This window comes from Humulus lupulus, chromosome 1, assembly GCF_963169125.1.
Source record: "Humulus lupulus chromosome 1, drHumLupu1.1, whole genome shotgun sequence".
Lineage (NCBI taxonomy): Eukaryota > Viridiplantae > Streptophyta > Magnoliopsida > Rosales > Cannabaceae > Humulus > Humulus lupulus.
In genome coordinates this window covers 78,859,255-78,931,343 of record NC_084793.1, presented here as the reverse complement: position 1 = coordinate 78,931,343, position 72,089 = coordinate 78,859,255, and the positions used below count along the sequence as shown (strand labels likewise).

Sequence of the window (72,089 nt, the reverse complement as noted above, 5' to 3'; positions counted from 1 at the left end):
TAGTTCGGGCCTAATACACCATCCTTGGGGTCCTTATTCACCAAAAAGACCCTTCGGAGAACCAAGTCACCCGGTTCGAGTCTACGCCTCTTAACTTTAGAATTAAAATAGCGAGTGATTTTTTGTTGATAATGGGCGAGTTGTAACTGCGACTCTTCTCATTTTTCTTCAATCAAATCGAGAGATGCGTTAAGTAGTCCATCATTCAGTTCTTGATTAAATGACCTTTGCTTGTGAGTGGCTACCATTGCTTCGATTGGAAGCATGGCCTCGCTTCCAAAAGTCAGGGAAAAAGGAGTATGCCCCGTGGAGGTTCTATGAGAAGTTTGGTAGACCCAAAGTACTTGTGGGAGCTGCTCAGGCCATAATCCTTTGGCCTCATCTAACCTCTTCTCCAGGCTTGCTTTAAAGGTTTTGTTTACAGCCTCGACCTGCCCATTGACCTGCAGATATGCTACTGAGGAGAAGCTCTTTAGTGATGCCATATTATTCACAAAAGTTAGTGAAGAGATCGCTGTCGAATTGTGTCCCGTTGTCTGACACGATCTTTTTAGGAAGCCCAAACTGACATATAATACTCTTCAACACAAAGTCAAGGACTCTTTTTTAAGTGATGGTTGCTAGAGGCTCGGCTTCTACCCACTTCGTGAAATAATCGATCACCACCACCGCGTAACGAACTCCCCCCTTTCCCATAGATAGGGAGCCTATTAGGTTGATTCCCCATATCGCAAATGGCCATGGGCATGAAATCATTGTTAGCTCGACCGGAGCAACTCGGGCAATCATAGCGAAACACTTCTGAACATATGAGATCGAGTCTTTCATTAAAGTGGGCCGAAAATAACCCTGCCTCAGTATCTTCAATGCTAGATTTTCCCCCAGCGTGATTTCCACAAAAGCCTTTGTGTATTTCTCGTAAAATGGTTTTGGCTTCCTCGGGCAGAACACATCGTAGGAGAGGCAACAAATGACCACGTCGATACAAGGTTCCATCTATTATTACGTACTGCAGAGCTTGATAAAGTATTTTTCTTGCGTCTTTTCTATCGTTAGGTAATTTTCTTGTTGTGAGATATTCCATTATGGGAGTCATCCAGGTCGGTCATATGTCGATCATTTCGATCTCTATCCTTTCTTCTATCACACTCGGACTCTCCAAGAACTCCACTGAATCTACATTCAACGTTTCAGCTCCTTTTGTGGTGGCAAGTCGTGCCAAAGCGTCAGCATTAGTGTTGTACCCTGATTTTAGCACGAGTTCATTTACTCAGCTCGGGTACAGCTGGCAGATAAATACACGGAGAAATAATCAAGGGGAATAATATCTGCTTATTATCTTATTATCCATGTGGACAACTTGAGATTCATAGTGGTCATACGTGGTATAAGGCGTCCTGCGTTTATCCCAAACTAAGGATGAATGGTTGTGAAGCGCGAGCTCAAAATATTAAATAGCTATCAAAGCACGAGCTTGGAGGAGATATTCAGCTCGTGGTAATTCTAGTATATTGCATACTCAGAGATCCCTAGAGACTCGGGATCCTCTTTTATACGTTTATTTATGACCAGGTTGTCATATTTATTATCTGAGATAACAGGTATCAAATCATATCCCAATATAAATGGGAGTTATTTGTATTAAATGTACACATTATGTAAATACGTGATTGACTCACGTGGTTACCCAAACCTGTCCATGGAATTCCCCCTATAAATACTAGGAATATTGGACAAGAAAAGGGACCATTATTTTGTAATACCAAAACTCTGTCAAAATAGAGAGAGAAACAACAATAATATTGACTCGTGGACTAGGTGGATTTTAACCACTGAACCACGTAAAATTTGTGTTCTAGAGTGAATTTTGTTTATTTCTCATTACGGTTTACCATTAAGCACTAATCTACCTTATTATTTCTTAATACATTGTTGGCGAAAGATTGCATCAACAGTTTGGGACTTTCATTGAGAGAAAATTAGTGCTTCATCAAAATCCCAGTCGATTCTCATCATGGTGCTCACTCGCTCAATGCGCGATAATGAGATAGAACAGCCAGGTGGGCAGGAGGCCCATCATACCGCTGTTCCGAATGAACGTGGCCCTGAGATTCAGCAGCGCCCAGGAAAAAAACCAGGACGTCATGGCGACACTGGGAGTTCAGCGTCATTGTCGCTGAATCCAAATCCAAACTACCTAACTATCGTTGCGTTGGAAAACATGCAATTGAGAAGCCATCTCGCTAAGGCAAACAGGCAGATTGAGGAGCTTTTGGCCCGATTACCCCCTCTTATAACCGACGTTAATGTCGAAAAGAGGCAAAGTTGGTCTCACAAGTCCCACAGGAATAATCGATCCAAACCAAGTCGATCAGTCAGAACTGCCACTCCAAATTCTATACCTGTGGAGTGAGATCACCAAAATGCTCGAACCAGTGACCATCATAAGGATGGTCAGCATGTCAGTCGGTCGGTTAGGACTGCAACCCCAAGTTTAGTGCCTTCTTCACAGGTCCCTAGGAATGCCCATGGAAATCCACGAGGAGGGGCTGGGATAGGCTCACAAATACAAAATTTTCGAACAAACCCTCCTACGTCATGATCAGATCGCCAGGCACAGAGAACTAGAGACATTGGAGTAGAACATAGGCGAGCTAATTTAGTCTGCCCTAATGGAACGAGGATAACCTCACCAATAAGGCATCCCCCGTCGTCTATACGACATCCGACACCACCTCGTCCTCAACGGGACATTCCAGCTTATGTAGACAGTAGGAGGAATCCTCCCCCATCTGCCAATACTTACGTCCCACGAACACGTGTCAAAAATCCAGATCCTTGGTCCCAACCGCGAGCTGTAAGTTTCGCAAACGAGAGTTACTGGGCTAAAATTCGTCGTAGCGGTAGGTCTGAGGGCGACCTGAGAAATCAGTTTATTCAGCACTAAGCCCTCGGTACAATCCACAACCCGATTTTCACGATCATCTGAATTTGCAGAGAAGAAATCCAGCTTGGAATGAAGATATTAGCTATACTCGACAAGAAAGAGGTCCATCCATAGTACGTGATAAGGGGAATGGCCCACAAAACCAAGCTCGAGCTTGGAGGGACAATAACCCATCAAATGCATACGATAGGATGGGAGTGTTGAACAGCTCCCAGGTAACCTAGGGACTAGGGACCAAACCCTCGAAAGACTAGCCTTGATGGAAGAGAAAATGAAGAGACTTTTGTTTGGAAAATAAAAAGACGATTGCGACTTAGAAGATGAGCTTGAGCCTTTCGCTCCAAATACTGCGGCGATCACATATCTAGTAGGCTTTAGAATGCCACACTTGTCAAAATTTGATGGAGATGGAGATTCGTTAGATCACCTCAGAATGTTTAACACCATGATGATGGCTCACAATTGCGGGCTCGATCTAAGGTGTATTTTATTTCTTGCATCTCTAGTCGGGCCAGCTAGGCAGTGGTTTAAGCAATATAAGAGGCATTCCATAAGATAGTAGAAGACTCTTTCTTCTAAGTTCAAAAAAGCATTCCGAGCTTCACAGGCAACTCGGGTTGATACCAATTCATTGGCCAACGTAAATCAGCAACCTGGCAAGACGTTGAAGGAATATCTAAGTAGGTTTGCCAATCTCGCTACCTGAGCTAAGGATGCCGATGACAACTTCAAACTCATGGCAATGAGGATGGGAATACTTGTTGGGGCGACCTGTGGCAGGAACTCCAAAGAAAAGGAGTTAAGAATGTGGACGAATTCTTGGCCTGAGCTCAAGAGTTGATTAACCTAGAGAAGGCGCGAGCTTCCGTCGCATTCTCTGGTGATTTTCCTTGCTTGGGTTGTAATTTTCGCGACTCTTCTCCCAATGTCACCACCAATCTGATCGTCCCGATGGCTGTCGAGCCTTCACCAGAAAACCCATACAGAGTCATTGAGGTCGCCTTTAAATCAGTTACAAATAACCCCATTTTTTCCAAGGTGGTCTTGAAAAGTAGATTCATAGAACTTCCATTATCCACTAGTGTTCTTCGGACCCTCTGATTGGCGAGCTGAACGGTTATCACCAACGGATCGTTATGTGGGAATTGGGCGTGAATAACATCCTCTTCTGTGAAAATGATTGGTTGCTTTTCCAATCATTGCTATTTCGATAACCATTATTCTGGGATGAAATCCACCCCATTATGGGACTTCAGTTCGTTAATGTACCTCTTCTGGGGTCTGCTGCTCGTGCCTGCCAAATGAGGTCCTCCCGAAATGGTGGTTATGTCTCCCCCTACAAATGGAGGAGGGTCCACTTGATTTGTTTGAGCTCCAGGTTGGCTAGTCGGAGCTTCTAGAACAGGTCGCGGGGTCTGACCAATGGGCTGACTCAGATTCACCCGATTTCGGGCGTACTGGGCCAAAGGTCCCGCCCTAATGAGGGTTTCAATCTCATCCTTCAGCTACCAACAATAATTAGTGTTATGACTGATGTCATTGTGGAATCGGTAGAACTTTGAAGAATCACTCTTCGCCCTCTGGTTTTTTAACGGTTTTAGTTTCTTCCACCGAAGGTGATTAGAATTTTCCAGGAAGATGTGCTCCCTAGTGTCTGTTAGGTCGGTATAACTAGCGTAAACAGGTTTGAACTTTTCCACAGATTTATTTTTCTTCATCCCGCTCTGGTCACCCTCACCATTTCCCTTCCTTTTGTTACTCCCCCCTTGGTTATTCTGGGTAACGGTTTGAGCCATAGCTGCAACGTCCGTTATCGCTCCAATGAGTTGGACATGGGTCTGGCTTGTTCCCGCGATGGAAGTTCACGCCTCCTCTAGGTTAATCCACTCTTAAGCTTGGGCCAATAATTTTTCCACACTCTTAACTCCTTTTCTTTGGAGTTCCTGCCACAGATCACCCCCAACAAGGATTCCCGTCCTCATTGCCATGAGTTTGGAGCTGTCATCAACATCTCTAGCTCATGTAGCAACATTGGCAAACCTACTTAGATATGCCTTCAACGTCTCGCCAGGTTGCTGCTTTATGTTGTCCAATGAATCAGTATCAACTCGAGTTGCCTATGAAGCTCAAAATGCTTTTTTGAACTCAGAAGAAAACTTCTTCCACGAGCTTATGGAATGCATCTTATATTGCTTAAACCACTGCCTGGCTAGCCCGACTAGATTGTAGGGAATAAATACACCTTAGATCAAGCCCGACATTGTGAGCCATCATCATGGTGTTAAACATTCCGAGGTGATTTGACAGATCTCCATCTCCATCAAATTTTGACAAGTGTGGCATTCTAAAGCCTACCAGATATGTGGTCGTCGCAATATTTGGAGCAAAAGGCTCGAGCTCATCTTCTGAGTCGCAATCATGTTTTTCATTTCAAGATAAAAGCTTCTTCATTTGCTCTTCCATCAAAGCTAGTCTTTCGAGGGTTTGGTCCCTAGTCCCTAGGTTACCTTGGGGATGTTCAATAGCTCCCATCCTATCATATGCGTTTGATAGGTTATTGTCCCTCCAAGCTCGAGCTTGGTTTTATGGTGCATACCTATTATCGCGTACTATGGGCAGACCTCCCTCTTGTCGAGTATAGCTAATATCTTCATTCCGAGCTGGATTTATTCTCTACGAATTTAGACGATCGCGCAAATCAGGTTGCAGATCATACCGAGGGCTCTGTGCTGAACTCAACTGATTCCTTAAGTTGCCCTCGGACCTACCGCTATGATGAATTTCAGTCTAGTAACTCCTATTTGCAACACTTACAGTTTGCGATTGGGACCGAGGATCTGGATTTTTGACACGTGTTTGTGGGACGTAAGTATTGGCAGATGGGGGAGGATTCCTCCTACTTTCTCCATAAGCAGGAATGTCCCGTTGAGGACGAGGTGGTGTCGGATGTCTTATAGGCAACGGGGGATGCCTTATTGGTGAGGCTATCCTCGTTCCATCAGGGCAGACTAAATTAGCTCGCCTATGTTCTACGCCAATGTCTCTAGTTCTTTGTGCCTGGCGATCCAATTGCGACGTAGGAGGGTTCGTTGGAACATTTTTCCTTAGCAATCCTATCCTAGCCCCTCCTCACAGATTGCCATGGGCATTCCTGGGGATCTGTGAAGAAGGCACTGAACTTGGGGTTGCAGTCCTAACTGACTGACTGACATGCTAACAACCCCTATGATGGTCGTTGTGTCAATCATCTTGGTGATCTCGCTCTGCAGGTACAGAACATGGAGTGGCGATTTTGAATGATCGACTTGGTTTGGATCGATTATTCTTGTGGGACTTGTGAGACCCACTTTGTCTCTTTCTGACATTAACGTCGGTTGAAAGAAGGGGTAACCGGTCCATATCCTCCTCAATCTGCCTGTTTGCCTTAGCAAGATGGCTTCTCAATTGCATGTTCTCCAAATCAATGGCTGTTAGGTAGTTTGGATTTGGATTTGGCGGCAATGACGCCGAACTCTAAGTGTCTCCATGACCCGCCGGTTGTTTTCTCGAACGTTGCTGAATCTAAGGGCCACATTCATTCGGAACAGCGTTATGATGGGCCTCCTACTCACCGGGTCGTTCTATCTCATTATTGTGCATTGAATGAGTGAGTACCATGATGAGAATCGACTGGGATTTTGATGGAGCACTAATTTGCTCTCAATGAAAGCTCCAAACTGTTGACACAATTTTTCGCCAACAATGTATTAAGAAATTATAAGGCAGATTAGTGCTTAATGGTAAACTATAATGATAAATAAACAAAATTCACTCAAGAACACAGAACTTTTAAGTGGTTCAGTGGTTAAAATCCACCTAGTCCACGAGTCAATATTATTGTTGTTTCTCTCTCTATTTTGGTAGAGTTTTGGTATTACAGAATAATGGTCCTTTTCCTGTCCAATATTCCCAAAAATTATAGGGAAATTCCATGGACAGATTTAGGTAACCGCATGAGTCAATCACGCATTTATATAATGTCTACATTTAATACAAATAATTCTCATTTATATTGGGATATGATTTTGTTAACAAGATAACAGGTTCCTCTTATCTCAGACAATAAATATGACAGCCTGGTCCTAAATAAACGCATAAAGAGGATCCCGAATCTCTGGGGATCCCTGAGTATGCAATATACTAGAATTACCACAAGCTGGATATCTTATCCAAGCTCGTGCTTTGACAGCTATTTAATATTCAGAGCTCGCGCTTCACAGCCATCGCATCCTTAGTTCGAGATAAACTCAGGCCGCCTAACACCATGTATGATCACTTTGAATCCCGAGTTGCTCATATGGATAATAAGCAATTATTATTCCCCTTGATTATTTCTCTGTGTATTTATCTGCCAGCTGTGCCCGAGATGAGTGAATGAACTTGGACTAAAATCAGGGTACAACATTATCTTTATTTACTTGTGCTAATAGTATATAGGATTAGTCATGCTCTTTCTATGTGCTTCTAATTAGTAAAAGTAATATTGATACATAATTTTATGTCTAATCTTCTATTGCATTATTGCCCTTGGGTATTTTGTCATTTTTATATTTTTCATAAGATTAACATTGTGCTCATAAAGTAAAGAACTTTATGACTGAAATGGACTTTTGTTAGAAAAGAATATGGACTTTTATATTAGATTTTCCAAGTAAATGTTGGGATGTGAACTATTTACTTGTGAAGTTATTTTAAATCAAGTAACTAAGTAACTAAACAAGCATATGGATGATTCTTGAAACCTTTCTACTTTCCACTTTTGATTACATCTTATTTCTATTTCCCTTTACTTGTCTCATTTCATCATTTCACCAAAAAGACAACAAAAAAATCCCAAATCTATTTTCATTTCCATTTCTATTTACTTCATGTTACTAAATTTTTGTGTTAGTTTTCTACTAATCTTTTGGTTTTAGGTTACCTCCTTGTGGATCGACCGCCCGATTTTTACTACAACTATCGCTTAGTGGTTATCACATTTTAGGCGTTAAACACTTCCTCGATCGAGAAATAAAACTATAAGTATCTTTATATCTAGTTTAAATTTAATTTTTTTATTTTCCGATAAGTTTTATGCAATTTTCCAGTATATTTATCTTTTACATATTTTGTTCAGGTACGATTTAAGTTTGAGTTTTATATGTGATCGAGACTGGTAGCATTAGGATTGGCTACGTACAAAAAAAAAGGTCGATTTCTAGATTCTCTGGGTTTGAAAGAGGAACGTCTGAATGCATGAATTTGAAGAATTGAGGATTTTTTTAGGTTCAGTTCTAGGTAGCTTAATGGTCATGGTTTCTTGAGTGGTTTTGCATTAAACTACTTTCCAAAAAGGTACTGGGTCTGACACGTGAATCGCAAAGTGTTAGAGGTTTCCTGAGGTTATGGTGCATGGTTTATGACCGTGCGTGAACTCATGTATTGTCTTTAGGTGACAATCTAGATCATATATATCTTAGGTCAAATAGATTGAATCCAAAACTTTGGGTAGCCTCACTTTTATCTTCGTAGTGAGGTTATACCCTAGGTTGCCTCTAGCAGGCCACTTTGTCGCCAAGCGAACTAAATTATGGCCAACCAAAAGAAATCAGTGGCGAGCTATTTATCTCAAAAGAAGAATAAAGGTAAGCATATTGCTTTCGAGACCCCTATTCCCCACTTCAGTCCAGTGGTGGATAGGCTGGTCGTGGTTGACCCAAACGCCTTCTTCGAGGCTAAGCATATCAAATCTCAGATAAAGACTCAGGGTAAGGTGAACAAAATCTTACTTAGTCATGGGATCGAGACGAGCTCCAAAGTACTTGTTTCCCATCCTCCGTTGGAGGGAGAGCGGAGTTGTACCCCACTCCAGGATGACTTTGGGGATTGGAATGATGAACATGTGAAGGCAGGTGCCTTTCTTCCCTTGGACTAGTATTTTGTAGATTTTTCAACTACGAGGAACTAGCACCATTCCGGCTCCCCCATACTCGTATCGACTCCTGGCGGGGATGAAGTATTTATAATCGAAGAATGAGTGGGACGCCCCCACCCCTACCGATATTATGTATTTATTTTACTTCAATACCAATCCAAGTTAAAGGGACGTGGTGATGGCTTTTACTACCTCACCATATTCCCCAGCATAGCCTCCATCATCGACCTCCCTAGCCACTCGAATGACTCAAAGGATCAATTCTTTTTGTCAAAAGGGTTCAAGAACTGCAACCATCAATATTTCAACCGTCTTTGTAAGTTTCTTAGCTTCTTGAAATTTGTACTTGAATTCTTTCTTAACCAAGTTTAAACACATTCTGATCGAGATGTTATCTTGTGTAGCTATATATAAGAGAACGGAGCGGTCAGAGACCCTCAGAGGTCAATATGAAACTTTGGTCCATGCTTCTGCCAAAGAGAAAGAGCTTCGAGTGGTGGTGAATGATGCCACCATGGTGTCTTGCAAGCTTATTTGTGAGGATCAAATGCTGACTATCTGGTTTTGTGGCCTCTCTCTGAGCTTCCTCCTCCCCAAGAGCTCCTCCTTATCACTGAGGAGGTTGATGAGGAAGAGGAGCTTGTGTCGTTGGTGAGCAAAAGAAAGGTTCTCGACTATAGACAAGATCCTAGCCAAGGCCATGCTGAATTGAGGGCAACAACCGGCACCTCCAACCAAGGTAGTCCATATAGAGAAATGAACTGAGTTGCTGCCAGTTTTAGGCTAGTCTGATTCAACCTGAGGAAACTTGTGAGCCGACATCAGATAGATCCGAACCTGAACGTTACCATTCTTTAGTGTGTTGACCAGTTGGCTGTATGCCACGATCATAACTACCCAAATGTACCATAGTGGTAGATAATACCTTACACTTTAGGTCCACTATTTTTTAAGAATACGGTACAATCCTTTTGTCATGACCTTCCCTGGTCATGGTGTATTTACCCCAGGTATTAGGTAGGCTGAGCACGAGTCTAGTCCAGACGAGGAGCCTGAACCTCATAGGTCTTAGAATGTAATAATACTAGAGTCTCCCCCACCCCCCCTCCGATAATCCAAGAGTTAGGGGTTTTAATTAGCTTGGTTCATAATCCAGAGCCGATCATAGTAGTTTCCACTAGCTTGGAGGGTAGGGTTCTTGTTCTGTTCTTTACATTGTGTTATCCTAACTAATCATTTCTTAGATCTGACACTTTTGCTCTCCATTTTGCAGACAAAGATATGGACCTGAAGAGCGCCTTCAAAGCTAGTGGGGCTGGAGCTGGACTCGTCGTCAAGAAGGCGAAAATATCAAAGAAAACTACCCAAAAATACCAGCAGCAAAAGAAAAAGAAATCGCCAACAAAGGTAATTGCAGTTACCATACATGAACTTCCTCCTCCTCCTCACGAACCTGCTCGGATTCCTCAAGTTATTCAGGTCGAGGCCTTATCCACGCATCTCCTAGAGACACAGCTCCCAGACACATGGCTCCCAATCATGCCACTTTAGGGTGCAAGATCTCGGAGGCATTCTGTGGGTCTCTACACGAGATGGCCAATCATTTGGTGGGTCATGCAACCAGCTGAATGTCAAGAACCTAAGGGCAATAGAAAAGTACTCCCTAGAGAATGTCTTAGAGTCGACCTTGGGAATGAATCGAACTATAAGTTATCCCTTTTCTCGTTACACCTCTTTTTTTTTTCCTTTTCACGAGCTAATATTGATATACATTCATCTTTTGTAGTCTTTTTTAGCTGAAATCCACGTCATCGCCCATATCTAAGCTGAAAGAGATGAGGTCAAGGCCGCTCTGGCAGCATCTCAAGGCCGAGGGGATCGAGGTGAGCCAACGTCAAGACCAGCTCAAGTTCGAGGTCAAAAACCTCAACAAGAAACTTGAGGAAGTCGAAAGGATAAAAAAAAAAAGATGTCCGAGGTTGAGGTGAGACTGTCCGAGGTCAATGAGAAAGATAAGCAGGATACTGAGAAGGTGCAGTAGGATGTTGTCTAGGCAAAAAATTCCCTGGAGGAGATGCTATATCGGTGCTGGGCATACAACTAGAAAGGAGACTTCTCGTTTCTGGATGTGGAGCTTTGGGGCGTTACCTTGCCATGTTCCAAAACCAATTCTTGCAAGAGCCCTTCGAGACCATGGAGGCTTCTGGGGCTGCTGACAGGGGCGTTGATGCGGTGACATCACATCGGCTAGATGCCAGTGGTCAGTGATGGTTAGGACGTCCTCATCCTAAGTTATTTTTTTGTTTTAATTCAGGTTCTTTGAACCTTTTATAATTAAGCTTTCAAAAGCTGAGACAATCGCCTTAGAGCTTAGTTCAAGGTTATTTTTCCTCAAGTTATTCATATACTTGCATTAGTACATGTTCATTAATGTCTAATCTATTTTTCCCCTTATCCTATTATCTTGCCATGTTTATGAACTCTTTTTTTTTTTCAAGTCCTTGTACATTGGCATAGTCACATGGGTTAACTTTAGATCGAGATGAGTGCCTAATGGCTCGACCAGTTAATTTTGATTGATAACCTGGTTATATCCAGGAGTTTATTCGCCTAATAGTGTTAGACCTGTTAGGAATCAAGCCTTGGACCTGGATATATCCAGAAGTTCCTAGTTGAATTCTAGGTTTTGTTTCTTTGAATTTCCTTAACTTAGTCCTTATTCGAAATTTCTTTGAGAATTTGAGCTTTAAAATGTCATAGAATAATCAATTTTCCAAATTCTAAGTTGCGCAAATTTTATCTAAATTTGTTCAATACTTCAAAGAATCTTCGAGGGTTATATGCCCTCTAAGCGATCATAGTTTATGAATATTCTAGGTCGCTTCAACAAAATGAGCACGTGATACATCACAAGAATAAGATAAACTGTTGATTCTACATTTAAATTGTGTAGCAATCCTGATATTAAAATAGAATGACTTTTATAAATAAGTCTTACATGGAAAATAATAAAAACATTAAAAACTAACAAAGTTGTCCTATTACTGATTGCATTTTTTGAGATGTAGAGCATTCCAGGTCCGTGGCACCAGTTCTCCACTTAACCTAGCTAGTTTAAAGGTTCCTTCATGTAAGACTTCAACAATCTGATAGGTTCCTTCCCACACTACAACAATTTTTCTCAAATATTACATTAAAATATAACATAATTTTAGAAGTGCTATTGATACGGAGACAAGAAAAAAAGACACGGGAAAAAAATTTAGGCGGCAAATGAAACACTTTTTGCCGCCTGAAATTGACAAAAGAGAACGGCAAATTGACAAAGAAGAACAGCGTTCCTCTCCCTCTCTCAAATCCCTAATCTTTACCAGCGTGCCTCTCCCTCTCTCAAATCCCTAATCTCCCTAATCTCTACCAGTCTTTCTCTCATTGCATTCGGTCTCAAATCCCTAATCCCTAATCTCTCAGTGCATTCAGTCTTTCTCTCATTTGCTCTCCCTTGCTCTTTCTCTCATTCGCTCTCTCACATTCTCTCGGCTTTCTAACCCTCGCGCCGTTGAACCACACCACAACCACACCCCTGCTGAAGCCTCCCTCACGCCGGTACTCACGCAACTTAAGCACACCACGATCACACCCGTGCTGTATTCGTTGAGTCTCTCGTCCCCCCCTCTCTATTTATCTCTCCCACTGGCTTTGAGCAAGAACTGGAGACCTCTGTTTGTCTCTGTGAGGTATAATTTGTTTTTTTTTTCAGATTTCAATTTAATATCAAAAAACCATTTTGAATATTATCAATATATATATATATATGCTTGTGCTGGAATAATTTTTTCGATTGGCATTTGGAATTTGATGCGATTTTATGTATGGATTATATATTTATCGAGTATTCACAATCCAGATTGATGTTTTGATATGGTGATTCACAAATTTGCAGGCCCTTCCAATTTACTTGGATAAAATGTTCAATCAGTATGTGGCTATAATTCTCTCTGTGACTTTTGTTCTATTTTTTGGAGAGGTATTTTATTTTTGTTCCATTAACTTTCATGCTTGGTTTAACAGTAAAGTGTCAATATTTTTGTTGGCTTATTATGATGGAAACTTGATATTCGTTTTTCTAAATCAGGTTATCCCACAAGCTATATGTACTAGATATGGACTTGCAGTAGGTTCCAACTTTGTTTGGCTTGTTCGGATTTTGATGATAATTTGCTACCCAATTGGAAAGGTACAATCTCCACTGGAAAGTTGATGTTTAAACATTTAAATGTGAACTTGGAATTTGCATTTATCAACCCTCTAATCTATACTATTTTAAACTGGTGTTTTAGTCATTGAATTTAAGTATTTTTTCAGTGGTTAAAAATAAATCATAAATGTAAAGCAAAACTATGGAATCTGGTTGCAAAACGATGGATTCTTAATGATATCAGATTATAAGGGATTTATATCTATTTTTTGACTTGAGATATACACAATGCAGATTTTGGATTGGGTATTAGGACATAATGAAGCTTTATTTAGGCGAGCTCAGTTAAAAGTCCTTGTCTCCATCCACAGCCAAGAGGTAAAGTAAAGCTGTTGAGGATAATTAATATGCTCTTTAACTTAAGGAATAGCTTTACAAGTTGAAAATACGAATTATTGCTATCATCTACCATAGGTATATCTTGGCATTAGTTTTGATTTCCTTATCTTGTCATAATAGGCCGGCAAGGGTGGTGAGCTTACACATGACGAGACAACAATTATTAGTGGGGCACTAGATTTAACTGAGAAGGTAAGGTCTTAACATAAATATCATTATTCCTTACATTCATTTCCTTCTAATTTGCATGTATGCCAGTGATAGTATTATATCCAACTATTATATGAGGTGGACGTAAATCCTGGTGAATATGAAAGTTTATTTTACTTCTTCTACTTCTCTCTCTCTCTGAGTCTTTAGAACTATACCAAAGAGGCTAAAACTTATTTTTTTTAATTGTAATTTCATTTTGAAGTATAGCTATTTGAAACTTTGTGCTCATGCTAAATCTTTCTCTCTCTCGAGCTCGCTTATTCAATATTCTGTTTTAAAGTTGTTTGGATTTTTTTACTTTACTCCCCAGTCATCTTATCTTTTGGTTTAAAGAGCATTCTGAAACTTTTCTTGTCATTATAGTTTCATTTTGATGTATAATGATTTCACTCTTGATGCTCATACTGAAATTGTAACTTGAATATGCTAGTAAGCTTGCAATAATGTGTCATGATTAGAAAATCAGAATCTTACTTTCTTTCTATTATTAATTTTTTTAAATCTTAAAAAACAGACAGCTGAGGAGGCTATGACACCCATTGAATCAACGTTTTCCTTAGATGTCAATTCAAATTTGGACTGGTGAGTTTTGGTCATGAATTCATTGTTCTTTCTTTCTGTCAATTGGATTTTACTGGTTTTCACAATTTTTGTTTACATGCTGTTTTTAGCTGATTTTCAAAGATTCAGTCACTCGACCTTAGAAACTATTTTTTTATAAAAGAAGAAAATATAGAAAGTTTTGTTGTAGTTGTAGTGATAGATTGTGTTAAAAGAAGGATATTTTAGCTGTGATATCAGTCCTAGGCTCCTAGCCTATCATCTTAGGAACACTATCCCAATTAGTTGCTGGCTTGTCAATAGTTCTGTCACCTTTTTACACAAAGTTTCACTGAGGATAGTTTGTACATTTTATTTTTATTTTCGCATACAGTGCTCTGGCATATCATAATGGCGTGACCCATGTTTTACTGAAACATGTCTTATGCTGCAATTGAAATGTTAGGAATGTTTGAATCACATGACAGCTCAATGTGTTTTCTTGTCGTACAGTTATTTTCTGTTTTCTTAGCAGAAGTTTGTTGCAGAAAAAAATTATATTTTTTTTTACTGTATTTCTCATTTTTCTCCTCTTTTTATTCAATAACACAGGGAGGCTACGGGAAAAGTTCTTGCTCGGGGGCATGGTCGAGTTCTTGTCTATTCTGGGAATCCGAAGAACGTTATTGGACTGCTTCTGGTGGGTGCTAGAGTAGTAGAATGTGAATGTTTAGAAGATGTTTGTATACTAGATGCATTTTAAATTTGACTTATCAAAGGAACTAACAGCGGGCAACATACTTTGTACTCTGCTCTTTAACTTGTTCAATTCTGCTTATTGTTAGGTGAAAAGTCTTCTTACTGTACGACCTGAAACAGAGACTCCAGTCAGTGCCGTTTCCATCTAGAGAATACCACGGTTTGCTTAACTCTTCAATTACTAATTTTTTATTTTTCAGAAAATACATTCAGTCAGAGTATCCAGTGTTGATTTGTATGTTGTATACTCAGAGTTCCTGCCGATATGCCACTATACGATATATTAAACGAGTTTCAGAAGGGCAGCAGTCATATGGCAGCTGTGGTGAAGACTAAAGGGAAAAGCAAGCTTCCTACAATTGATGGGGAGAAGACTTTTCTGTGACTGCCTAGTAATAATTTTACAGAACATGTCTATTTCTATATGCATATTTATATTATTTAGGCTTCTTTGTTTGATGCTTTTGATAATTAATATGGTTTTTTTAAGAGTTACTATAAGCACTTATCAATGTTTTGGTAAAAGATGAAAGTATCTTTAGAATGGGTCCATTATTAAGAGTTGATCATTTATGCGCTAATTTCATCTAATATAAATATTCAACTGATTGCTTTTTGACATAGTGGTAATATAATATTTTGTATTGATTGCTTCAATGCCTTTAGCCAGGTCTTAATGAGAAATTAAAATGCATAAAGCAACATTCAATGTTGGAAGTTTCTTTGATTAATATTCAGGTTCAAGGTATTTGAGCTTTCTTACATGGGTTTCTTTATTTATGTATATATTAATCAACTAATGCCTTAAGGTCTTTCTAAGAAGTTGGAAAGAGCAACAATAGAAATAGAAAACTAATTCAGAATACAGAGCATAAAAAACAACCAGATATACATAAAACAGACGGGAAAAAATGGCAACAGGTCTTCACACGTGATTATATTTTATCTAATTTACTTTGGAGTTTTATCTTCATATATAGCTATTTGATGATTTGTTTATTAATTCTTCTATTAACTTTCATTCAATTTTTGGTCTCTTATTTATAGGTTAGGAAATCAATCAAAGAGACTGCCTTAATTCTCTCTAATGATGATGTTGATGGTGGCAGGGCTTGGCAAGGCGAGGTGTAGGCTCGATGGTATATATCTCTTCTAACCAGTGATCAAGCTTGGCATTTTTTTAAGGTGCAACCTGTTGGCATAATCCTTTTTGTTGCTATCATGACTACACAAGGCATGATTCTATAGCTTGATTTCTTATAAGTTTTCACCATGTCATTTTAGCTTGCGATGAGTATTTCCATCTGTTTTATGTTAATTCTGTTTGTTTGTAGGGTCTACTTTTGTTTACAAAAAGTAACTTTTTTTCTTTGGTTGTCTTTCCAAATATAAATTCCCATTAGGACATTGCATATTATATCAAGGCAAATGCATAGAACTTTTAAAGAGCAGTTACTATGAATTAAGTGTGGTGCGATTATTATTTGGTTGTTATGCTAGTCACTTGTCCCTCCTTAGTGACTCTCATTGTCTATTTTTCCATTTCTGTCCTATTTTTTCTTAAGTTTTCTTAGTTCTTTCTGCTCTGATGTTGTTCTATTTTGATGTATTTATTTCATGTATAGGTATTATATATATACAAGGATATATGTACATCTGTTTGTGTCTCCAGATTTAGTTCTTTCCCTCTCACCCACGATCTCATTCTCTCTCTTTCTTTCTCTGTTGTTGCAGATGTTAGCATGGAGGTGGGACTGTAGGGATGGTGTTGTAACAGCGGGGACTTCAATGCGACTAGGGTACCGTTTCCGTGAAGAAAATGGTTTATTTTGATTACATCCCCACTTATCTAAAAGGGTAATGACGATTTTTTATTCTTAGGCATCATCTTTGATTATTTTTTATAATAATTATTATATATTAAAATAACTCATGAGTTTGAAGAAAAATAATACAGTTTTGGTTTTTTCTTCTGTTTATCTGGATTTATGGCTTGATAGAGATGATAATGGGTTTAAGTCTCAAATACAGTAGTTTTAAGGAAAAACTGAAGTTTAGGTTTATATTTTTGCATTGAATAGTATTTTTATTTTTTTCTATGAAGTTTCAGGAAAGATAAATACAACATTTAAATTTGTGATTAACTTATTTAGTTCTAGTTGGCCAAATTCTTAGACAATTTGCAGTTAATGTAATAGGGTGTTCATGTAAGATGTTAATGATGTTGGGTATTATGGTCTTGCAGCTAAGCTTCTATGGAGGGGTGCTGAGTGTTGGAATGAGTGTATAAAGCTTTTGGGCGTTGCTAAAGCAGCAGAAGCATCAATGGATTCTAACCAGTTAAGCTCTGGAATTTCAGATTTTGATACTCACTTTCAAGGCCTCATAGTTCAGAAAAGGTCTCTTTCTCTCTCTCTCTCTCTATATATTTATATAACTGCAGTTGTCTCAACTTATTTCTATATTCTATTCCATATTTGTCATTTGTGAAATGTTCTGTTTTAACTAGTGTGAAGTATATGGTTGTTGTTGATGAATGGAATGCACTAGTACATAATGGAAAACTAGGCGAATAATGCATTTACAATAATGGAAAACATTAATCTAATATATTTTAAATTCTTTTGAAGTTTTATAAGGTGTTTATATCATTGAGCTGAATAATGAACAAATTATAGACAGATTATGTGTGCATAAATATATTCTATGCAGTGATTATCATTGCTGTTGAGCTTTGATCTTGATGGTTTTTAAATTTGAATGCTCTGTAGGGCTACTATTTTTCCATTATCATTATATTTAGTTTCTCGACCCCAAGTTTTTATCTTTCTGTTTTCATTCTGTGTTTGAAATATATCTGGTCTAGTGTGTTAATTAGGTGGGATTCGGGTGGGGAAAGGGTGCGTGTATGTACGTGTTTGCCCTTTTATCTAAAAATCTAGTTTAGCCCTAGTTTTCACAAAGATCAGCTAGGTTTTGGCAATAGTTCATTTTTGACACTCCACTGTATTCCCCTCTGTTTTTTTCAGTTTATTCATGTTCTCTGTACTCTTTTAAGAATTTTTCTGTTATCTGATGCGTGAAAGGGGCTATTGGTGGTAGGTGACATTACTAAAGCTGCAGAAGCTGCACTAAAGTTGGAGCGTGAAAGATTAAAAAAGTTGGAAGACTTGGATGAAGGAAACAAGGCCTTAGGATTGAATGTAAATAAGGTTTGCTCTCTATATTGTAATTCATATTTATTTTAAAATTGTTAATCTCTATTTGGTAACTAGAAACTAGTATTTTTGTTTGGGATTTTCTTGCAGCATTCTTATAGAGTTTAATTGTTTAAGTATATTAAGCTTTAGTTTATCTTGATAGGAGGTTTCTGCTTAGCCTTTTATTAGCCTATAAATGTAATGTCTGCTTTTATTAGCCTTTTCATTCTTCCTTTTTATACACATTACTGCATTGAAGTCATAGGTTGTCTATGATTTTTTATGCTTACGTTTGACACTTCTATCAGATAATAGTACATATTCTTTGATTGCTTGATTGATGCTTTTGAAAGTATAATACATATATATTTAATAAGAGCTAATAATTTCATTAATGCAACATGGATGACTATAGCTACCACTTTAATAAGTTCTAATCTTCTAGTTTTATCAGATACTATATTGTGCAGTGACATAATATATCAAGTGACCGATTACACACATGCATAGGCACACACTGACACCTATACTTGGATTGACTGATAAAATCTTATAATTTCATTACTTCCAACATAGAAACCTAGAATTACAACTTTCATACATTTTTAATTAATACAAGGCAATTTGGTTCTGTTTTTTTTTTATAAAAGCCATAGAATTACCACTTTAAGTAATTGCTGGTGTGGTTCCATTATTACACTCGAATATTACAGGTGTGTAGATGTGACTGGAGCTTACAGTGCTCTAAAGATGGAGCTTAACATAAGCTTGACAGCAATAGGCCTTTTGTGGACTACAACTGGCTTTATTGCAAAGAGGATTACACATGGACCTGTGGAAGAAAGGGAAACAAGTATATGACAAGTGCACAACAAATGGACTCACAACAAAGACAAGTGCACAAAGGATAATGAATTGAAGGATGGAGCAAGTTTCATGCATTGTTTACTTTTGTGTATCTTGTAATTTTTTGTTTTTCATTTTTGAAGTAAAAAATGTTCAAGATTATAAAACTTTATTATGTTATGCTTTCAAACTTAAGTTAGAACTAAGATCTCATGAAATAGACACATTCAGAGTTTGAATTAGTTATTGTTTAATGTATTGCTTATGGTTTATCAATCTATTGAGAATTATATTTTATGATTAATTTTGATTTTTTTTTTATCAAAATACAATAATGAAAATCTTTTAATTAAAAAAAAAACTTATAAGTACCATTATCACAATAAAAAGCCTTAATATGTTATGATTTAGAAACATATTATAAGCGTAAAAAATCATTATGGTTTATATAATATAACAAACTAAAAATGTTATCAAAATAATCAAATGTAACAGTTGAAAAGTGTTATGAAAAAAGTACAAGATTAAACTTCAAATTTATAACCAAAAACTCTATCTAAATGTTATTATTTCAATATTATAGCACCTAAAAATGTGTTATTGAATAGTTTAAGATAACACCGAACATAACATTCAAAAACTGTTATAGAAAAGACTGGACTTTTAATAACAGGGGCTATGTTAGCATTTTCAAAAATGCTATCAATAGTCCCAGTTAGCAGTTTTTAAGTGTTATGAATATTGTTTTTTCTTGTAGTGCCAGTTTGGTCCCAATACACTATCTTTAGGATCTTTGTTTGCCAAAAATATCCTCCAGAGCACTAAATCACCCAGTTCGAGTCTTCGTCCTTTTAATTGTGAGTTAAAATAGCGAGTAACCCTTTGTTGGTAATGGGCGAGCTATAGTTGAGAATCGTTCCACTGCTTTTCAACAAAAGCTAGGGATGCATTAAGCAGGTCGTGATTCTGATCTTGTTTGTAGGTTCTTTGCCTATGAGACGTCACTAGAGCCTCCAATGGGAGTATATCCTTGCTTCCAAAGGTCAGAGAGAAGGGTGTGTGCCCAATTGATGTGCGATGTGAGGTCCTGCAGGCCCAGAGCACTTGTGGGAGCTGGTCAGGCCATAGCCCTTTAGAATCTTCTAGTCTCTTCTTTAAGCTCGCCTTCAAGGTTTTGTTTACTGCCTCGACCTACCCATTAGCTTGAGGGTATGCTACTGAGGAGAAGCTCTTCATTATGCCACATTTCTTGCAAAAGGTTGTGAATAGGTCACTATCAAACTGAGTTCCACTGTTAGACACAATATTGTTTGGGAGTCCAAAGTGACATATGATGTTCTTCACGGCAAAATCTAAGACTCTCTTTGAGGTTACAGTTGCTAGGGGCTCGACCTCAACCCAATTAGTAAAGTAGTCGATGGCAACAACCACATAGCAAACTCCTCCCTTTCCAGTTTGCAATGAGCCGATAAAGTCGATCCCCCATACAACAAACGACCAAGGTGATGTAATCATTGTCAGCGCCATGGGCACTGCTTGAGAAATAGTGGCAAAATGCTGGCACTTATCGCACTTTAGGACCACAAGGCCGAGTCTTTTTTTAGCATAGGAGAAAAGTAGCCTTGCCTTAATACTTTAAGAGCCAAGTTTTTCCCCCAGCATAGTCACCACAAAACCCTTCATGCACTTCTCGAAGGATGGTTTGGGCTTCCTCAGGCAAAACACATTGCAGGATGAGCAATGAATGGCCTCGCCTGTAGAGAATTCCTTCAACCATAACATACCGCAGGACCTGATGCAATAATTTTCTTGCATTCTTTCAATCTTCTGGTAGTTTACTGGTCGTGAGGTACGCGAAAATAGGAGTCATCCAGGTTGGTTATGTGTAAATTACTCTGATTTCCATTGACTTCTTCTTGATACTTGGTTATTCCAAGAACTTTACGGGAACCACATTTAATATGTCCGCTTCCTTGGTGGAGGTGAGTCGAGCTAGAGTGTCAACTTTAGTATTTTGTTCGTGGGGGACCTGCTCGACGGAATACAACTCGAATTCAGATAGTTCACCTTTAAACATAGCTAGATAAGCTGCCATTTTGATTCCTAGAGCTTGGTGCTCCAATAATACTTGATTAACCACGAGTTGAGAATCGATAAAGTATTGAATTTCTCTTGCCGTCATCTCTTTTGCTATTTGAACTCCAGCCATTAATGCCTCGTACTCCACTTCTTTGTTGGAGGCATCGAAGCCAAATTTGCGGGTTGCATGGAAGCTATGTCTTTCAGGAAAAATTAAAATTATTCCAGCTCCAGGCACATTATAGTTTGATGATCCGTCATTGAAGAGTTCCATAATATTTGTACAGGTTCCCTCATTGGTTCATCCTGGAATTCCGTACATTCAGCCACAAAGTCAGCGAGAGCTTGGCCTTTGATTGTTCTTCGTGGTTCATATAGTATCTTGAACTGACTGTGTTCGATTTCCCACTTCAGCAGACGTCTCGATGCCTCATGCTTTTGTAAAATTTCTCCTAAGCATGTTTTAGAATGGGAGACATCTGTCTGTTGACTTTGATACGAACTAGTTTAAGGCAGCGACCTTTCCAGTTAAGCTCTGTATATTTATTTGCGTCCAGATTGGATATTTCGCTTCCCTGATGAATCGGCATTTTAATAAGCGATATACCTCTTCCTCCAGGGCTTCTCCTCCTTCTTTTCCCAATTGCTTACATTTCTACGCTTTCACGGGTATTTATTTGTCCAAATTTAATGTGTACATCATCACGCTCGGACTGATCCCTACCATGTCCTCATGCGACCAGACAAAGACATCAAGATTTCTTTTCAGAAACTCAACCAACTCCTTTATTTCAGATCTGAGATTTTCCCAACCTTTACCACCTTCGATGGTACTTCTAGGTCAAGAATAATTTCCTCTAGCTCCTCTAAATCTTGGTGCTCAAATCTCTCTTCACCTAACCTCAGATCAATTTAGGGGACCTCATTTTTCACTTGTTGAGGTTCTTCCTCCTCTTTGGCAACTACCATTGCCCGAGGTTCCTCAGTCTCTTCAGTTATTACCACGGCCTGCTGTTTGGGTTGTGATTTTCCCCTCATGGCAATGCTATAGCATTCCTTGGCCCAATGTAACTACGAGCTCGATTGTTCCTATAGCTGTCATTTCCTCTCCTAAAAATCCATAGAGGGTCATTGAGGTCACTTTAAAATTGGCTACAGATAGCCCCATTTTTCGAGGGTGGACCTGAATAACACATTTATGGAGCTCCCATTGTCGATCAATATCCTTCGTACTCTTCTATTGGTGAGTTGAATGGTTATCACCAGAGGGTCATTATGTAGGAATTGGACATGGCTAGTATCCTCTTCTGTAAAAATGATTGGTTGTTTCTCCAACCGTTGTTTCTTTGATAAGCTTTGTTCCGGTACAAATTCAATGCCATTGTGCATCTTCAGCTTCTGGATATGCCTTTTTTGTGCTCCATTGCTTGTTCCAGCCAAAATGGGCCCTCCAACAATAGTGGCTATTTCCCATCCTTCAAAAGGAGGAAGGATGACCTGATTCCCTGAAGCTAGTTGAGTGTTGGCTTGGCTTGCCTGAGCTAGTTGTGAATTCTGGCCTGCCAGTTGACTAGGAGCTACCCCGTTTCGAGCGTATTGTGCTAACAGCCCAGCTTGAATGAGAGTCTTGATCTCATCTTTTAGTTGATGACAATCATCAGTGTTGTGGCCATTTCATTATGATATCGACATAATTTAGTTGGTTCTTTCTTTGCCCTTTGATGCGTCATGGACTCGGGCTTTTTCTATGCAAGGCGAGTATAGTTAGCTAAATAAATACGTTCTCGTGTATCCGTTAAATCTGTATAGGTGGTGTAGACGGAGGTATATTTATCCCCATGCTTATTTTTCTTAGAACCATTCTGATTTCCATCACCATTCCCTTTCCGTTTATTACCATCCAACTGGTAATTCTGGGCAGTGGGCTGAGCCATAGCTACAACATCTGTTCCACTCCAACGGGCTGAACTGGGGTCTGGCTAGTTCCTATGATAGCAAACTCAGCCACTTCTAAATTTATCCATTATTGAGCTCGAGCCAAGAACTTATCTACAATGTTCACCCCTTTTCTTTGGGGTTCTTTCCAAAAAATTTCGTCCATGGCAGTTCCCGTTCTCATAGCCATGAGCTTACAGCTATCATCAGCATCTCTAGCTTGAGTGGATGCATTTGTGAATCGGTTGAGATATGCCTTTAGGGATTCACTAGGCTGCTGCTTGATGTTAGCCAATGAATCAGCCTATACTCGAGTCTCTTTTGCAGCCAAAACTGTCTTTTGAACTTGGAAGATAGTTTTTTCCAGCAAATGATTGAATGTCTTTGTATTTATTGAACAACAGTTTGGTTGGTCTAGTCAGCGTTGCAGGGAACATAATACACCTTAGGTCAAAATTTACATTGTGGGCCATCATCAGCGTGTTGAAGTTCCCTAGGTGATTGGATGGATTAGAGGTCCCATCATATGTGGGCATGGTCGGCATCCTGAAGCCAGCAGGATGGGAGCCGTCACAATATGGCAAGCGAAAGGCTCGAGCTCCTCATCAAATCACAGTCATCGATGTCTTTTCCAGACATGATCATTTTCATCTGCTCCTCCATTAATGTCATTCCCATCTTGTTGCACGCGTTAGATGGGATATTATCCCTCCAAGCTTGAGCTCGATTAGGGTAGACATTCCCGTTGTCACATACAATAGAAGAATCTCCCCTGGCCTAAGTATAACTCAGATCATTATGGCGAGCTAGGTATCCTCTTTGTGAGTTCAGATGATCACGCAAGTCAGAATGTGGGTCGGAGCGAAGACTTTGTGTGGAGCTTAAATGATTTCTCAGGTCGTTCTTGTGCCTGCCTCCACGCTGGCTCTTTGTCCAACAGCTCCAATTTGCGTAGCTTACAACTCGTGGCTGGGATAGAGGACCTAGAATATTAGCGTGAGATCATGGGTAAGGTGGGAGGATTTCTCCTGCTATTCCCTCGGGTTGTTGCATTCCCCTGTGAGCAAGGTAGGGTGATGGAGGGTGCCTTATCAGTGAAGTTATCCTCGTCCCATTAGGTCGTACTAGATTAGCTTGCCCTTGGTCTACTGTAATTTCCTATGTTGGAGGCAATGCAAATTTGTTTCTCTGTGTCGGAGCTGCTGGCCAGGCTGATTCCTGGGGGTGTGAGTTGAATTATTATTCTTGTGAGGGTTGGTAGGTTGAGCACTCCGTGGAATCCGTTCAGAAGGTACGAAACTCGGAGTTGCAGTTCTGACAGAGCGACTAGTATTGGGTAGATTATTTCATAGGGATCTTTGTGACCCACTTTGTCTCCATCCGACATTAGCATCAGTTGTACGAGGGGGTAATCGAGACAAAATCTCCTCAACTTCTTGTTATCCTAGGCAATATGGTTCCTTAACTGGGTGTTTTCCATCTCGATGGTCGTCTGGTACCCAGGATGGGGATTTGGTGAGCGTGTGGTTGAGCTCCCAGCATCATCTGGATCCACATGCTGTTTTCCAAGGCGACGTTGTGCGGATGTACCCTCTCACGTGAGGATGGCCGCATGATGATCCTCTTGATCATCAATTTGCTTTGTTTCGTTGTCGCGCATGGAACGGGAGACTACCATAGTGTTTGTTGGATGACACTGATGTGGGGAATTAAGCCTAATATGCTATCGATGAAAACACCAATTTGTTGACGTAGTTTTTCGGCAATAGGGGATTTAGGAATCCGACAATATAGATATTATGTAACGACATAAAATCACTAATAAGGCTTAAGGGCCTTGATTAGCGTACCGGGAGGGCATAATTGGTATATGTGTGATTTAATGGTTAAATGCGTGAATATATGATTATATGGATATGTGATATGCATGTTTATGAGTATTAGATATGCATGTGGGCCTCTTTAGCTTATAAGGGCATATTTGTAGTTTTGGCTCGTTGACGGCATAAATGTGATTATATGTGATAAATTGTTGAGACCACATTATTATGTGGATATATCTACAGCATATGGCTCGAGACGGTCCTAGTGAGCATATTGGCAAAATAGTCACAACGGGGTTTAATACCTGACTCAAGGGGAGCCTAGGGGTATTTTTGGGAATTTAGAGAATATATCGGGAATTACTAGAAAGTGAATAAGTGAGTGGTAATCAATTGGAATGACAGGATTAATGGGTAAATATTAGGAACATTTGAGGAATTAGCGGGAACTAGAGGAAAATGACTATTTTACCCTTAGAATAATTAAAGGATTAAGTATGATAGGAGGGGCATAATGGTCATTTGTTAGGCAGGGGATAAGCTTAGTAATCCTTAGGATATACTCAGAAACTTAGGGAAAAATAGAGGAAAACAGAAGCTGAAGGAAAGCTATTGAACATTCTCTCACTCTCTTCATCTCACAGTTTCACTTTCCTTCACTCTTGAAGATGTTGAAGCTTTGATACTTGGAGAATTGAAGGAGCATAGGCTAGGGAATTGAGTTGGAAACTGAAGGGAAAACACAGGAAGGAAAGGGGCAGAAGCTTGGGCTTGAAGCTGGGTTTAGTTGGAATTTAAGCTCAAGGCTTGGAGGTTGTAGCTTGGGAAGATTCAACCATAATTGAGGTAAGTTTTCATCATTGATCAATGGCCACGCCGCGTGTGGCCTTCTTGCCCTGGGATGCTGTAATGACCCAACTACTCTAGACTTTTGGACCATTAACGAAAACTATACATAGACCCTAATATTTAATAGAACTTACAAGTGAAAAAGATCATACTTTATTAAAAACTTGTAAAAATCAATGTTTAAACTTACATAAACTCAAAGCAGGATATGGGATCCCATTGTTTAAAAAAAAACATATCTTAATTGAAATGAAAAGAGATTACATAAATAGGTGCGGAAAAATACACATAAACCATAAATAAAGACTACATCCTCGAAATCGAACTCTCAACTCCTTGAATCCATTCATCACCGATACACATTCCCCCAAGCATCCACGAATCTTTCCCGCCACTATAGCTATTTTCCTACACATATAAACAAAAAGGAATGAGCCTAATGCCCAGCAAGGAAAATCTAACACATAGTTCATATACATAAATTCATAAGAAACATAAAAACATAACATAACACTTATATCATACACATACTATAATGGCCATTATTACTTGGGGTCCCATAGACTAAACAAGTCATATGCCCATTAGATTAGTGGGGTCCTACTAGCTAAGCAAGTCATATGCCCATAATCTATTTGGGGCTTGTTAGTCATATGGGTCATATGCCCAAGCCTACATACATACATAACATAACACATTTCATAACATAAAAACATAAGATAACATATAACATATGAATTCTATCCTATTTTCCTTACCAAAATACCAGGATAAGAGGACAGAGTTGGGACTTTGGAACACTCCTACGAACCATTTGAAAAATAGTGAGTATAATGAAGAAGAGAAATGAAAGGAATGGAAGGACTAAACCATTGAGAAAATACTTACCAAAAACTTATGTGCAAATTCTTAGATTTCCTAACCAAAATAAGAATAAGGTTAGAAGGCTGGTAGAAGATTATGAGAACTTAAAGAAAATAATACCAATGAACTAGAGTGTGGAAATACCTTGAAGACTTGTAAGACCAATCTAAACCTTGAACCGAAATACTATAAAACCTTACTTCCCCAAGTGTTTGATAAGCTTATGATGATCAAGCTTATGATTTCCCCACCCAAGTGTTTACACTCTCACACTCACCTAGCAACTTGCAGCCTCTGAACTTAGAGCAAAAGATGAATAATGGCTGGGTACTAGGTCCTATTTATAGAGTTTAGGAATGAAAGGATCTTAATTTAACTTGAATAAAAATAATGGCTTTTTAAGTGAAATAATTTGACTTATCGTTCAGCAGAGGCTGAAGACTCATTCAAAAAGATGCTGGACTTATCAAGAGGTTGAAGGGTTGAATGGAAAATGTTTTCAAAAACATTCAAAATATGCTGAAGGAGGCGATATACCGCCCCCTATAGGCGATATATCGCCTGGACCATTATGCCAGAGGCAAACGTGCATCATTTCGTGTTTTCCGTATCTACGTGCTGCGATATATCGCCCCCTATAGCTGCGATATATCGGCATTCGCTGATTATTTAAACACAAAATTGCACATTTTTAGCTTAATTCAAATTGAGTAAACAGCCTTGACTAAGCCCTTAAATGTTTTCAAAGCTGCTGACTGACCTTAGAGCATTCAAATTTTACCCTTATTAAATTAAATCCTCAAAATACTTAATCCTTAATCACCCATACATAACATGTGCTTAAAATCCTATTGGTTCTTATCTAAACCTTATAGTATTATAAATATTATCCTCAATATCAGCCATATTAATTAAACCTTAGGTTAAAATTAATATTCTTAAACTATAGGTTAAACTTAGAAAATCTACAAGTACTACTATGAGTGTCCAAATAAATCCCGGCCTGAACCAAAAATCCACAGTTATAAAGATAATACTATAATTACTATAATACTACTATCTAACTAGCTAAGTAAAGTTCTTGAACTCTACAATTCTCCCCTACTAAAAAGAATTTCGTCCTTGAAATTTACTTACCAAATAATTCTGGATACCGGCCTTGCATGTCCTCCTCCAACTCCCACGTTGCCTCTTGTTCAGAACTATTACTCCATAGGACTTTGACTATAGGAAAGCTCTTGGACCGTAACTGCTTCATCCCTCTATCTAGGATGTTAACCGGTCGTTCCTTGTAACTTAAGTCTTTCTGGAGTGCTATCGTATCGTACTTGAGGACATGAGATGGGTCCGACACATATTTGCGTAACATCGAGATGTGGAACACGTTGTGACTATCGGCTAGTGCTGGCGGTAGGGATAGTCTATACGCAACTGGTCCCACTTTGTCCAATATCTCAAAAGGACCTAAGAATCGGGGACTAAGCTTGCCTTTCTTCCCGAACCGCTTGACACCTTTCATAGGAGATATCTTCAGGAAGACTTGATCTCCAACTTGGAATTCCACATCGCGTCGCTTGGCATCCACATAGCTTTTCTGACGGCTTTGAGCAGCAAGCATACGCTGTCTAATAAGCGCTACTGCTTCTTGAGCTTGTCTAACAGCTTCGGGCCTTAGAAGCTGCCTTTCTCCTACCTTGTCCCAGTGCAACAGTGATCGGCACCTTCTTCCATATAGAAACTCATAAGGTGCCATCCCGATCGTTGACTGGTAGCTGTTGTTGTACGAGAACTCGATCAGCGGCAAGTACTTATTCCATGATCCTCCGAAATCAAGTACACACGCACGTAGCATATCCTCTAAAATCTGAATCGTACGCTCGGACTGCCCGTCTGTCTGAGGATGAAAAGTTGTACTAAGACTTAACTTAGTACCCATAGCTTGCTGTAAACTTCCCTAAAATCTTGACGTAAACACTGATCCTCTATCTGACACTATCATCTTGGGGATTCCATGCAACCGTACTATCTCTTGGATGTAAATGTCTGCATATTGGTCTGCCGTGTATGAAGTCTTAACAGGCAGGAAATGAGCCGACTTGGTTAGTCTATCTATTACTATCCAAGCAGAATCATGCTACTTATTCATCTTTGGCAAACCCGTCACGAAGTCCATAGCTATATCTTCCCACTTCCATTCTGGTACGCTAAGCGGTTGCAATAAACCTGCAAGGCGCTGATGCTCTGCTTTCACTTGCTGGCATACAAGACATTTGGACACGAATTCTGCTATGTCCTTTTTCATCCCTGGCCACCAATAGATTGCCTTGATGTCATGAGTCATCTTGGTAGACCCTGGGTGAACTGAGTACGGGGTACTGTGCAATTCTTCTAGAATCATCTTCTTAATACTTTGATCATTTGGCACGCATACCTGATCCTTATATCTCAATAAACCTTGGCTAGATATTGAGAAATCTGTAGTCTTGCCTTCTCTGACTGCATCCATATATGCTGCTAGTGTGTCATCATGTCTCTGACCAATCCGTATGTCCTTTAGCAGATTCGATTGGATAGACAAGTTAGCCAGCTTGCCTATAACTACTTCTATTCCAGCATTGATCAGCTCCTGCTGTAGCGGCTTTTCTATTCTGGATAAAGCTGCTAAATTTCCATAACTTTTCCTGCTAAGTGCATCGGCAACTACATTCGCCTTCCCCGGGTGGTATAGGATTTCGCAGTCGTAATCCTTTACTAACTCCAACCACCTGCGCTGCCTCATGTTGAGCTCCTTCTGCGTAAAGAAGTATTTTAAACTCTTCTGGTCCTTATAAATCTCGTACCGTTCTCCGTAAAGATAATGGCGCCAGATTTTTAACGCAAAGACCACCGCTGCCAACTCCATATCGTGAGTTGGATAGCGCTGCTCGTACTCCTTCAATTGTCGTGAGGCGTAGACTATCACCTTGTCATTTTGCATCAGTACGCAACCCAATCCTTGTTTTGATGCATCGCAGTAGACAACGAACTTATCGTTAGGTGTCGGTACACTGAGTACTGGTGTTGAGGAAAGCTTATCCTTAAGCAACTGGAAACTTTCTTCACACTTATCATTCCAGTTAAACTTTTGTTGCTTTCGGGTCAGGTTGGTGAGCGAAGTGGCTATCTTAGAAAAGCCCTCTACAAACTTCCTATAATAACCTGCTAACCCTAGAAAGCTTCTTACTTCAGATGCGTTCTTTGGTCTGGGCCAATCCTTCACGGGTTCTACCTTTGATGGGTCTACTGCAACTCCATCTTTCGATATAATGTGCCTGAGGAACGCCACTTGCGAAAGCCAAAATTCGCATTTCTTGAATTTTGCGTAGAGTTGATGCTCCTTCAATCGTGTCAAAATCATCCTCAAATGTTCCTCGTGCTCTACTTCATCCTTGGAGTATATCAAAATGTCATCGATGAACACAACGACGAATTTATCTAGGTAATCCTTGAAGACCCTATTCATTAAGTCCATAAACGCGGCTGGTGTGTTAGTAAGACCAAAGGACATAACCAAGAACTCGTAATGTCCATAACGAGTCCTAAAGGCTGTCTTAGGAATATCTTCCCCCTTTACCTTGAGCTGATGATACCCGGACCGTAAGTCGATCTTTGAAAATACAGTCGCGCCTCGGAGTTGATCAAACAAATTGTCGATCCGAGGTAGCGGGTACTTGTTCTTAATCGTTACTTTGTTCAGCTCACGATAGTCTATACACATCCGCATACTCCCGTCTTTCTTCTTCACGAATAGTACCGGGGCTCCCCATGGTGAATGGCTTGGCCTAATAAAACCCAAGTCTAGGAGTTCTTGTAGCTACGTCTTTAACTCCTTGAGTTCCGTAGGTGCCATCTGGTATGGTGCCTTAGAGATAGGCTCGGTGCCTGGTACTAATTCTATCGTGAAGTCTATTTCTTGAGTTGGCGGAAATCCTGGCAAGTCATCGGGAAAAACCTCTGGAAATTCTTGTATAACTCGGACATCTCCAACCTTAAGTGGTGTCTCCCTTTCCACATTCGTGATGCTGGCTAAGAACGCTTGACATCCTTTCTCCATCATTCTCTGAGCTTTGAGAGATGATACTAACGGGGTGCGCAATCCTGAAGCTTGTCCCATGAAGCATAGTCTTTGGCCGTCAGGAGTCTCAAACATCACCTTCTTGCGTTTGCAGTCGATGGTTGCGCCATGTCGTGCTAGCCAATCCATGCCTAGTATCACGTCAAAGTCCTTGATCACCAGTTCTATCATGTCTCCTTCTAGTTCTATGTCCTCAATCTTGATCGGTACGCCTCGTACTATCCGTGATGATAGAACTACTTTGCCCGAAGGCAACTCGGTTACAAACCTAGTTCTAAATATTTCACAAGGTTTTCCTAGTTTTTCTATCATTCCTAATGAGATATACGAATGAGTGGCTCCCGAATCAAATAATACATAACATAAGTTAATGAGGATAGAAACCTGACCTGTGACCACCTTGTTGCTAGCATCAGCCTCTCCTTGAGTTAAAGTAAAAACCCTAGCAGGAACCATCTTTTCGTCCTTCTTCCCTTCTGGCTTCTGCTGAGGAAAATCTCTTTTATGATGCCCTTCCTGATCACAGTTAAAACACTCCTTGGTGTTTGCGTGGCATTCTCCAGGATGCTTCTTCTTATCGCACATGGCGGGTATTGCACCTTGATTGTTTGTGGTTGGTTGAGTTCCAACAATGGATCATGGAAGGATTGTTACCCTGTCATCATTGTCTGACCGCTGAGTCGTTGATTGTAGATAAACTTGGATAGCTATGCATCTAAGGTGATATATAGCCTAACCAGCATAGTGTCTAAGGCTAGAGATGATGACCAGGGCCAGAACCCTCCGCCAGTCCCTGAGAACTGGCAGCGGATACTTGCAGACATGCACGCTCGATTACAGAGTAAAGAAGAGCAGATTTGCTTACTGAGATAGCAGGCTCCGTCAGGGAGTGCTGCACCATTTGTGCCACCTACTGTGGCAACTGTTGTACAGACACTTGAGGTTGGGAATAGGTGGGAACCCTTGTATGAGCGGTTCTGGAGACAGCATCCTCCAACCTTTGAGGGAAGACCAGACCCACTGAAGGCTAAACAATGGATGAGTATGATAACTTCTATCCTAGATTTCACGAGGGTGGAAGGTATTGACAGGGTGGCATGTGCCCACATTTGGTGGAAAGTGGCATCATAGACCAGGGATATTTCTACTATGACTTAGGATGGGTTCAGAGACTTGGTCAGCCAGAAGTACTATAATGTTGTCATCAAGGCGGCGAAGGTGAATGAGTTCGTGGGCTAAGTGTAGGGCAATATGACAGTTACAGAGTATGCACTGAAGTTTGGTAGGCTTGCAAAGTTTGCACCAGACCTAGTGCCTACTGATGCAGCTAGACATGATAGATTTATTAGAGGGCTTAATGCTATGATAGCCCGAGATGTGAGAATTACAACAGTACCTAGGGGACAACTTATGCCCAGGTTGTTGAGAAGGCTCTTATCGCTGAGGAGGTGTAGAATAAGATTTGGAGGGAGAACGCTGCGAGACGGGAGGTTTGCATGGTGGTGCCTCCATATTCAGAGTCTTGTAGGGGCGGAGGCCCAAATGATCTGAAGAGGAAGACCCTGACACTTCGACCGCTGCTGGTCTTGATAGGAGGGGTTGGGGAGCTCAGGGTAGCCGCCAGGGAGGCGGTGAGACATGGAGAAGCTACCTAGAGGGCACGAGGTGTAGAAGGTGCCATCCGGGTGAATGTCGGGGAAAGGCTTGTTATGTGTGTGGGGTGGTGGGACACCTCAAGAAGGACTGTCCAACAGTGAAGAGAGAGGAAGCAGAAAAGGTGGACAACTTGACTCCAGCTCGAGTGTTCACCTTGACGCAAGCAGAGGCTGAGGCTAGGTGGTGAGATGTTAGCTTTCTAGTGCTGACTCTCCTTTTACTGTATTGATTGACTCTGGTGCTACACTTTTGTTTGTTTCTAGTAAGGTAATTGAGAGGTTGTGTAGACCTAGTGAGTATTATACTGCGGGGTTCAGGACTATACTGCTTACCGGGGAACTAGTGGTGTCTAGGAGATGGATTATAGCACTGCCAATGATGGTTGATGGTAGGGAGCTATCAATATACTTGATTGAGTTAGGTATGGAGGATTTTGAAATGATTCTAGGGATGGATTGGCTGGTTAGATATGGGGCTACCATTGATTGCACGAAGAAGATGGTGACTTTTGAGCCTGAGGAAGAGGATCCCCTTGTTTTCGTGGGTGTGGTACATGGACCCCGCATAACCATGATATCAACATTGAGAGCTAGAGACCTATTACAGGGAGGTTGTATAGGTTTCCAAGCTAGTATGGTGGATACTACCAGAGTTTTGCCAGCAGGGTCGGGAGAGACTAGATTAGTTCGTGAGTTCTTGGACGTGTTCCCTGAGGATTTACTAGGGCTGTTGTCGCATAGGGAGATTTAGTTCGTCATTGAATTAGCGTCGGGGACAGAGCTAGTGTCAAGGGCACCATATAGGATGGCTCCGGCGGAACTAAAATAATTGAAGATACAATTACATGAGCTTCTTGATTTAGGGTTTATCAGGCCTAGCTACTCGCCATGGGGTGTTCTAGTTTTGTTTTTGAAGAAGGACGGGACTTGTAGCATCCCAAATTTGCTAATAAGGCTTAGGGCCTTGATTAGCATGCCTAGAGGGCAATAAGTGATTTATTATTAATATATGTGAATTTGATGAGTATGTGACTAGAAATACATGTGTAGGCGAATTAAATATGCATGAGGGTCCCGTCTGGTTATTAGGGGCATGTTTGTAATTTTAGCCCGTTGAGGGCATAAATGAAATATATGTGATATTTGTGATGCACGAACCGAGACGGTCCTAGGGAGCAATTTAGCTAGAAAGTCACAACGGGGTCAAATACTCGGCTCAGGGGGAGCTTAGGGGTATTTCGGGGATATTATAATGTGTTTGGGAATTATTTAATAACGGGTAGCAATTAAGTAATGTTTGGGATATGTCGGGATTAATATGGATTTATTAGACTATTCAAGGACTTAGCGGGGTATGGAAAATAACTGAAATGCCCTTGGGGTTGCTTAAGGAACAAAGATAAGTAAAGGGTTATTTTGGTCATTTTGGTTAAAGGTTAGACTTATGTTAGGCAGCTGGGGTTATCCTTAGTCTCTAGGCACATTCTGGAAGAAAAGAAAGAAGCAAAAGTCAGATAACTCTCTTAGTTTTCTCTGAATTTGGTTCTCTCACTCTCTTGAGGCTTGGAAGGCTTTTGAGATTTTTGGAGGAGAAAGCTCTGAATTTAAGCTGGGAGTTGGGGAAATCAAGGCTTGGAGCAGATTATAAACAGCGGGGTCGAAACCATTCTTGAGGTAAGGATCTAAGCTTGAACTTTGTCTAATTTTCTTCTGTTTTTGTTGAAGTTTGAGGGGTTAAAGTTTAGATAATTGAACTTGAGTTATAGTAGGATTTTGGTTGGTTTTTCTGGGCTTATGTGCTGCTTAAAGTGTATTGGGGTGATTATGGGATTCAATTATGTTGTTGGGGTGTGTTTGGAATGATTTTTAGGGGAGTTAGCTCGAAAAGTTTGCATGGGAATTCTGGGTTTCGGGCTCGTGCCGCGGCCCTGTTCTTCAGCACCACGGCCTGCGTGCGTTTTTAGGCTAGTGGCCTTCGAGGGAATTTCCCAGGCGTCGCGACGCAAGGTTTGGGCGTCGCAGCCCTAGGTTGGCAGATGTGAGGCAATTTTCTCTCTGTCTAGGGGCGCGCCGCGGTGCTTAAGGGAGGCTGAGTCGCAGCCCAAATGTGGATTTTTGGCAAAATGAGGGTTTTTAGCTCAGGAACTTGAACGTTAAGGCTCGGGAAGGTTCCTACTACCCAGTTTGGTAGAAACCAAGGTCCCGGAGGTTAGAATTATGACTCGAAACTATTTAATGGATTAGAACGTGATGGTTGATTATGGTTCATGTGTTGTGACTAGGATTTCTTCAAGGCTCGGGTTAAATGACTGTGCTCGTGATTGTGGTGCTTGGGAAGCTTGGGACACAGGTAAGAAAACTACTGTTCCCACAGAGCTTGTATGCAAGGCAGGGCCCTATATGATTGTGTTGCAGGGCGTAGCCCTTTGATTGAGTTTATTCATGTTTGGTATTTGCTTTATTATGCTATGTATGCATATGTGTGAATGTTCGGCAAGAGCCGGGAACGACGCAGGCCGAGGTCGGCAAGGCCGGGAACGGCAAGGGGCCAAGAACGGCGTTAGGCACGTGGAGTGCAAGGCCGAGTGCGGCAAGGGGCCGGGAGCAGCGTTTAGCACGCGGAGTGCGAATTGCCAGGGCGAGACCCTAAAGGATACCTGGGATATCCTTACGGTGTGGTTATCACCAGCTGAGGATCAAGGATGAGGATATACCGAAGACGACCTTTCGAACTAGGTATGGGAATTACAAGTTCCTAGTCATGTCATTTGGTTTTACCAATGCCCTAGCAGCATTCATGGACCTAATTAACAGGGAGTTCAAGGACTTCTTGGATCAGTTTGTGATTGTTATCATCGACGACATCCTAGTGTACTCCAGTTAAGAGGCAGAACATGAGCAACATCTATGACAGGTCTTGCAGAGATTGAGAGAGCACCGGTTATACGCCAAGTTTAAGAAGTGTGAGTTTTGGCTACCAGAAGTGACATTCCTTGGACATATTGTTGGCAAGGATGGGATTAAGGTGGATCCATCTAAGGTGAAGGCAGTGAGAGATTGGTCGAGACCAAGAAATGCCTCAAAGGTTAGGAGCTTCCTTGGGTTAGCATGTTATTATAGACGGTGAAGGGTTCTCGAAGATTACTACGCCGATGAAAAAATTGACACGGAAGGATCTGAATTTCATTTGGCCAGACAAGTGTGAGAGTAGCTTCTAGGAATTGAAGTGACGACTTATTACGACACCTGTGTTGAGTCTTCCTTCAGAGAAAGGAAAGTTTGTGATATACTGTGACGCATCGAGACTAATACTGGGTTGTGTGTTGATGCAAAATGAGAAGGTTATAGCTTATGCATCACGACAGCTGAAGGAATATGAGAAGCGGTACCCTACCCATGATATGGAATCGGCAGTGGTGGTATTCGCACTAAAGTTGTGGCGACATTATCTGTATGAAGAGAAGTGTGAGATATACATCGACCATAAGAGTTTGAAGTACTTCTTCACCCAAAAGGACCTGAACATGAGGCAGAGGCATTAGCTAGAGTTGGTAAAGGACTATGATTGTGAAATTCTTTACCACCCAGGGAAAACCAATGTAGTGGCGAATGCACTGAGCCGGAAGGACTCAGGAAAGTTATTTAGCTTTGCTCAGATGTCAAGAGAATTGGCAGAGGAGATGTCCAGAGTGAGGATAGATTTGGTTGTGGACCGATTGGCCAATATTACCTTACAGTCGACCCTACTAAAGCAGATTAAAGAGGGTCAGATGGCTGACGTACAGCTATAGGAATTTAGAGGGAATGTCTTAGCGGGAGTGGCTAAGGACTATTCCATTTCGGAGATTGGTTTGTTACGGTGCAAGGGTCGGATCTGTGTTCCGACTGATCTGGGGATTAGACATGAGATATTGGATGAATCTTGTACTACACGTACTCACTCCATCTAGGCACCATGAAGATGTATCGGGATCTACGAACGTTGTATTGGTTGCCTAGGATGAAGAAGGATGTGGTGGAGTACATGGCCAGGTGTTCAACCTATCAGGAGGTGAAGGCTGAGCATCAGCGACCCGTGGGGTTGCTACAACCTTTGGGTATTCCCAAGTGGAAATGGGAGGATATTATAATGGATTTTGTGGGAGATTTACCCAGGACAGTGGGGCTGCATGACTCAATGTGGGTGATAGTAGATAGATACACCAAATTAGCTCACTTTGTGCCAGTGAAGACAACTTATACTGTGGATCAGTATGCAAAGTTGTATGTCAGGGAGATTGTACGTCTCCATGGGATTCCCAAGTCTATAGTGTCGGATCGGGATCTTATCTTTACCTCCAAGTTTTGGGGTGGATTGCAGAAGGCTGTGAGGACTCAGTTGAAGTTCAATACGAATTTTCATCCTCAGGCTGATGGATAGTCTGAGAGGAAGATTCAGGTATTGGAGGATATGCTCAGAGCATGCGCAATAGACTTTGAGGGGTCTTGGAGTAAGTGTCTCCCGTTGATTGAGTTTTCATACAACAACAGTTATCAATCAACAATTGGAGTAGCTCCATATGAAATGTTATATGGGAGGAGGTGTAGATCACCCATTCATTGAGATGAGATGGGTGAGAGGAAATATTTGGGACCGAACATGGTTTAGAAGACTAATGAAATGAGGTTGTCAAGAAGATTCGAGCTCGAATGCTCGCTTCATAGAGTAGACAGAAAAGCTACGCTGATTCTAAGCATAGGGACATGGAGTTCTAGGTAGGGGACCACGTGTTACTGCGAGTCTCACCTCTGCGGGGGGTGAGAAGGTTTGGGAAGAAGGGCAAGCTGAGCCCTAGATTCATTGGACCTTTCGAGATCCTGGAGAGGATCGGGCAGGTGGCCTATATATTAGCTCTTCCACCGTCGTTGTCGAGAGTTCATGACGTATTCCATATTTCTATGCTTCGGAAGTACGTCTCAGATACAACTCAGGTGTTGAAGTGTGAGGACTTAGAATTGCAGACAAATTTGTCTTATGAGGAACGACCGGTTCAGGTCTTAGACAGGAAAGATAAGGTTCTACGGAACAAGAGGATTCCTCTAGTCAAAGTGTTATGGAGGAATAGCAAGGTCGAGGAAACGACCTAGGAGCTTGAGTCAGCGATGCGGGATGAGTATCCCGAGTTATTCAGGTAAATTTTGAGGACGAAATTCTCAGTAGGAGAGGATAATTGTAACAACCCGAAATCACTAATAAGGCTTAAGGGCCTTGATTAGCGTGCCGAGAGGGCATAATTGGTATATGTGTGATTTAATGGTTAAATGCATGATTATGTGGCATGCATGATTATATGGATATGTGATATGCATGTTTATGAGTATTAGATATGCATGTGGGCCTCTTTAGCTTATAAGGGCATGTTTGTAGTTTTGGCCCATTGAGGGCATAAATGTGATTATATATGATAAATTGTTGAGACCACAATATTATGTGGATATATCTGCAGCATATGGCTCGAGACGGTCCTAGTGAGTAGATTGGCGAAACAGTCATAGCGGGTTCAATACCCAGCTCAGGGGGAGGGGAGTCTAGGGGTATTTTTGAGAATTTGGAGAATATATCGGGAATTTCTAGATAATGAATAAGTGAGTGGTAATCAATTGGAATGACGGGATTAATGGGTAAATATTAGGAATATTTGAGGAATTAGCGGGATCTTAGGGAAAATGACTATTTTACCCTTAGAATAATTAAAGGATTAAGTATGATAGGAGGGGCATAATGGTCATTTGTTTGGCAGGGGATAAGCTTAGTAATCCTCAGGATATACTTAGATTCTTAGGGAAAAATAGAGGAAACCAGAAGCTGAAGGAAAGCTATTGAACACTCTCTCCCTCTCTTAATCTCACAGTTTCACTCTCTTTCACTCTTGAAGGAGTTGAAGCTTTGATACTTGGAGAATTGAAGGAGCATATGCTAGGGAATTGAGCTGGAAACTGAAGGGAAAACACAAGAAGAAAAGGGGCAAAAGCTTGGGCTTGAAGCTGGGTTTAGTTGGAATTTAAGCTCAAGGCTTGGAGGTTGTAGCTTGGAAAGATTCAACCATAATTGAGGTAAGTTTTCATCACTAATCACGTTGAAGAATTCTGGTATTTGCGTAGAATTAGACTGGGTTTTTGGGTGAGTATGGCTGATGAATTGGGATAGTGATTTTGGTATAGTTGCAAAGGTTTTGTTGTCTAAAAATGTGTGATTTAATCTTGAATTCGTAGCTAGCTTGGTGTTGAATTAGGGAGGTTTGTTAGGGGAAATTATGGGTTAATTGGCTGGGAAATGTGTGGAAGAAACCCAGAATATCTGGGCTCGAAGGGGCGTGCCGTGACCCAGCCTTGGGGCACCGCGATGCGTGTGGCCTTCTGGCCTTGGGATGCTCTCTGAGATGGGGGTGCGCTGCGAACCACTAAGCCAAGTCGCGGCCCGCCTCCCCTTTAGCTTGGGTCCTTGCTCTCTGACTTGGGGGCAAGTCGCGACCCACTAAGCGAGGTCGCGACCCACCTAGGGATTTTAGCCTTGGAGTGGTTTTTCAAATTGGTAAGGCTCGTGGGTTCGAACCAAGGCGCTCAGGACAATTTCTACTACCTGGTTTAGTATAAATTAAGGTGCCGGAGGCTAGTTTCTGTCTCCTAAGTATTTATTTGGATCGGAAGTTAACAATTACCCATTGGACACTATGACTAGGTTTATCGCCAAGGCTCGGGACTGAGGATCGTGCTCAATACCATTCCATTATCTTCGTTCAGAATTATAGGTAAGAAAAATGCACCCTCGAGTGGTTTTAACAGGACTGAGTTTCCCAATACTTGAACATGTTTGTTGTATGGCTAAATGAATGATTTGGCATATGAAAATGAACAGCTTAAGAGAGCCGAGGGCTGATAATTTGTGCACAGGAGGCAGCTTGGCCACTATGAGTCGGGATCAGCTAGATAAACACTGGACTCGACCTAAGCGAGCCAGAGTCAGTGGATTAAACAGAAGGTGCGGCCTAAGGGCGTCGACCCTAAGTAGTGCATGTTGATTGAGATGAATTGTTGAGTATAAATGTTTACTGTGTTAGCTTGATGCTATGGCTTGTTGAATATCTGGTTAACTGTCTGGTGAATTAATTGATTATCTTCATTGATAATGTATTATTGCTATGGTTTTCTTACTAGGCCTTGACTCACAGGTGCTAAGTGGTGCAGGTAAAGGCAAGATTAAGTTGGATCAACCAAGAGTTTGAGAGCTCTGGGGGCGAAGTGTACATTGTCAGCTGTTCGTCCGCCACGACAAAGGGAAAGCACAGGGACAGATGCCTAAAACTTGTATTTTACCATTAGTGTGGCCACTGATTGTATTTAACTTTTGAGAGTTTGTAAATTGTCTTTTGAACCATCTTTTTGGGATCTCATGTACCAAATATTTATTTCAATGAAAATTAACCATTTATGACCAAAATCTTTTAACCCTAATGTGATTATGACTTTAAGATCATATTTTTATTCAAATGACTTGATTAGCATGTCATGCACTATTTCAAATACACAATGTAACGGTATTAGTTATCCAGGGTGTTGTATATTAAGCTTTTTGTAAATCAAATATATAAAAAGTAGCAAAAAACAAGAATATAAAATACTCACAATTTTACGTGGTTCAATGATTAGAATCTACCTAGTCCACGAATCACTCTTATTGATCTGTTTAGGACTATAGAGAAAATTGTTTGACAATTTTCGAAGAGTATTTGCAAATAGAAAGTCGATCCCTTTAACTGTCCATTCTCCCTATATTAATAGGAGATTTTCTTGAACAATTTTTGGTAACCGTGCATTAATATGGTAATTGCCCAATTTGGGTAACTTCCCATTTACATAAATATAGGATCACCTATTAAATTTATACTCATTGTATCAGGTAATAATTGCATAATAACACATGGGCATTTATTAGGTGTATAAAGAATCTCAAGTCTTTTGGCATCCTTCACTGTGCATCATGACTTCCACGAGCTGAACCCTTCCTACGAGCTGGATGTCGTCGGACTAATCTGAACTAGCTTGGGTCATGTTTAGAGCTTCGTGAAGGCGATCTGGGTAACATACATCTCGAACTAAGTAGTTGGCGCAAGAAGCGATCTAGAGACTATCTGGTTGTCGTAAGTCGTCAAGCTTGACTTGAGCTGCTCACCTCAAAGTCAGCGTCTCACTTTCTTCATACGCCCCTGTCAGCTGCACCCCGTGCTGAGTAATTCATCTCATATTTTTTGGGTTAACACCAAGCTAGTATTATTTTCTTCTGAAATTCTTTTAGATTTTCCTGAAAGCAAAAAATATATATCATTATTATTAACACCTTGTGAGGTAAAAAGAGAGGAAACGTAATCACAAACAACAACAATAATATCCTTAAGGGCAGTGATTTGAGAACCATGATCCAAAACAAGTTTCCTAATGATGTTAGCCTTATTTGTAAGAGAAGCTTTCTTATGGAAATATTGTGTATTTTTATCTCCAGCTTTCAACCAATCCACTCTGGATCTTTGTTTCCAAAAAAAGTTATTCTTTAAATAAAAGAACATCTAATTGGGATTGTACCTTTTTAATATTATTTATATTATTATGGGAAAAGGGAACATTAGATTATAAGTGCGCTAGATCAGATTCTAATTTATTTATTCTATGTTTTATAGTGCCAAAATTTAACTTGTTCCAAGATTTAAGCGATGAGATACAAGAATTCTGTTTAGAAAGCAAAAAGTTAATTGGATTGGAACTAGGAGCTGCCCCATTCTTCTCATCAATCCAATTGTCATTTATTAGAGAATAAAAAGATGGTTCAGTTAGCCAATGATTTTCGAACAGAAACATTCTTTTAGTCTTTCTATTATCAATTACTGCATTATCATACAAAATCAACTTAAGAGCTCTAAGATCTGAACCATAAAAGTCTAAATGAAATAGAGTTGAATAAGGAAACAAATCATTCCAACTATCATTTGAAACACACTAATCAACTCTTTCATATACATTGTTATTAGTCCAAGTATATTTACAGCCATTATAAGGTATCAGACAAAGAATAAATCTATTTATAAAATCATTAAAATCTTTCATAGTTCTACCATTATTTACAACCTTACTAAGTCATTAGAAGACAAGAAAGCATCAAAGTCTCCTATAATAAGCTAAGGAGAAAAATGAGCTTTATCATGGATTCTAGCAAGAAAAGTCCAGGATAGAGATCTATAGAAACCAGTAAAATGGAAAGCATTACTATTATCAAAAGAGATATTATAGTCAATACGGCTTAGGGAGTAAGAAAGTAAACAAATATTTACATTATTTAAATACAAAAGCATCAACCCTCCTCCTAGATTTTGCTTAAGAACTTCAAAACTAAAATCAAAATGCAACTATTTTTTAATCCTATCTAAAGACCCCTTACAAAGCTTAGTTTCAGATAGAAATAAAATAAAAGGTCTATGCTGCCTGACTAAAAGGGAGAGTTGTCAAAATGCATGACAACTCCCCAATGCTCGTGCATTTATGCTTACAATACAATTTGGATCTTCTTGGGAGTCTTCATTACCTCTTACTGTCGCTCTTTCGAAGATGGAACAGGTTGTTCCACCAATGACAATTGGTTTTTTGGTTAAAAAATGTCTCTTCACCCCCGAAGTAGTGGAGAAACCTTTTCTAGCAACACAAACTGTATTCCTAGTTGGAATAATCGGGTTCAATAGACCAGTAGAGCTTCGGATCAATTCAACTATTACCATAACAACCTCAGACATGGTAGTACCAGATAAAACGGGGATCGGTAAAACTTCCATCAAGATAGAAACAACTTGATTTCTAGTATTTGAAGACACAATAACATCTAAAATGTAGTTGAGGTTAATAGGAAAAGGAACCATTACAGTCGGGTTATAAACATGAGGTGGAGCATTAAGAAAAGGTGTAGATTTGGAAGCAGTAGGATGAAGACCCATTGTTTGGATTTGGAAGCAGTAGGATGAAGACCCATTGTTTGGATTTGGAGAGGTGATGGAAGAAGGAATGCTAAATGGGGTGGGTTTCACAATAGATTTAGCAGTGGCTCGAAGGGAATGTTGGTATGGAAATTCAGGTTTGATCATGTAATCATCACATTTTTGGAGATACTTAACACAGTGGGTATAAACATGATCTAGCATGCCACAGAAATAACAAAAATCAGAAAGCCTTCCATATTTGAATTCAAGCCATTTGGGAGCTTGCAACCTAGGGAAAGAGACTGATATACCCGTACAGATTGGCTTGTTCACATCCAAAATGACCTTGATTCTAAGAAAAGCCCCAGAGTTTTGAAATAGGGTATATAGATCAACATCAATAAGGTCACCTATTGCAGCTCCTACTAATTTGCCTAGGTTCGAAGATCTTCTACCAAAAGGGATTGAATAAACCTGAACCCAGAGTGGAACAAAGTGTAATAGAGAGAGTTCTATGGTATATAATCCATCTGGGATCCCAAAGAGGAATAAACTTATGTCATAATTCCATGGTTTTCCTTCTAAAACCCTTTTCCTATCCCCCTCAAACCCGAATTGGGCAAAAAAAATCCCAAGAGAATGATCAATAATGGTAGCAGGAAGAGAGGTTGGTCAGATCTCAATATGAGTTATTTTCATGATTTCCTTCTTAAATGATTTTGTGGTTAGGACCCTAAAAACAAAGTAGAAGGAAACATCAGAAACAGCTAGTCCCTCAGTGGACTCGACTAAGGCATGCACATTGTTTTCTTCTTTGGTTAGATTAAGAGCACTAGACTAAGAACTAACAATATTCTCCATATTCAACTGAGAAGCATCAAACAGAAAAATTACACAAGTGTTGCAAACAGAGAGAAATTTTAGCAGAGATCTAAGTTAAACCCAAAGAAAATAGAGATAAGCTTGGAAAACATACCTTCTTATTGGCGAAATACACAAAATAGGCAATGATAACCAAAAACTTCAACTCTCACGGCTATTTCCCTAATTGTAGACATAATTATCAATAATTTCATAGAAACCATAAAATGACAGTTAAGAAGACTCAAGATAGTCGGAGAATCAGAAGAAAGAGGGATGTGATAAGAGAAACCCTAAAATTATAAAGAAGCTAAGCAATTAATGCTACATAAATTTAAGAGAAGTTAATGCAGTAGGTAAATATGCAAATAGTAGTTTACTAATCACTGCCACAAAACACTCTTGGACGGACAAGCAATTTGGATTAGCACCAGAACAAATACGGGATCAAGTAACGTGATGAAGGAACATGGTGAAGGTTCAAGAGCTCAAAAGTCATGTTCTCAATGAGTCAATTAAATAATATACCTACATAGTTTTGGAGGATTATATGGTAGGGTTTCAAAAAGATTCGTATCGTAGGATTTTTTGTATTTTGGACTACTGAATAGTTTTCGTTGTAATTTTTTTTTTTATGAATGTGTATATTGTACTTATTTAGAGGATCGTGCAAATTTTTCAGAAAATTCTGAATAATTATAGTGCTGAAAACTAGGTTCAAATATGTTGTTCTCTATATGCATAAAAAAAATTAGTCACTCGTACAATAATCTGTTTTTAAACTAGTTTTCGGCACTGTAAATTATTTAGAATTTTCTAAAAAAATTGTAAGATGCTCTAAACAACTACAATATATACGGATATAAAAAAAATCATACCAAAACTTATTCACAAGTTAAGAATATAAAAGAGTCTCTCTAATAGAGATCTTTTTTAAGACCCTAACGTAGAAATTTCCCATAGTCTTAATAATATAAAATAATTAAATTAAAATAAAATAAATAACTGATAAATAGATGAATGATGACGTTTGCCTTAAAAATCATAAATTATTATTTATTGTTTATTAGTTTAAATAATTCTATAAAGTTATAATATGTAGGTTTATAATTAATATGAAAATAATATGGTTTTTGTAGAGATAGTATGATTTTATTTGAAATAATTTTAAACAAAATTATGTTATGGTATTTTAAAAAATATTAAATATGATAGTAAATAATTAAATAACATATATCATATTATAATGTTAATATATTTTTTTAAATTATGACGAGAACGAATTTTATTTACTAAATTTAAAAAGTGAATATTATAAAAAAAAATGATATTTTAAAAAAATATAAAATATGATAGTAAGTAATTAAGTAACATATATCATATAATATTATAATGTTAGTATATTTTTTTTAAAAAAAATTATGACATAAAGAGAACAAATTTTATTTACTTAATTTTAAAAAATACTATTAAAATATAAAGCTCAATACAAAATAAGAAAAAAAAAGGAATAAAAATAATAATGAAAAATATAAATATTCGAATAAATTAATTGATTAATTAATTTCAGAAAAAATAAAAGTATATAATGATAGTATAAAAAATTTATAGAATGAAAAATGGTTCTCGAGAGGGAAAAAAAGCTTGACAAACAAAATAAGATGACCAAAAATATAACAAGCAAATGGTATCAATAATGAAAGATGAGTATGAAATTTTCATGAATTCAGAAAATGTAAACAAAATACAATAAAGACAAAATATACGAAGATAAAATAAACAAATAATATAAAGAAATATTAATGTCGGTTTACATGTATAAAGATGCAGTAGTGTAATTAGTGGAGCATATTAATTATTTGTGATGTGATAACTTTTATTTATATTATTTATTTGTGAATAAATCAAATAAGACAAAAGAAAGTTTAATTATAGTACATGTGGCTGGTGATCAATGAAGTAATAGGTAAAAGAAAGAAAGTTTGTTAAGAGGTATTTGAAAAAAAAAATGACAACTTTGAGGAGCTTATTCATAAAATATTCAGTATATACTAGATACAAATAACGTGTAATATATATATTTATTTAGTTTTATTTATATAATTTATTAATTATTTTTATTAAATTTCTATTAATGTCATATAAATTTCAAATAAATATTATATTTTAATTAAATAATTTATTTATTTTTGTTTAAGTTTATGTTTGTTTTAGTTTTTAAATTTGAGAGTGACAACAAGAGATTATATATTTTATGTTTAATGTAATATTAAATATTATATGTGAATTTTAAATTTAAGTTTCTTGCTAGTTTTTTTTTAAAAGCAATTTGTTGCTAATTGACAATAGATTATATTATATATTTAATATGATATTATTCTAATAAGTGAGTTTAAATTTAATTAAATTTTATTTAAGTTTTAAAAATATGATTTTATTAATTTTAAATAATAATCATTGTAAAATATTTCAAAAATATCATATTTTAATTTTTTAATTATTTATTATTTTAAATAATTATCATTGTAAAATATCTCAAAATATCATATTTTAATTTATTTAATTATTTATTATTTTTAAATAATTAGCATTGTAAGATATCTCAAAAATATCATATTTTAATTTTTTTATTTATTTATTTTATTTTATTTAAGTTTAAGTGTTTACAAACTACCATTAAGTATAAGAATATTCTGTTAAATATAAGAATATTCCATTAAAGTTAACATTAAAAAAATAAAATTAATGTTAAAACAAAAAATTTCCTCTATCTACACACTTATTATACAGAATATATATATATATAATTACACATTCATGTATTTGGAAAGAAAAACAAATTCTTATAAAATCATAAAATTTATTAATATACTTTTTATGATAGAAAAATTGTATTAATTTTTTTCTAAAATCTTTTAGATGAATAATGATGTAGTGTTTTTTAATAAGATCTTTGTTAAAAATTAAACTTTATAATAATTTTGCTTATTTAAAATTATTATAAATTTAATTATATACTTTGGTTTTCCTTTTATAAACTACATTATTATTTATCTAAAGAAGAAAAAGAATAAACAATTAATGTTTAGCCAATACTATATTTATAAAATACTATAATATACATTTTTCATATAGTTTTTATTACCAGACCTCTAACATTTTGTTTGATAATAAAAAAGGAAACCAAACCTTTCACAAAAATATTGATCTACTAAAACAAATATGTAATCCAAATAAATTGATAAAATGTTATTTATTTAATTTTGCTCATAAAAAAATTTATATCGGTATATATGAAATTAATTTTGAAAAAGTAGTATCAATTAAGTATTAATTTTTTATTTTATTTATTATATTTTTTTTAAATGATTAATGATGTGGGTTATAAAAAAAACAAAGAAATAGATAAATTAAAACTTATACAATTAAGCATTGACCTATTCCAAAACCGAACCAAGGACAAAAGAGAAGCATTAATGTAATTAAATAAATGTGTAATCTGTACAAAATTATAAAAAATTATTTATATATTTTTGCTCATAAGAAAAACAGTATAAAATGTATGGGGAATTCTCTTATAGGGGCTTCACTTTAAGCCCTACCGGTAGGGCTCTCAGTATTTACAACCCGTGAACAGTTTTTTGTGTGATTTTTTTTTATGACCATGTATATTGTAGCTTGTTGACGCAGTTCTTCGCCAACAGGTAATTAAGAAAATAAGAGAAAGAGATTAGTGCTTAATAATGAACTGAAATAGATAAATGATCTTAAAATGGACTGATGACACAACTACGTTTTTAGGTGGTTCAAAGGTTAAAATCATTCTACTCCACCAGCCAATACTATTGCTATATGTTTGGTATTCTTTACAGGGTATTTCCTTACACAATAGAATCCAACCCTTTGCAACTCCCAGGGTCTCCATATTTATAGGAGACGGCACCTGGGAGTTGGTAAGGGGGTCATCCCGTGATCCTCTTACCCATCCTGTCACTTCTGTGACATTCATGATTAATTCCTAAAATCTGACAAATGAAATGTGGTCTAATCAACAGGTAAGGGGGATAATGCGCCGCACGGCCCAACCCAGTCGTGGGTGCCTGAATACGCACGTTCATGCTGCGTGTCCGAGAATTCAGGGATATATCAGACACGTGATGTCTGATATATGCACGTTTACATTGCGTGGTTGACTTTATAAGGGGTCACGACTTCCACCTCCAGCTCGTGCCCCGAGCTAGACGCCTTCCCGACCTGCGGTCTTTATCTTCCTGTCTCGGCCCTTAAATAATCTTGGCGAACCTTTGGCTACCTCGAGCTAAAGAGGTAGGACCTGACGACAGCAGCTCCGGTCATGTGGTATCCACGTGGCTGAGATATAATTAGGCCATATCTCAGCTCGCTAATAGCCCGTGGAAAATTAGGGCGTAAATTTGCCCCCCAAGCCCCTGCTCGTGGTACATGATGTCGTTTAGGGCCACAGTAGGGGCTTTTAGGCTTCTCCATGGACTCTCCATATTCCACCTTTTACGCAGGCGCCGAATACGTGGAACATCGTGGTTGGTGACGATACATCTTCCTAGAACCGCATTAAATGGCGTAGTTTATACTCGGCCGTCGTTTCGCCTTTCGAGTGGAGAGCCTCGGATCCCACATCAGGGCAATCCAACGGCCCTCCTCACGTGGCCTTTCACGTATATAAAAGGGGTGGCCACCTTACGCATGGGCCACCCGTTTATTTGAAAATTTTATGAATTTCCCTTCTTCTTCTCTCTTCTCATCCTCAAAAAACCCTCTTTTTCTCCCGATTACCGTTCCCAGCATTCCAGAAGATCAGGCGCAAGGGTTCCTTTGAGGTTTTGGAACCAGTCATTCCGTCGAGGCCCCAACCCAGACGACCCCTTCATCCCTCCCACAGCAAAATACTTCGTAAGTTTTCTGACTGTGCACGCTTTAAATTTTCTTTTCACTGTAGCTTAGGTAAATAGTTCCTGTAGCTGCATGCAAGGTTTTGTTGGTTGTTTGTGGGTATGAAGGGTGTAGACCTTTAGGTTAGGGTATCGCTTGTAGAAGAAAACCATTTAGGAGCATGGCTCATAGGGTGCATTTTCTGGGGAAACCTTCTGGGTAGATTTTTGGGTATGCTTGTTCAAAATATCCAGCATTTTGGGTGCAAAACCGGGTAGCTTAGGGGACACGTTTCACAGGCGGTTTTGCACCTCTTGCCTACTGAAACTTTCCTTCCAAGGAAAACTTTTATCCTGACCCTCCTGACACACGAATTCTGAGTAATCGGGGATCTGTTGGGAGCACAGGCGCATGTTCATAGGACCGTGTGGTCTCACTCTCCACAGGCTGAGCTTACCTCAGCCCGTGCAAAGGAAACACTCCTTCAGATTCTTTCTTATGCTTAGGTCGCCCTTTCTGAAATTTCTTCTTTTGTTCGCTAGGCGACCAGATGGGACCCAAGAAGAACGCTCCCAAGAAGACTGCAGGCAGCTCGTTCTCCCAACAGTCCAAAGGAAAGGAGGTGATGACAGACTCCCCAATCCCCGTCTTTGGGTCGGCCGTGGAGCGGGAGCTCGAGGTGGCGCCCGACGCTTTTTTCGAGGCCGAGAGGATTGTCTCGAAGATCACCGACCAGGGGAGAGTGAATAAAATATTCCTCTCCCACAACATCAAGCTGGGGAGGGGCACCCTGGTCGCCTGACCTCCCCTAGAAGGTGAGCGGAGCTGCGCGCCGCTCGACGAGGAATATGCGGCTTGGAGTGACGAGCACTTCAAGGCTGGGGCCTTCCTCCCGCTGGACCAATACTTTGCCGACTTCCTCAACTATGTGAAGTTGGCTCCTTTCCAGCTCCCCCCCCCCCCCCAACTCCTACCGTTTGTTGGCGAGGTTGAGATATCTGTTCTTGAAACAGGAGTGGGAGGTCCCCACTCCGGCAGATATCTTATATTTTTTTCTGTCTCAAGGCCAGCCCGGAGCAGCAGGGGCGAGGCAACGGGTTCTACTACCTGACCTGTTTCCCAAACACAGCTGCGGTCATCGAGCTGCCCAGCCACCTCAATGACTTCAAAGACCAGTTCTTTATGTCCAAGGGGTTTCGCAACTGCGAACTGCACTACTTCAACCGTCCTCGTAAGTGCCTTTTACTCTTAGCTCGTGAGTTAAGTATTGGTTAGCTCCCCTTTATCAGTTTCTGACTTAGAACAATTCTGCATCTATTTTCGCGAGGACAGACAAGTCTGTGATCCTCGGGAGTCAGTACGAGACACTGGCCGGTTTGCCCCCCAGTGAAAAGGACTATCGCCAGCTCGTGACAGACGAGACGATGTTGGCGTGCAAACTGATCTCTCCGGGCCAGACTTTGGCCCTGAGGAGACCCCGGGGGCTTCCCCCAGCTCACGAGATGAGGCCCATCCCCGAGGAGGAGGACGCGGGGGAAGGAGAGGATGAGGACGAGGAGGACGAGGTGCCCCTCATAAGGACGAGGAAGCGGGCGCTGGAGGTCACCCAAAGAACGGACGAGGAGAGGATCCGGTCCGGAGCAGCTGCAGGTCCCTCTAGGCAAGGTAATCCTTACATGTTCAGGGGCTTAGATAGGGCCACCGCCGATCCTCGGTTAGCTAGGTTTAATCCCAACCAGCCCGTCCAACGCCATCGAAACAACCCCGACCTCGACGTAACCCTACTCCAATGTGTCGAACGGCTCGTGCTGGATTACGAGAGTAGCCACCCTAGGGGTACTGTAGTCGTAGACAACACCTTAGCCTTTAGGCCGGCCCTCTTTGAGGAGTATGGGACTAATCTCTGGTCGTGGCCCTCGCTCCGAGAGGGTATCGTAGCTCCGGGTCTTAGGCAGTACGTAGAAGAGTCTAGTCCTGAGCCAGTTTCGGACCCAGAACCCGTGCCAGCTCGTGAAGTCATTGTCTTAGATTCCCCCGCAGAAGCTCCGGGGCCGGTGGTCGTGACCATAGATTCCTCTTCTAGCTCGGGGGGTAGGATCCCTCATGATATATGTTTTTGAATTCTGTTTTCTCTTTATTCTTGTTATTCTTGCATAAATGCTAACTTGTATACTAATGTTGCCTTTATTTTTCCAGAAGAGATGTCTCAGCCCGGGAACAAGGATTTGCGAGCTAGGTTCACCGGAGGGAACTCCTCCGCGGGGACCTCCGGGCCCATGGTGAAAAGCTCCGGGTGGCAAAGAAGGTCGCTGGGACACCAACCAAGTCCCCTGCAAAGGGGAAAGACCAGACCCAGCTGCCCTGGCCAAGGTACCTCCACCTCCTGCAGCAATGGAGAAGATGCCACCGCCTCCACCACGAGCTCCCACCTTCGTTCTGGACAGGGAGACAGAGCCCAGAACTTTGGCAGCTGCCGCCACCGGGGTGCGCATTCCGATGGACCCCCAGGCCCTGGAGAAGATCCCTGATGTCTTTAGGGGGATGGTGTACGAGACGGCGACCTACACCGTCGACCACTACTACGGGGCCACCGAAAGGGACCTGCGGACAATCGAGACAAGGAGCCTGAAGAGCATGATGGAGTCTTCACTGGGAATGGTTCTAATGGTAAGCTGGCTTTGCTCTTTTATATTTTGGTTACCATGCTCTGTCTTGTCTCTCTTTTTTATTTCTAAGGTAGTTGCCTCTTTGTTTTGTAGGGCGCTCTGGCTCTTCACCGGAGCATATCCCGGTCTAAGGCTCGGCTCGAGGACATGAGGGGCGAGCACGAGGTGGTTTTGGCCGCCCATCAAACGACCTTGGCCACCCTGCAGGCGGCCCAACAGTAGGAAAAAGAGGCCAAGGATGCCTTGGCGGTCGCGCGGGCTGAGCTGGACGCAGCCCGTCCTAAGTTCCAAGAGGTCGAGGCTACCAAGGCCGCCCTTGCTGCCGCGGTGGTCGAGTTGGACTCTGCGAAGGCTGGAGCCGAGGAGGCCAAGGCCGCCTTGGCAGCGGAGAAGGCAGCTTCCAGCTCCGCCATGGAGGACATGCTCTACCATTGTTGGGTCTTCAACTCGGACGGCGACTTCTCCTTTTTAGGAGCGGACTGGGAGGACTTCTGAGAAGGATTCAAAGCTCGCTTCCAGCAAGAGGCGCCTTCTGAGACTGGGGAGGCCTCCACAGTGGCCGAGCAGGAGGGTGAGACGGCGACCTCCACGGAGCAGCCCGGTGGAGCCTAGGGCCTTCATTTTTTTGCTTTTTATATATATATATATATTTTGTAACTTTGTATGAGGTTTTTTCACCTCGAGACATTTGGTTTTAGTCAATTTTTTATTATATGCACCTTAATTTGCTTTTCTTTTTCGTGGTACCATGATTGATACTCTTATATTTTTCTGGGAAAAACATATTAACCAATCTCGATCCAATTTTTAAGACAAATCCTGGTTGAATCCCGGACCTTGCTTTAAAAACTTAGTTTGCGTTAATTCTTTGACTAATATCTTGTGCTTTTTAAGAAAAACACTGATTAATCAATTTGAATCAACTTCTAAGTTTTAGGACCTGGTTATGTCCAGGACATTATTTTGAAAATTAGTTCGCGTTAATTCTTTGACTAATGTCTTGTGCTTTTTAAGAAAAACACTGATTAATCAATTTGAATAAACTTCTAAGTTTTAGGACCTGGTTATATCCAGGATAGGACTTCGTTTGTGTTAATCCTTCATCAATACGTCGTGTTTTTTAAGAAAAACATCAACCAATCGATTTGAATCAACTTGTAAGTCTTTAAGGCGACCTGGTTATATTAGCCAGGTACCATATGCCCCCCAAGTAATTAGGAAAGGGTCTTTCGTGGTTACTTGAGATTACATTTGCAAATATACACAATAATGAAAGAAGATTTAATTCTCATTGCTTAATACATAAGAAATGGCCTTTCCGAGTAAGCCTTACAAGGGTGTCATTGATAATACTTCTTCAAGTGGATGGCATTCCAAGCTCGTGGGACCGCTTCTCCATTAAGCCGGGCTAACTTGTAGGTTCCTTCCTTTATGACCTCGGCTATTTGATAAGGTCCTTCCCAGTTTGGTCCCAGTACTCCATCTTTGGGATCCTTGCCGGCTAAGAAGACTCTCCTGAGGACCAGGTCGCCAATGCTAAAAGCGCGTTTTCGGACCCTTGAGTTGAAATAACGCGTAATTTTTTGTTGGTAATGCGCGAGCTGGATTTGTGACTCTTCTCGCCTTTCATCAATCAGGTCGAGGGATGAGCAAAGTAGTTCATGATTGCGATCCTGGTCATATGCCTGGACTCTATGAGAATATACCTTTAACTCAACAGGAAGGACCGCCTCGCTCCCATAAGCCAGGGAGAAAGGAGTATGCCCCGTAGAGGTCCGATGCGAGGTCCAGTATGCCCACAGTACCTGAGGGAGCTGTTCCGGCCAGACCCCTTTGGCTTCGTCCAACCTCTTCTTAAGGCTCGCCTTTAGCGTCTTATTGACAGCCTCGACCTGGCCGTTCGCCTGAGGATAGGCCACGGAGGAGAAACTTTTCATGATGCCGTACCTTTCACAAAATACGGTGAAGAGGTCGCTGTCGAACTGAGTCCCATTGTCGGATACGATTTTCTTGGGCAGCCCGAATCGGCAGATGATGCTCTTGACTACGAAGTCGAGGACTTTCTTGGAGGTGATCGTTGCCAAAGGCTCTGCCTCAGCCCACTTTGTGAAGTAGTCGATAGCCACCACGGCGTAGCGGACCTCGCCCTTTCCAGTAGGGAGGACGCCAACCAAGTCGATTCCCCAGACTGCAAATGGCCATGGGGAGGAGATCATCTTCAGCTCGACCGGGGGAGCTCGGGCAAGTGTGGCAAATCACTGACACTTGTCGCATTTCTTGACATACGAGATCGAGTCCTTTGATAGATTGGGCCAGTAATACCCTTGCCTTAAGACTTTTAGGGCCAAGCTTTGCCCCCCAGTGTGATCCTCGCAAAACCCTTGTGCACTTCCTGCAAGATGGCCTTCGCCTCGCCTGGCAGAACACATCGCAAGAGGGGTAGGGAATGCCCACGTCGGTACAACATCCCATCTATCATCGTATACCTTGGGGCCTGGTACAGTACCCGCCGTGCGTCGTTACGTCCCTCGGGTAACTTTCCTTCGGTGAGGTACTCGAGGATGGGAGTCATCCAGGTCAGTCTGGCGTCAATCATCTCGACCTCCGCCCTAATCTCTTCTATACTTGGTTTTTCTAGGAATTCCACCGGTACTAACCCCAGCGTCTCCGTCTCCCCAGAGGTAGCGAGCTTGGTGACGGCATCTGCGTTAGCGTTTTGCTCTCGAGGAATCTGCTCGATTGAGCCTCGTTCAAATGCGGACAGCTCGACTTTTACCTTGGCCAGGTAAGCAGCCATCTTGGCTCCACGTGCTTGATACTCACCCAGCACCTAGTTTACCACGAGCTGGGAATCGCTGAAGCACTGAACGGAGTTGGCCTTCAGCTCCTGGGCTATCCTTAGCCCGGCCAGCAAAGCTTCGTATTCGGCCTCGTTGTTGGAGGCCTTGAATTCAAATCTCAACGCCGAGTGGAATCTATGCCCTTCAGGGGATATCAAAATGATTCCAGCCCTGAACCCGTTCTCATTAGATGAGCCATCCGCGAAGACCTTCCATGATGCTTGGGGCGAGGTGACCTGGGGTGACTCCTCCATAGGATCCTCCCTGAATCCTGTGTACTCTGCCACAAAATCAGCCAGGGCCTGACTCTTTATAGCAGTTCGTGGGGTGTACAAAATTTCGAACTGACTGAGTTCGATAGCCCACTTTAACAGGCGTCCCGATGCTTCAGGTTTTTGCAAAACCTGCCTTAAAGGCTGATCGGTCACGATGTGTATCGAGTGGGACTGGAAATACGGCCTGAGCTTTCGGGAGGCCGTGATAAGATAGAACACCAACTTTTCCATCAACGGGTATCAGGATTCAGCCCCGAGAAGTCTCTTGCTGATGTAGTAGACCGGTTTCTGAACCCGTTCTTCTTCTCGGACCAATACGACACTAGCTGCATCCTCTGTGACAGCTAGGTAGAGGAAAAGAGGCTCTCCTGCCTTTGATTTGGACAATACGGGTGGCTCGGCCAGATGTGCCTTCAGGTCGAGGAAAGCACTTTCGCACTCCTTTGTCCATTCGAATTTCTTATTTCCTCGGAGCAGGTTGTAGAACGACAAGCACTTGTCGGTGGATTTTGAAATAAACCGATTTAGGGCTGCCACCCTTCCTGTCAAGCCTTGGATGTCTTACGCGACCTGGGTGAGGGAAGCTCGAGCAATGACCTGATCTTATTGGGGTTCGCCTCGATTCCTCTAGTGTTGACAATGAAACCCAGGAATTTTCCAGACGCAACCCCGAAAGTGCACTTCTGAGGGTTAAGCCTCATGTCGTATTCTCTTAGTATCTTGAAGCATTCTTCCAGGTCGGAAACATGGTTATCGGCAGTCTTTGACTTGACCAGCATGTCATCAATGTACACTTCCATGTTCTTCCCGATCTGGTTGGTGAACATTCTATTCACTAATCTCTGGTATGTAGCACCGGCGTTCTTCAGCCTGAATGGCATGACCTTGTAACAATAGACGTTAGTCGGGGTCATGAAGCTGGTGTGCTCCTGGTCCGCCGGGTTCATGGCGATCTGATTATAGCCTGAGTATGCGTCCATAAAGGACATGAGCTCGTGCCCCGCCGTGGCATCCACTAATTGGTCAATCCTTGGCAAGGGAAAACAATCTTTGGGGCAGGCTTTATTCAGGTCGGAGAAGTCGATGCAGGTCCGCCATTTCCCGTTGGGCTTCGGGACCAGCACGGGGTTGGCGACCCAAACCGGAAACTTGGCTTCACGGATAAAGCCACATTTCTTGAGCCGGGCTACTTCTTCTTCTAAGGCCTCAGCCCGAGTTGTTCCCAGGCGCCTCTGCTTCTGGGACTTTGCAGGAACGCTCTTATCCAAATGAAGGGTGTGTATGATGACATTTGGACTGATTCCCACCATGTCCTCGTGCAACCATGCAAACACATCCAGGTTATCCTACAGAAATTTGATCAGCTCCGCCTTCCTCTTGCCACAGAGGTTTTTCCCGAGCTTAACCATCTGTGAAGGATTTTGTGGATCGATGTTTACTTCCTTGAGCTCTTCAATAGCTTGGAGCTCAGACTTGTCCTCGCCTATTCGGGGGTCAATATCCTCACTTAGGATGATACTTTCCCCTTCGGCACTCTGAGGTTTTTCAATCTCAGGATTAGGCAAAGGTTCTTGAGATTCATCTCCTCCACCTTGGATGGCCATCGTTAGCTGCCCGGGTTTCGATTTCCCCTTCATGGAAATGCTATAGCATTCCCTGGCAGCAAGCTGATCGCCACAGACCGTGCATATCGAGGTGGCGAACGGAGGTGATGGCCTCAAAAGCTATAAGTGTAGGTCGGCCCAAAATGACATTGTATGCAGCGGGGCAGTCGATGACCACGAACTCGAGGAGTTTTGAGACTGTCCGAGGTCCCTCTCCTAAGGTGATCACCAGCTCGATCATCCCTATACCCGCTAATCCTTCTCCCGAAAAACCATACAGCATCATGGAGGTTGCCTTCAGCTCGGCAACAGTCAAACTCATCTTCTCCAGCGTGGACCGGAATAGAAGGTTTACCGAGCTCCCATTATCGATCAGCACTCTCCTAACCCTCCAATTAGCGAGCTGCACTGCTACGACCAGAGGGTCGTTATGAGGGAACTGAACATGGCTAGCATCTTCTTCCGTAAAAATGATTGGTTGCCTCTCCAATCGCTGCTGCTTTGGCAGATGCTGCTCGGGGATGAACTCTACTCCATTATGCGCCTTGAGTTCGTTGACGTACCTCTTTTGGGCACCCCTACTCGTGCCAGCCAAATGCGGACCTCCCGATATTGTGGATATCTCTCCTCCTATCACTGGAGGAGGGACGTCTTGATCTACCCGAGACCCGGGCTGATTGGCTGAGACTTCCAGAGCAGGTCGGCTTGTTGGAATCCTGTTCTGCGCGTACTGAGCCAAAGGGCCGGCTCTGATGAGAGTCTCAATCTCATCTTTCAGGTGTCTACAATCATCGGTATTGTGGCCAATGTCGTTGTGGAAACGACAAAACTTGGAGGTGCCTCTCTTCCCCTTCTGGTGCTTTAACGGCTCCGGCTTCTTCCAGGGGAGGCGAACAGAGTTTGCTAGGAAGATGTTCTCCCTAGAGTGGGTGAGCTCCGTATAAGTCGCGTAGACCGGCTTAAATTTTTCTACGGACTTATTCTTCTTTGGGCCGTGCTGGTTGCCCTCGCCTTTCCCCTTTCTCTTGCCTCCACCGAACTGGTTATTCTGTGTAACGTTCTGGGTCACTGTCACAACCTCCGTTCCCACTCCAGCGGGCTACTCAGGGACCTAGCTGGTTCCTACAGCTGAGGCTTGGGCCTCCTCCAAGTTGATCCACCCTTGGGCCCTATTTAGGAATTCGTTTACTGAGTTGACTCCCTTCCTTTGTATTTCATTCTAGGGTCACCCTCCGACGAGGATTCCAGTTCTCAAAGCCATGAGCTTGGAGCTGTCATCTGCGTCCTTGGCCCGAGCGGCGACGTTCACGAACCTGCTCAGGTAAGCCTTCAGAGGCTCATCGGGTTGTTGCCTCACATTAGCCAGGGAGTCGGCCTTGACGCGAGCAGCCTGGGAGGCTCAGAATGCTCTTTTGAAGTCAGCAGAGAAAGTTTTCCAGGAGCTGATTGACTGCTTCTTGTTCTGTTTGAACCACTGTCTGGCCGGCCTAGTCAGTGTGGAGGGAAATATCAGACACCTCAGCTCAGGGCCAATGTTCTGGGCCATCATCAGTGTATTGAACATACCCAGATGATCTGACGGATCTCCATCTCTGTTGAATTTGGACAAGTGCGGCATACGGAAACCGAGCGGGTATGCCGTTGCTGCTATGCTGGGGGCGAAGAGCTCAAGCTCGTCCCCCGAATCATATTCGTCTTTCTCTTTCTCCGACAGGAGCTTCCTCATTAGCTCCTTCATCTGAGCCAGGCGCTCAAGGGTTTTGTCCTGATTTCCTTGGTTATTCCGGGGCTATTCAACAACTCCGGATCCATTGTATACGTTTGGTGGGTTATTGCCCCTCCTATCTTGAGATAGGTTATTTGGGACATTCCCGTCGTTACGTACCTCGGACAGGTCCCCCCCTGAGCGAGCATGGCTGCCGCCTCCTACCGGGTCCTCCCTGTGAGAGTTAAGGCGGCTCGAGGACTTTGCGTCGAGCTTAAGCATTAACGCAGGTCTCCGCCAGAAAGGTCACTCCGGCGACCTCCGGTCCAGTAGCTCCCGTTAGAGAAGCTCGGAGCCCGCCTCTAGGGGTGAGTCCAGTACCTTCCTCTGGGCACCCTGCTACGATGTGAAGGTCCTGCGGATGGCGGGTTTCTCCTGCTGCTTCCATAAGCTGGAATATTTCGGATAGGCCGAGGAGGAGATGGATATCTTATCGGTGAAGGAGGATGCCTGACTGGGGATGCAATCCTAGTTCTGTCAGGGCGGATCAGGTTTGGTGGGGGCCTTTCGGCCCTGCCAACTTGCAGGCCTTGCACCTGGCGATCTGGACGAGGTGCAAGACGGCTGGCCGGGACGGGCTGGTGCTGTGAGCCCTCCCCGGATCTCCTTCTAGAATTCCCTCGAGCCCTCCTGTGTGCACTCAAGGCTGGCAGTGAGCTGGGAGTTGAAGTTCGGACCGAGCGGCTATACTTTTGTTCGACTCTGGATATTTCTTCAAAGTTTGCTTCCCAGCGGTGCGATGAGGGAGTAGAGTTGGACGCCAGAGGTCTGACCGAGCGGCTAGGCCTAGACCGATTACCCCGGCGGGACTTACGAGTCTCGCCTTGCCTCTTTCCGACGTTAATGTCGGTTGGAAGAGGGGGTAGTCGGGCCAACACCTCCTTAATCTGCTAACTAGCTTTCGCCAGTTGACTCCTCAGCTGAGCATTCTCCATCTCTACCGCCGTGTAAAAGTCTGGATTTGGATTAGGTGGCCGGGGTGCCGAACTTCCAGTGTCATCCTGGCCTACTGGCTGCTTTCCCAGCCTGCGGCTGAACTTCAAGGTTTTGCTCACCGGAGATGGCGGCATGATGAGCCTCCTGCCCATCATGTTGTTTTGTCTCGTTATCGTGTCTTGATCAAGTGGTCACCATAGTTGGATGTTTGCGATAGCACCAATCTAACTAGCTCTCAATGAAAGCACCAATCTGTTGACGCGGTTCTTTGCCAACAGGTAATTAAGAAAATAAGAGAAAGAGATTAGTGCTTAATAATGAACCAAAATAGATAAATGATCTTAAAATGGACTGATGACACAACTACATTGTTAGGTGGTTCAAATGTTAAAATCCTTCTACTCCACCAGCCAATATTATTGCTATATGTCTGGTATTCTTTACAGGGTATTTCCTTACACAATAGAATCCAACCCTTTGCAACTCCCAGGGTCTCCATATTTATAGGAGAGGGCACCTGGGAGTTGGTAAGAGGGGTCATCCCGTGACCCTCTTACCCATCATGTCACTTCTGTGACATTCATGATTAATTCCTAAAACCTAACAAATAAAGTGTGGTCTAATCAACAGGTGAGGGGGATAATGGGCAGCACGGCCCAACCCAGTCGTGGGTGCCTGAATACGCACATTCATGCTGCGTGTCCTAGAATTCAGGGATATATCAGACATGTGATGTTTGATATATGCACATTTACATTGTGTGGTTGACTTTATAAGGGGTCACGGCTTCCACCTCCAGCTCATGCCCCAAGCTGGACGCCTTCTCGGCCTGCGGTCTTTATCTTCCTGTCTCGGCCCTTAAATAATTTTGGCGAACCTTTGGCTACCTCGAGCTAAAGAGGTAGGACCTAACGACAGTAGCTCTGGTCATGTGGTATCCACGGCTGAGATATAATTAGGCCATATCTCAGCTCGCTAATAGTCCGTGGAAAATCAGGGCGTACATAGCTATTTAGAGCATCCTGCAAATTTTTAGAAAATTCTGAATAGTTTACAGTACCGAAAACTAGATTCAAACATGTAGTTGCATGCGTGACTAATTTTTTTTATGCACGTGGAAAACAACACGTTTGAACCTAGTTTTCGGTACTGTAAACTATTCGAAATTTTCTGAAAATTTGCAGGATGCTGTAAATAGCTACAATATACACGGTCAGAAAAAAAAGTCGCGCCGAAAACTGTTCACGGGTCGAGAAATACTGAAAGCCCTACCGGTAGGGATTAAAGTGAAGCCCCTATAGAAGAATTTTTCTAAAATGTATATCATATTATTTCATAAATATTGTATTGGGTAGAAATTAATTGTTAATTATTTTTCTTTTTTAGATAAATAATAATACATGTTATAAAAAGAAAAACAATATATATAATTAAATTTATCATAATTTTAAATAATCAAAATTATTTTAAAATTTAATTTTTAACAAAGATCTTATAAAAGATGAAATCCTGTATTTTAATATTACCAAGTGAATTAAGATAAATAACTTAATTAAATGTGAAATACTTATTAAGTTGTTTAAACTGATTTTAGTGTTGTTAACACAACTTATGCAATTGTTAAAACAGAAACGAAAAAACACGTAAAAATTCAACACAGGAAATTTTTTATGTGGTTCAGATAACCTACATCCACGGGGCCATGCCCAGAGACTAAACCAATTAGTAAATAAATAATGTGTACAAAAGTATTGGCTTAAACAGTGTAAGACTCACTCTTAAGTTATTGATACAATCTTGTTGTACCCTTCTCTACTAATCTGATTTTGATGACATGTTGATTCTCTTGAACTCCCTTAAAAAAATAGCAAGTGCTCACTTCCTCCCGAAGTGAGACTTAGATAGAATCCTCTCCCGAAGATTCTTATGAACACGTTCTTAACAGACACTACCTGTTTACAAGGAACTAGATAGATATCCACAAGTACACTCAACACTCTCACAAAGATTAAGGTGAACAAATTTAATATCTACAAAGAAACACTCTTCAAAATAACAGCAAAATGTTTACAAATTTCCAAAGGCCTTGGTAGGGTATTTATAGGAGAAGAAATCGTCCAAGGCCAGCTCTCTCTGAGATCTTGTAATCAATATAAGAATATTTGGAAATTTCTTTGATTTAGAAAATCTGCCAACCAGATTAATTCTGTGTCGACGGAAAAGGAAACTGTTGAGTCAGCAATGACATCAGTCTTATCTGGCAGAACGAACTTGGTCATTTCTTTTGACCATGTGCATTTTCGAAAACATCCTTATTTCTGAGTGGACATAATCCCTAAAAATATTCTAACAAGATAATTTAAATATATTATTTCATCAATAAAGATTTTTTTTGTCGGGAATAGAGTTTAATACTATTTAGATTGTAGCGGAAAAAGAGTACAAATTGGAGGGGGGATTTCCTCCAACCAGCAAAACTCATCGTCTAGCCTAAGGGCATGCTTTGCCAATCCATGGGCCGCATTATTAAACTTTCGACCAATATGCAATAGAGATGCCCTCAAAAAAGTAGACAATAAAGTTTTAATATCTGAAAAAATAATCCCTAGTTCATTTTGGTATGCTATGTTAGAAAAAAACCAAAACAAGATTAAGGGAGTCAGAAAAAACAACATCTAGCTGAAGTCTAAACCTTTGAGCCCAATTGACGCAACCAACAGTCCTATAACTTCTGCTTGAAAGGCTGATAACATTCCCACAATACAATTCAGTGGAGAGTTTAGGTAAGGACAAAACAAAGGTATGTCATAGGAATTGAAAAAATAAAAACAAAACCTCCATCTAATGCAATCAAATAACCTCCCTTTGGTTAAGGTTTCTAAAATCGAAATAACCATTTACCTTTTTTGTTCACTTATAGGAATGCCTCTATCTTTTAATTTTGAGTTTTTATAGTAAGTTTTAACTTAAAGAAAGACGACTCTTACCTTTTAAAGGCTTTGATAGAGCTGCAATAACTTCATTCTCTGGGGAGAGGATGATTGCTATGAATCCTATCGTTTTTGTCTGATTAGATATTGCAGCATCCACTGATAAGATAATGGGTTGGTTCCCCGAATCTTCTCTTCTTTGATTTGGAGATTTTGCATTTTGTAAGGGTTGCTCTGTCGTTCTCTGTGTGCTTCTTATTTATTCCTAGTATTGGGTTACCCATTCAAACACTAGGTATCCTTGTCTTGCTGGGTGTCCATGGGTTCTTTTATTCCTCTCACACCAAATTACCCAAGCTATGATTAGCATTTTTTGAAAGTTTTCTTTTTCCATAATTTCAGAGGCATAAAATAGAATTTCCTTAAAGGAAATATCTCCTTTCCTATGTGACATGAATGGATAATCCCACTGATCCCATATTTCTTTAGAGAAAGGACACAAAAAGACAGCATGTGCATTAAAAACCTCTCCAAATCCACATAGTGGATAAACACAGTGTGAAGAGATATTGTGTCGATTTAAACCTTTAAGAGTGGGCAAAATTTCATGGTATCCTCTCCAAGCAAAATGTAAAATTTTACGTGGTATTTTGATTCCCCAAAAGGACTTCCACCATATTGCTAATAATGTAACAGATGAAGAGGGCAGTGCAGTGTCCATAGTCGAAGCTAGATTATACCCACTTTTGATAGAATAGTTCCCATGATTTGTATAGTGCCAAAGCCATGAATCTGGATGATCAAAATGAGTTAGAGGTATGGTTAAGATATTTTGGGCATCAGCAACATTAAAAAATTATTGGACTCGTATCATGTTCCATGAACTAGGAGTTTCTATGAGATCATGTACTCTAAGGGGATCAGATTTATCAACTGTACTCGGGAGAAAAGATGGAGGTCTTGGGATCCATGGATCACTAAAAGCCAAAGTATCTTTTCCATTTCCTATACGTCTTCGCAATCCTATACGTAAAAGGTCCCTACCCCAGATGATACTTATCCATGTTATTGAAGGATAGTGACCTTCTCTAGCCTCCAATATACTTGTATATTGATAGTATCTTGCCTTGAATACTTTTGCAAGAAGGGAGGTAGGGTTTATTAATAATCACCAAGCCTATTTTGCCAGTAGTGCCTGATTATACTGAATAAAACCTCGGAATTCTAATCCTCCCTCACACTTGGTCTACACATTTTATGCCATGCACGCCAATGAATTTTCTTTTGTTCAGTTGTAGAACCCCACCAATATCGGGTTTGTAGTCTTTCAATTTCTTGGAACAATCCTTCTGGTATACGGAAGCATGACATTAGATAAGTTGGCATAGCTTGGATAACAGCTTTAAGTGAGATTTCTTTTCCAGCTTGTGAAAAAAGCTTTGATTGCCATAAGTGTAACTTCATCCAAACTTTGTCTTTTATTGAATTAAACAGAATTCTCTTATTTCTACCTCCCAACATGGGTAGACCCAGATATGTTTCTATGGAATCAGTCCTTTGCATATTTAGAGAGGATGTATACAAAGTGGCAATCTCTTCCGAAGTATTTGGAGAAAAGTATAATAAAGACTTTGTAAAGTTGATCATCTGTGTAGAAAGAAAGACACTGATTTTGGATAAATTTGAATAATTGGAAACCTATGAATTGATATCTCTAATTAGAGCTATTTATTAGTGAATGCATTTATTGTGTCTTTCGGAACTTGATTACAATGGCTTAAAACTTTACCTGTCCTGAACATGTCGAGTATAGAGAAAATATGTTTTGTATAGCTTGAATGGGGCTGTCATCCGCAAAGAATAAATGAGTAATGAAAGGAACTCTATTAGCTATTCTTAGTCCCTTTATTTCCTTTCTACTTTCCGCCTGTTGAATTAAAGCTGAAAAACCTTCTGCACAAACCAGGAAAAGATAAGGTGATAGAGGGTCCCCCTGTCTCAACCTTCTTGATGGAATTACTTCACCATAGATTAGTCCATTAATTTGAAATGAATATTGGATCGAAGATACACATTTCATTAATTTTTTAACCTAGTATGGCCGAAATCCCATCTTAAGTAACATTTTCTCCACAAAAATCCATTCAACTCTACGTACGCCTTACTCATATCTAATTTCATTGTTGCGAATGATTTCCTCCTTGACTTCTTAGATTTTAAACTATGAAGACACTCATAGGCAATAAGTGCATTATTTGTAATGAGTCTTCCTGGGACAGAAGTACTCTGCGTAGAGTTGATGAGTGAAGCTAGGAAAGGTTTTAATCTATTAATTAATACCTTGGAAATGCATTTGTATAGGACATTGCAATGACTGATTGGTCGAAAGTCACTGAGAGCAACTGGATTTTTCACCTTTGGAATCAGAGTAACCAATGTTGAGTTAATTGTAGAAAAATCTTCACTTCCATTTAAGCATTCTAAAATAGTTTTTTATACTAACGGGCCAACAATATCCCAATGTTCTTGGTAAAACAGTGCACTCATACCATCTGGACCTGGACTTTTATCTGCAGGCATAGAGAAGACTGCATCTTTTATTTCCTCCAGAGAAAATGGGGCTTCTAAGCTCATGATTATCTCATCTGATATAGTAGTATGAACTCCTTGTAATAATTCTTCAATTTGTTCTTCTGAAGGAGACGAAGAAGTGAAGAGAGAATTGTAGAACTTCATTGTGATCTCGCTGATCTCACTATCACTTGTGCACCATTCATTTCCATCATTGAAAAGGCCTGTCATATAATATTGGAAAAATTATTTTCATAAGTAAAAAATTTATGTCCTGCCCATCCTAGCTTGTATATTTAATGGTATAAAGATTGTTATAGATGATAATGGAATACTAGTTTATTATTGGTTTTGTATCTTTATATTATAATTATTCCTTGATTTTCTTTGGTTCTTATCTATTATTGTGCCTTGAGAGGTTCCCCAATTTTTATATAGACTTTGTTAGCCAATATTTCACAGCTGACTAATTAAGCTTCTTGGGGAAGATATTTGGAAATCGAAATATAAGGTAAAATTAAGTAAAATACCTTTAATTGAATTGTTCTTTTGTTGCTCTCTTGCTTTTTGATGAAAGAATTTTTTGTTTTGGCCTCCTGCTTTTAACCATTGTATTTTGGATCGTTGATGCCAAAAAACTTCTTCTTTGCGCAACAAATCATCTAGTTTTCTTTCTGTTTGGCATAACTCACTATGATATTCCATATGTTTTTGTAAATTTTGCAATCGGATAATATGTGAATGAGTTTCTTTGATGTCTTTGGATAAGGATCCAAATTTTGACTTGTGCCATGCGGAAAGGTTAGTTGTGCACGCCTGAATATTACTCATAGTTGAGAGAAGGGGGGAGGAAGAAGAAAAAGGTTTCCAACACTTTTTTATAATTTCTTTGCATTTCGACTCGTTTGACCAAAGATTTTCAAATTTAAAACGAGGTCTTTTTCTGTTTCTTAAAAAGTCAGACCTAGTTTCATTTTGTAGAGTTAAGAGAAGAGCTCCATGATCTGAATGGTAGAAGTCTAGATGTGTTAAAGAGGCTAAATTAAACCTCTTTGTCCACTCTTCATTGACCATTGCCCAATCCAGTTTCTCTTGTAAGAGGCCATCCTCACAAAATCTTTGCCAAGTAAACTGATTACCTATATAACCCAAATGTTGTAATTCACATACCTCTAGTGTGTTTCGAAACGCTTCAATTTTTTGTTCGTTTCGAAGCCTTCCTCCATTTTTATCAGCTTGACTTAGAATTTCATTAAAATCCCCCATCACTAACCATGGCCCATGTGCTACTATTCGCAAAGTTTGTAACAACTCCCATGTCATATGTCTATTGGATATTGCTGGGTCTCCATACAAGCCACTGGAATTCCAAGACAAACGTTGATTATCAAAACTTATAAAGCAACTTATGTGATTCGAGGATGATGACTGTACTGAGATCACTACATTTTCTTTCCATAGCATCATTAACCCTCCACCTAGCCCTGTCCTTGGAACCTCGAAACCATTATCGTAAGAGAGTTTCTTACACATTGTTTCCACTTTAACATTAGTAAGCTTTGTTTCCATTATAAAAATTACTTCCGGTCTATTTTTCTTGATGAGGAATCTTAACTGTCTCATAGCTTCATCTCCATTAAGTCCTCTGGCATTCCAACTAACAATAGCATTTAGAGAGAAAGAAAATATGGGACTAATGGAAACTTTGGATCAAGCTTGTGATATCTACTACTTTATTTATAATTATTGTAGGCTAAAGAGAATATTTTTCATGAAGATAATATTTTTTAATGGTGATCTCTTTCATATCATAATTAATAATGAATATTTCCTTCAATTTTCATGCAATTTATTATAATAACTATTTTCATATCAAACTGATATCATTTGTTTTAACTCTTGAATTAGACTTAATAATTTTCAAATTTTGTGGGATTTTATTTATTAGACAAAATATTTATCTTTATAAAACTTGTTTTATATTTTTCGCTAGTTATGTTTGGCAATATAATTTTTTAATTGATGTTTGGCAAGATAGTTAGAAATTACACAATTAAATAATATTATGTAGTAATTATTATTTAAAAATGATAATATTTAGTAATTATACTAAATGATATTCTTAAATTTCCTCTTTCATTGACTATTATGCGATACCCATTAACTTTTAATTATACTATTAATTGCTTATGAATTCCAATAAATGTCAATAAAGTAGGAATATTAATAAATTATTTCATGCCTAGTTGTATAATTTTTAGGCAATGAATTATTATTACATATATTAATGTTAAGATTTTGATTCAATTTCATTGACTATTGTAAAATATCCATTATCTTTTGATTATAATATTAATTGTTTATGGATTCCAATAAATGTCAACATCGTAGGTATATTAACAAATTATTTCATTCTTATTTGTATAATTTTTGGGCAACAAGTTATTATTACATATATAAAAGTGTTAAGATTATGGTTCTATTTCATTGACTATTGTATGATACCAATTATCTTTTAATTATATTATGAATTCCAATGAAAGTCAATAACGTAGGAATATTAACAAATTATTTCATGCTTGTTTGTATAATTTTTAGGGATCAAGTTATTACTAATCAAGTCATTTAAACAAAATGTGAATCTAACGTCAACAACGAATTAGGAGTAAAAGATTTTGGTCATAAACAGGTTATTTTTGTTAAAATTGAAAGTTTAATACATGGAAACTCAAAACAGGGCTATATGACATATTTACAAAAATACCAGAAGTTATAAATAACTTAGGCAACTCTAATGACAAAATACACATTTTAGGTTTCCGTCCCTGTACAAACCCTCGATCGTGGCGTCCGAGCAGTTGACAATGTACACCTCGGCCCCAGAGCTCTCCAACTCATGGTTGATCCAATATATCATTGCCTTTACCTGCACCACGTAGCACCCGTGAGCCGAGGCCCAGCAAGAAAACATGATATCATTGAACGATCAATATAAATAACAAGATATTCCACAAAACGTAACCAATTCATAACATTTACCTATTCAGTGATAACAATCGACAAATCACCATTTGTCATCCAGTTAATCAACATTTCATACTCATCAAATTAACAGCAATAATCACATTCATAATCAATAATCTATCATAACCATTACACAATATTCAGGGTCGGCGCCCTTAGGTCGTACCCTTTATTTAATCCACTGTCGTTGGCTCACTTAGGCCGCCCCCAGTGTTATATCCACTGACTCCAGCCAGCTTAACTGAGCTCAGTGATTAATAAGCTGTCCTCAGCTACCAGTGGCTGAGCCGCGCCCTGTGCGCAAATATTGATTCCGGCACTCTTAGGTCGTTTATCATATGTCCCCATGGCATAATTCCATCTCATGACATCATATTCAAGTATAGGGAGCTCTTAGCCCCATTATATTCACATGGTTTATCACAATCACATAACAATGCATACAAACACAGGGAATATTTAGTCCCAACCTAACCACATAATCGTGTGCAGTTTTCTTACCTCTTTTTCGAGCGAGAAATACGTTACGAACGACCCTTGAGAACGATCGATCCTTTGATCCCTTAGCGGTCACCTAGTCATAACCAAATATGGAATCCAATTAATGAAGATATCAATAAATGGGTCTTAACCTAAACCTCACTCCCGTGACCCCGAATTGTACCCAAACGGTGAGTAGATTCGATCCCGAGCCTTAAGGATTAAAACCCCGAGCCAAAAACCCTTAAAAACACCCAAAATATGCATTTGAGAAAACAGGGTAGCGCTACAGCGCTACCCCCCTAGCACCCCAGCGCTACAACCAGGGGCATTTTGCACTGGCTAGCGCTGTAGCGCTACCCTCTGGGCGCTATAGCGCTAGGACCAGGCAGACATGGCCCTGGTTCTTCCTCCTTCGAATCCTCCATTTTCAACCTGATTCAAAAGCTTCCAAACACCATTTAAATGCCCAATTGAACCCAAATACCATATATACTTGTCCTAGACATCATAACCTAACCAAGCTTTGCCAAAACTCCATTGAATGCTTAACTTTCAAACCCAAAATCTCAACTGAACTCAATAATAAAATAGAGCAGAAAACCGGAGTTCTAATGGTTATAATCTTACCTCAAGCTCGGTATGAACTCCTCTTCAATGATGGAACAATGCCATAGATCCTCAACACTTGATTCCCTAGCTTAATTCTTCAAGAGAAGCTTCAAAATTGAAGAAGAAAAGGTGAAGAAATGTTGAACGGTTGATGAAGGAAGAGATGCTCTGTTTTCTTAAGTCTTCTACAACTTTCTAGTTTTAAGTATTGATATATATCCTTCAAGGTAAAAAGACCTAAATGCCCTCAAGTTTAATTAAAATCCTTAATAACCACCAAGGGAAAAATTGTCCTTTCGCACCTATCTCGTTAACCATAATTAACACCCTCAAATTCTCGTTATTCTCAATATTCTCGAATACCAATAATTCATATCCCGTTACCCGTTAACTCTTGGCAACGCTCTAATCACCAAATTATCCCGAGACTCACCTCGAGCCCCAAACTTAATCCCATTATGACCAAACTGCTAACTTATACTCAAAGATCGTCTCATGCCGAATAGCTCGAACAACTCCACATTATAATGTGGCCTCAACAATAGCTTACCAAAATGCATACAATTATACATTTACGCCCTCAATGGGCCAAATTACTAAAATTCCCTCATAACAAAATATATACCCATATGCATGCATTTATCATCATATAATAATATGATCTACACAAACATGCATATAATCATATAATGGCACAACAAATTAATTATGGCCCTCCCGGCCTCCTAATCAAGATCCTAAACCTTATTAGGAAATTTGGGTCGTTGCAGATCAGGTCCAGACTTACTTCGAGCTGGGATTGGTCCGAGGCTTGGTCGTAAGCATGGCTACGAATAGTGGGTATTTCGACCTTGATTGGTAGCATAGCCTCACATCCATATGCCAGAGGAAAATGGGTATGTCCTGTCGAAGTGCGAGCTGTAGTCCGATATGCCCACAAGACTTAGGGAAATTCTTCTGGCCATTTTCCCTTAGCATCTTCCAATTTCTTCTTCATAGAACTCTTCAAAGTTTTATTCACAGCTTCGACTTGGCCGTTTGTTTGAGGATCAGCCACAGAGGAGAAGCTCTTAATTATCCCATTTTTCGCACAAAAACTGGTAAACAAGTCACTATCGAATTGAGTACCGTTATCAGACACTATCTTCCTTGGCATCCCATATGGGCAGATGATGTTTTTCACCCCAAAGTCCAAGACTTTCTTCGAGGTGTTGTTACCAACGGTTCGACCTCGGTCCATTTTGTAAAATAGTCGACCGCGACCACTGCATACTTGACTCCCCCTTTGCCAGTTGGCAATTAGCCTATGATATTAATTCCCCAAATCGTGAATGGCCACGGGGACGTCATCATAGTTAGCTCAAAAGGTGGAACTCGTGGAATTGTAGCGAACCGTTGACACTTGTTATCCAAAAAATTAGCATTTGTGACGTGGCAAGTGATCACTGGACACGTGGCTGACACCTGGAAACGCTCTACTAGAGTATCGACCAGAAGACACATTAGAAGCAGTGCGAACCTGCCTTACCTGCGACCAGCCTGGTCGATGGTTCCGCATACAAGGCAACATTAATGGGAAGATCTTTGTGAATCCTGAATTTATCTCACACAATCTCCTGAGTATCCGGTTATTCAAGAAAGAATATCTGTAACAATCTTTTGTAATCCCCCTTGAGCCTATAAATAGCAAGAGATAGCTCAAGGGAGGGGACTTTTTTTTTTGGCTTTTGAATCATTCGAGACTATAGTGATTCTCCTAGTAATATTGTATTGTTCTTGAGAGATTAGTGAAACTCATTGAACCCAAGTTCTTTGATCACTCATTTGATCTTTATATCAATACCAACCTAAGTGGACGCAGGTCATTACCAGATCCTGGGGCCGAACCACTATAAAATACTGTGTCTTATTTACCTTTGTCATTACGTTCTTCTCATTACTTTCATTCATATCAAGCATATTCTGACTCCGTGTCAGTTGGCCAAATCATGGGTCAACATTCTGGTGCTTTCATTGAGAGCTTGATTTATCGTTGTTGAGAAAACTAATGGCGAAAGCTAGAAAGAAAACTGGACAGGCGGCCGCCGCTGCACCGTCAAACCCGCCACCTCCTCCTCCTCCTCCTGCAAGCATGGCAGAGGATGAGCCACAACTGGACTTTGAGGAGGAGGAAATGGATGATGCAACGCTGAAGAGTACCCTGGGCGCGTTGCAGGAAGAATTGGCTAGTCTGAGGGCCAGTCAAGAAACTGCCGCTGAGGTTATGGCGCGACAGCAGCAGGAGATTGAGCGGCAGCGCGCGGAATTGAGCGAAAGGCAGACAAAGGTAGACCGCCACCAGAGCGAAGCCATGGCAGCCCTCGAGGCAGCCTTGCTATTGGCTAGAAATCAGGCTGCACCTGCCTCCCAGCCTCACCAACCGGTGAATGGACCACCCCAGAGGGGTCCAAATCCAAGCCCACCGATCCAGCCTTCGAGTCCGCAAAGGCCCGAGCAGCCTCAGATGCCCCATGACGATGTCCCACTGGATCCAGAGGCACAGCCACCATCCCAAGCTGCTCGGGGTAATCCTCCGCAATAGAGGCAGAATAGGGCCGAGCATCAGCCTCTCAGCCCTAGGCGCCGTAGGGATGATGGGCCGAACCTACCGAACAGAGGTTAGTACCCTCCTGGCAACAGGAGGGACTCAGAGTTAGGCTCTACGGTCCGGGGCCCCCCACGGCACGATGATGCACGAGGACACCACGACCAGCGCAGGCCACCCTCTAACGCTTGGGATGATTCAGCCAGGAACGGACATCGAGGGAACAGTCGATCTCACCATAGCCAGTCGAGGTTCAGAGATGGCCACAGATATAATGAGGCCGACTCAGGCAAAGGAAATGTCAGTGGGAGGAATGAAGAAAGAGGTAAAGGCAGGAGCCAGGTACCTCAAGATGACCAACCAAATAGACAGGATGCTGGGGGGCAGCCCAGACAAAATAATGTCTTCAACCGGCTCGGGGGTAGCGAGCAGCGGAGAAGAGAAGAGGACCTGAGAGATGTACTCAATGATCGTCATGAGAGACATGGCGAGAACGTCCCCCCAGCAACAGAGGCCACATCGATTCTTGCCGCTGTTCAGGCCCAGATAGACGCCCTCAACCAGGCTGTGCAGCAACTGGTCGGGGGAAGGACTTCATACATCGACCATGATAGGAGGAAAGGCACTCCTTTTGTACAAAGGATAGCTAACGCCGAAACTCCCAACAAATTCAAGATGCCTACGCTTCCAAACTTTGACGGATATGGAGACCCAGTCTCGCATGTCAATAAGTTTGAAATTCAAATGGACATTCAGAAAGTGTCCGAAGACGCTCGGTGCAGGATCTTCCCTGCAACACTTTCTGAAGCTGCGCAGGAGTGGTTCTTCAAATTCCCTCCCGCAAGCATTGTTTCCTGGGAAATGTTCGTACGGGAGTTCTACGGACAGTTCTATGTTGGTCGTATACACCCGACCGAAGCAAACCAGCTAGTCGAAATTCGCCAGCAGGATGGGGAGTCAGTGAAAGACTACATCCAACGTTTTATGCGAGCAACAGCTGGAGCAAAGACGGTCGGAGACGAAGGGAAGATGATGGCCATAACTGCAGGAGTAAAATTTCATTCTCCCCTCTGGAAGAGTCTCCGAAAGGAAGGGGTGAGAACTACCCAAGAATTTTTGGATCGAGCTGATCGCTATATTAAGCTTGAAGAGGCCATTGCCAACGATGGAAAGCCCTCAGGCAAGGATAAGAAGGCTTCCGAACCCGCCAAGGCCGCCAATGGGTCCAAACCTAGTGGCAACGGCAAAGGAAACGTGAACGGCAACGGTAATGGCAAGAACGGTGGAAAACGGCCGTATAACGAGCCTTCCACCTCTGACAACAAACGAGCCAAGAGTAATTGTTATGAACCTCGGTTCAATAACTACACTGCCCTTGTTGAGTCTCGGGGAGTGGTTTACCAGGCCACAAGTTCCAGTGTGCCTTACAAGAAACCTGGGCCCATTCGAAAAGAGACACCACCAAGTTTTGTCGTTACCATAATGACTACGGACACGACACTAATGAATGCAACCAGTTAAAAGACGAAATCGAGTTCCTTATCATACAAGGACACTTGAGAAGATACGTACGGGCCTCGGGAAGTTCCCAATGAGAAGCTACAGGTGGCAACGAGCAGGCGCCCACACGCCAACGCTCGCCACCATTACAGCCTGCCCCCGTG

The 72,089-nt window shown here is 40.7% G+C and overlaps 2 long non-coding RNA genes across 2 annotated transcripts; one reads left to right on the top strand and one right to left on the bottom strand.

Moving 5' to 3' along the window:
* Positions 1 to 12,623: 12,623 nt before the first annotated feature.
* LOC133811839 (uncharacterized) lies at positions 12,624 to 16,767 on the top strand. Its single transcript, XR_009883418.1, has 3 exons — positions 12,624 to 12,637; positions 16,057 to 16,148; positions 16,751 to 16,767. It is a non-coding gene; the product is annotated as an uncharacterized LOC133811839 (long non-coding RNA).
* A 23,255-nt stretch (positions 16,768 to 40,022) lies between these two features.
* LOC133794932 (uncharacterized) lies at positions 40,023 to 43,805 on the bottom strand. The gene is made up of 2 exons (XR_009875333.1): positions 43,346 to 43,805; positions 40,023 to 40,712 (listed from the first exon to the last, which is right to left on the bottom strand). It is a non-coding gene; the product is annotated as an uncharacterized LOC133794932 (long non-coding RNA).
* Positions 43,806 to 72,089: the final 28,284 nt, after the last annotated feature.